This window comes from Amphiura filiformis, chromosome 5, assembly GCF_039555335.1.
Source record: "Amphiura filiformis chromosome 5, Afil_fr2py, whole genome shotgun sequence".
In the NCBI taxonomy this organism is placed as follows: Eukaryota; Metazoa; Echinodermata; class Ophiuroidea; order Amphilepidida; family Amphiuridae; genus Amphiura; species Amphiura filiformis.
Genome location: NC_092632.1, coordinates 43,220,297 through 43,281,204, shown reverse-complemented (window position 1 = coordinate 43,281,204; position 60,908 = coordinate 43,220,297). Strand labels below are relative to the sequence as shown.

Sequence of the window (60,908 nt, the reverse complement as noted above, 5' to 3'; positions counted from 1 at the left end):
CATTAAATGAGATTTTAAAGCAGGTTTAAAAGAAGTCAACGAGGTACAAATTTTAATATATTCAGGCAGACTATTCCAAAGATATAAAAGGAATTGACAAGAAACTTTGGAAATAAACTTTTTGTTTTGGTAATCTACTCAAACATACCATAAAAAGAGGATGCCAGAATTCTCAAAATACTCATTTAATCTTTGCCACGACCTGTTTCTTTTATGTCTGTCAACTTTTTACCCTTGTTCTCTGTGTGATTTTAAAATGTTTTATGGTGCTTTTTACATTAATATATTTTGATAACTTGTAAAGAAAGTTACTTAATAAATAATTACATACAAAGATATAATACATCAGCACAAGTGGTTTGATCTCAGGGTTTGTATTGTCTTGTGAGTCAGTTCAATGTTTCCTTGTCCTCTAACTGTAGTATTGATGAGCTATGATTTCACTTTTGTTTCACTTTTATTGAAGGGAAATATGTGTTTGTATTCCAAATTCTTAACATTTGAACCAGTGAAAACTTATTTTCAGGGAAATATTTGGCAGAGTTCCTGAATGTATAAATCTCAATCATTGCTATGCTCAAAAGTTGACTACCCTTGATATGGACTCTTTGTATCAGTTGAGGATCGAGTGAATGAAAGATGTGAAGAATAAGCAGAAACCATTAATTAAAGCAATAATATGTGATTTGCATAAAGAATAGATTCCTATTTAGATGTTTGTTTTCACTGATCACATTATCCTCTTTTAATTTCGAACCAAACAAATGAGGTATAACGAAGAAAATTGCGATTTCATTCCAGCGCCTACAATGCGTGTACTACGCTCGCCGATCGTAACATGTAATACTGGATGGAGCATCACGCTCGACTTGTGTACACATAAGCTGACATCCACGGGAGATGTTAGCAAGCAGTCGATTGATGAACTCTGAATAAAACCGGGTTGACCCGGTTTTAATATTAAAAGTTAAATTTTTCTGTTATTAAAGCACTTCAGGCGCAGGCCTAGTCTTTTATGTGGTATTTTAGTACACCACTGGGCATTATAATTATGTAAAAAGTAGAAATCCAAGTAAAATTGAGGGCGTCGCTGTGAAGCAAATCACACATGGCTTTAAGGCTACCCTGGTACTAGCACTTCAGTTTTCTGCTGTGTGCAAGGATTTGACTTTCAAGTGACAAACATTTGGTGTGTTTGTATAAACCTTCTTCTGTACCATGTATCGGCATGCTGAAGCAGGGTTTAGTTCAATTTTGCTACGAAAAAGGAAATAAAATTGTACCCCTGCTGATCACAGTGGGTTCTGAGGGAATCACTTTGGGGTCACTTCAATATGAAATCAATAAAGATGTAAGGCTGAGACATTCAAAGGGGCATTCAATGAGAGAAAAGTGGTAAGAGGTGGATTTTTTGGACTTGCCTTATGATTGGGGCCCGGCATTGGGGAAAAAGCATACTTTTAATAAAAACAAGGGTCTTTGTGTGGAGAGGCAGAAACAGCCCACATAACCCTGGACTATTGAAATGTTGGTTCTAAAAGCTAATAAAGTTGTACAAATAAGAGGTCTTTACGTTCATCACAATAGCACAAGGATGAGTTTACACCAGACATGCTAGACAGTTTGAGCACATCAAAATCGTGTAGCAGAAGAACACTTATGTAATACCTGTCACATTTCAGTACATTCAGTAGCTTTCAGTGGTCGTAAAAGACTCCAAAGATAACTAGCAGTCTGTCCTACTAGTACTACTAAGTGGCGCGTACGTGTCCAGGGGGTGGCCCATGCAAAATCAGCCTATTTTGGTTTCATGGTGCACCCTGAATGGCTGAATCGAATAGGACATGTTTGGTAATCCACTCTTTTGTCTAAAACTTCTAAGGGGCTGTGTAATAACTATGAGCCCTGGAGGTGGGTAAAATTGGGGGAGTAAGAAGTTTTTGGTTAGCTAAAGTTGGGGGAAAACAATTTTTGGCAAAGACAGCTGTTTTTGGACTGCCTAGTACTGTAAGACCCCCTGAATTTTACCGAAACAGAATGCTGAAATACCCCTGATTTTGATCATTTCAGCTCTAAAAGACCCCCAAATTGCTCATTTCTGGCTTTTTCAGGTGATTGACAACCAGAAAGCCAAGAAAAACCATTTATTTTGACTGTTCGCAGCCCCGAAAGACCCCTTTTACTGGTACGCCGTCAGCTCCCAAAGACACCACCTCAAAATTTCCGGGAGCATATCAACCAATAATTTATGACGTACTCCCCCTCCCCCTGTTGGTGTACCCAGGTGGTGGCTCCCCCATGCAGTCTGAGCCAGTAGCGTAGCGTCATAGGGGCACCAGGGGGGTAGCTGAATAGGACATGCCTATGGTAATCCCATCTTTTGTCTAAAACTACCAAGGGGCTGTGCAATAATTATGAGCCCTGGGGAGCTTAGGGGCTGTGCAATAATTATGAGCCCCCCGGGGGGTAAAATTTCCAAACGGCTCGCCAAAAATCGCTTGCCCCCCTCACGGCCCGTCAAATATTCTTTGCCCCCCCTTGCGCATGCCAAATTTTTGGAATCCCAATTTACAAACCTTAAATGGTCTATATACCTGTTGCGAGCGCAGTGAGCAGGAAAATTTGCATATTTAAGCGTTTCCGTACTGTTTTCCTAAGCCTTTTTAGAGCGTTTTATTAAAAAGGCGCCCCATGAATGTGTGCCAAAAATCGCTTGCCCCCCTCTCAGCTTGCCAAAATTGCTTGCCCCCCTTTTGGCTCGCTTAAAATTTCTTGCCCCCCAATTTTACCCTCCCCCAGGGCTCATAATTATTGCACAGCCCCTTAAATGGGGGGGGGGGCAGGGCCCTGTAGAAACTAAAAACAGGGGTGGGAGGATTTGTAGGGACTACTATTTATTTTGATGATAAATGAGATTTTTGGCAATTACAACTTTGATATAAAATTGGATCGGTTGAGCCCATATTTATTGGTCGAGCTATGAGTTTTAAAATATTGGACGAGGCGTAGTCGAGTCCAATATTTTAAAACTCATAGCGAGACCAATAAATATTGGGCTTAAACATTGTAAAGCATCCAATTCTAGCATTATTATGTTTTGGATCCAATATTATCACAACTTGGATCCATCAAAACATAATAATGGGTGATATTTTACTACTTTGGCATAAGAAAGTGCCCAAATGCATGACTGTCATGCTCAATGCGCTTTATATTGGGCTCCACTTGGGTCAACATAATTAATGATACTCCCATTTTATCCCAGAGATTTCTCAACTTGTACATCTTGCAAAACGTTTTAAATTAAGAATAGTTTGCACCATCTAGGCTTGATCTCTTTGTTGTTGTGCAACTCGAGGTATTCTATATTCAGTATCGGGTTACGTAATGTTACTATGTCAACGGGATCACGCGCTAGAGTAATGAACCACGATCGAAATGATCACCACATAAAGTATATGGCACTCGAAGGCATACCAAAGTAGCGTGATCCGGTAACCAAGAGAATTACGTAACCACTTCGATGCTGAATTGTAGCAGAGTTGTCAACTTTTCGGAATTACATGGCGTGAAAAACTGAGGGAAGCAATTTTTGGCAGGCCGAGAGGGGCGATAGTTTGCTGTGTGTAATGAGTAAATCCGGGAGTAAATCAGGCATGTGTTTATCAGAATGATACTTTTGCTCTTAACACTATTAAAAAAGCATTGGTATTGGTGCCATGTACTGGGGCAGGCAATTGCTTTTGTTTTATTGTTTTGTTTTTGTTTGCTTAGTTTCTTCTTCTTGTTTTGGCATTCCGAGGGGGGAGCACTTTTTGGCGCGCCGGTTTGAAATCCCCCCCCCCCCGAATAATTATTCAATAATTTATTGCACAACCCTTATACAAACCATCCTTTCTTTTTTGAGAGGAAGCAACAGTTTTTCACGACAACGGGATCATCGCGCAGCACCGGGGAAGCAACAAAACTCAATAAAATTAAAATTGAAAGACCCGCCGACATCCAAAAGTGATGTTTTCATACGGCTGTATTTAGCCAGACATCATACTTTCAACGCATGCGCACTGAGCACAGATTAATTAGCGGAGCGACAAATTCCGATAGCATTGGATAGCAGGACGAGTTGCGGGAATCTTTTCAATAAATTATTGGTCTGGAACTAATCGGTTTACACTAATTACTTCATCACCTGTTACTGTTGATAATAAAGATTTAACCTTGCCATTTGCAATTAATTAGATCGCGTGAATACTGAAGGTAAGTATGCATGAATTGGTGATGATTGTCGATCAGTAGTATTTTAGGGACCGTTCACAAACACTTGTAAGGGGGGGGCTGATGCAAAAAAATTTCATCGCGAAAATTTTTCGGGGCCCCCCTTTACAGACCTCAAAAATTTCAGGGCCCCTTTTGACATGAAAATTATGGGTCAACCCCATAGAAAAGCATATAAACTCAATTTTTCCAGGAAAATTTGTGGTCATTTTTTCAGGCCCCCCCCTTAGGAGGGTCAAAAATGTTCAGGGCCCCCTTTTTGCATCAGGCCCCCCTTACAAGTGTTTGTGAACGGTCCCTTAGTATTAAAAAGCTTATTATAAATAAACATAAATTTTGTAATTACCGGTACCGGTACATGATTCAGCAATTTGTGCTACAATGTATGTCTACAGTGTAGAGCTATACCTGGTCTCATGTACCCATACCTAGTGTATGGGTACATGGTATAACCAGGCATTCAAACAGGCACGGAGAGAGCTGTCAAAGAGTGTATATTTCAGAACCTGATAACTGCACCAGTTATAAAAATTCCCACACACACACCACTTTTAAAATGCACTCAAAGTCCTTATTCCATATCTGAAAATATGATCCCCAATTTGTACTTACTTTATTGATAAAAGTCTAAATATCCACATGACAAATTCAGCTGTACATGTCCATTGTATATGTTCACAACATGACCCAAAATCAGACCTTAGACACATGCACAAGGCCTTGATAGCACTGTCATAATAGCCCAATTCATGCTGAACAAGAGACTGGTTGAGAGTCCACATGTTCATTCACCCATGCACCTGCACATGTTAGCACATGCTTTCAGAACAACTGCTGATGTGTCATCAACCTCATAGTCACAGTCTCTGTTCTGTGTGGTATTGGTAGAATAACACATGTCTTTATGAAAGGTCAAAAGTTAGGGATTGTTTTGTCAGACATTTTGAGAGCTAGATTTGATCAACACCATTTGAAGCATGGTGTAGCTTACAAGCAGGACACATAATTTCAGGATATTGACTACAAATTTGGACCAATAAATTTCCAGAGACATAATACAACCAAGGAAGCTTATTTCAAAGATGTTTAGGGCAACAGTGACATGGTAAGTGAAATAGTTGGGGAAGAATACCTTGGTGTACATTTGAAATGTAATTCTGGTCTTTGTACATGGACTTCATGTCTCCCTATTCCACACATATAGTGTAGAGCAACTCTGCTATTTCTATAGATACATTCATTAATTACTTTGAGGCTTGCATGCTCGAGAAATCTAGCCAAGAATTTGCTCACCGATAGCTTCACATTCTACTAGGCTAGAGACCATTGCATTCAAAATCTAGTCGGATTTGCTGAAGCATGACACCGTGTAAAGCAATGGAAGTTCAGAAGTAGACCGTGCCGATGGCCATGGAGTTGTATTACTTGCTACCAAAAATGTCATCATTGATGGTGAAATCAAAATTAATGGTAATTGTGAGCTAGTTGCAACTAAGATCCAGCTGTATGGTCAACAACCTCTCATTGTTATGTCAGCGTATCGACCACCAAATCGTGATCTTGCCTACGCCCAGTCCCTGTGCCAGTCTATTCGACATGTCGTCTCTAGCAACCCGTCAGCTGTAGTCTGGCTCAGCGGGGATTTCAATCTTCCGGACATAGATTGGGACACATCAGCTATTGTTGGCCACCAGTACAGTCTTGCAATGAACAATTGCTTTCTTTCTACATTCAGCGATTTGGGTCTAACACAAATTGTTGACTTCCGACCAGAGAGGAAAACACCTTGGACCTGTTTCTTACTAACAGACCAGCCCTCGTCAGCAAGTGTTTGCCTATGCCTGGTGCAAGCGACCACGAGATGGTTCTTACATTGTCTGACATCCGTGCCAAAAGACAAAAGCCAGTCCGCCGCAAAATCCTCTTATGGAAGAAAGCTGATATGAGCAACATCAAGTCAGAAATCAACACCTTTGGCAGTCACTTTGTCGCTTCCAATTCAACTGACACAGATGTCAACGACCTCTGGGAGCAGATAACAACCTTCCTCCTCAACATCTTGGACTCGATGGTCCCTTCCAAACTGTCTTCTACAAGATTCAATCAACCATGGATCAATCGCCACATCAAGGCCTTATCCAGGAGGAAGAAGAAAGCGTATACAAGAGCCACCAGATCAAAGGATCCAAAAGACTGGACCCGATATAAGGACCTCAAGAAACTCCTGCAAAGAGACTGCAAATCAGCCTACCACAACTACATCGGTGACATGCTGTGTGGAGAAGGAGATAGCAACCCTAAAAGGTTCTGGTCCTACATCAAGAGCAAACGATGCGAGAATTCGTGTTGCGCCACTGATGAAAGACGGTGTCCTGCAAAGTGACAGCACAACTAAGTCAAACATGCTGAACGATCAGTTTGCTTCTGTCTTCACCAATGAGGATGCATCTGATTTACCAGATCTTGGCATCAGCCCACACCCACCAGTACCATCTTTCTCCATCGACACTGAAGGTGTTAGGAAACTCCTTGCCAACATCAAACCCCACACAGCCAGTGGTCCTGATAACCTGCCTGCCTATCTTCTTAAAGAAGCAGCGGATGAGCTTGCACCAATTCTGTGCCTACTCTTCAACGCCACCGTCCATCAAGGAAAGATCCCTCTTGCATGGAAATGTGCTGACGTGACTCCTATCTTTAAGAAGGGTGACAAACACAAACCTGAAAACTATCGCCCAATATCGCTCACATCAATTGTCTGCAAAACAGCTGAGCATATCATCCACAGCCAGATCATGCAACACCTCGATGCACACAACCTGCTAACTGAATGCCAATTGGGATTCAGGAAGAAGCGTTCCTGCGATTCACAGCTCCTGATAACAATTGACGACCTGGCCAGAGGACTTGAGACAAGCAGCAGATCGATGCAGTTCTCCTTGATTTCTCGAAGGCCTTCGATCGTGTACCTCATGAACGTCTTCTTTTGAAGCTCCATCACTCACGGGTCCGAGGCCAGCTACTCTCTTGGATACGAGACTTCTTATCAGGGCGTACCCAGAGTGTGATTCTTGAGGGGGAAAAGAGCAGCGTCGCCAGCGTAACTTCAGGGGTGCCCCAAGGCACTGTTCTGGGACCCCTGTTGTTCTTGGTCTTCATTAACGACCTTCCCGAGTGTGTTTCGTCAAGTATACGACTCTTTGCTGATGATGCCCTCCTGTATAGACCAATCCAATCCCAAGATGACATCACTGCTCTTAACCAAGACCTCACCAACCTTCAGGAGTGGGAGAAGAAGTGGTTAATGCAATTCAACGCTGACAAATGCGAAGTTCTCAGAATCTCCAACAAGTTTAAGTAACATCTTGGGTGCAACCCGTACTCAATCCATGGGACTGCACTCCGAACTGTTGATGAGGCAAAGTATCTGGGTGTCACTATCCACCGTAACCTCAGCTGGAAGCCGCATGTTCAGAACATCTGCAACAAAAGCAACAGCACCCTCGGCTTTCTCCGCCGCAATCTGAGGAAATGTTCCCCAAAGATCAAGGAACTGGCCTACAAGACATATGTTCGTCCCACACTGGAATATTCATCTACGGTGTGGGATCCACATACGCAGGACCTGATTGCCCAGATTGACATGGTCCAACGGCGTGCTGCTAGGTTTGTGACGGCCGACTACAACCAACAGAGCAGCGTAACCCAGATGCTACAAAGTCTACAATGGCAGACACTCTATGAACGTAGGGCCCACAGCAAAATCATCATGCTGTACAGGATAGTACATGGTCTTGCCGCCATTCCTGCTGCTCCACCATACTTGTTCCCATCTTCATCAGACCAGACTAGAGGCCACAACCAACAGTTCAAACAACAACACTGCAGAATCCTGTCTTATCAACACAGTTTCTTCCCAAGTGCCATCTGTATCTGGAATTCACTACCAATCACTGTGGTGTCAGCTCAGTCACTGGATATTCTCCGGAACCGCCTGGGCCCACTCACCCTCCGATAGTCTGCCACGGGTCATCTTTTTACTTGCACCATGTTTTAAGTTATCTGCACATTTCGTTGAAATTTGTTCCCGTGACCAAGCACCTTTTGCACCCAAGTACGACTATACTCCACTACGGAGGGATGTACTCAATGGAAGAAGAAGAAGACATCCGATCAGGACAGGCGATCGCATCAAAAAAGTTGCTAAACTTACACTTCAGCAAAATTTTAGACTGCCAAAATATGCAAATCTTGCTCATACGGTTGACTTTCATCCAAATTTCTCCAAATCCACAGAGAAAACAATGTAAGACGATAAATCCCGGTGAATTTCCCATTACCTCAGACAGGGTCTAATTCTGCATAAAACCGGGCAACGTTATTTCTATAGATCTGCTGCGCATTCAAATTGCATTGTATTGCATTGTAATTTCATTTGTGTCTATGCTAATTATGTTTACACAACATGAACTCACATGTTTTCAAGCAAATTCGCCGATAATGGGTGATCAAAAGCGATCGGAATGTTACAAAAGTACAGATCGCATTCAGCTTACTTCATATGAGATGATCTTTGGAAAAATACGGCATAATTTGTCTTGGTGTTTGCGGAATGCCATGCAGTAAAATATTAATACGTTGCTGCAATTCATGATTGACAACTAACAATCGGCGTGTCCTTCGTATCCTCCACTGTCAATTTCTTATCCACTCACTAATCCTCACAAAAGCTTTGTGTTGAGAGTAAATGTATTTTTATCATTGACATTGTAGTTATAGTTGTAGTTATAGTTGTAATCACATTTTTATAATCATTTATAATTGTAGTTGGATTATAGTTGCATTTATAGTTGCAGTTAGAATTGTAGCTGGATTGAGAGTTATAATTAGAGAGTTATAGTTGAGTCTAGAGTTATAGTTGAGTTTATAGTTACTTTATAGTAGTTGTAGGTTTAGAGTTAGGGTTGAATATTTCACGTATGCTACATATGATCACAGAAGTAAGAAATCTTTCATGATGATCAGGTATTAAACCTAGTAAATTCCCCGGGTAAATTCAAAACCTAGGTCTATAGATTCAAATCTTCTTAGACTATTACTCCAACATCAGATACTCTTTTTTTCTGGAAGACCTGGCTAAATTACTTGAGGGCACAACAAAGGGGAATTAGTTTTATGGCCATATTAAATGTTTTCACTGTGGGAGACTATTAGCATGATTAGTAGTTGTGAAAACAGACCCTGGAAATAAATTCCAGGATCTGTGCTGTGACTTGGTATAGATCTGATAACCTACCATGCCTATACTGCTAAAATAGTCATGATAGTGGGGTGGGTGTAACAATGCGGTTCTTAAAAACAATTGTGCCATTTAGTACCATTTAGCATAACATAATTAGTGCAAATTGCACTCTATTAGTTTAATTAGTGTTCAGTGGTGTAGTTCAGGGGTTGTGGTGCCCAGGGGCCATTGATACATATGGTGCCCCTTTTTTTGCATCAGGCCCCCCTTACAAGTGTTTGTGAACGGTCCCTAAATAGTTTATTTGCGAGCATAGCAAGCCCTGGGGGCACTCCAACTTTGGAGGTGACGCGTATATAGGGCTGTTAAGACCCCCTTTGTCAGCATCGCTGTCACCCAAAGACCCCATATTTTGTTACGAACACATGCTGAGATCGGACGCTCTCCGCGTAGGGCCCGATAGTAGTTCTCGGGGGCCGCCGCCTCATGAAAAATAAAAGTTCAATTTGAACAGCAACTTTCATTTATCACTGATTTTGTTACTTATTTTGAAAAAATGAAGAAATTTGAAGCCATTTAGAACTAGAAACTCGATTTTCGAGGTTTTTGTGGTGCTGTTTTGGTTCTCACCCAACGATTCCATTTAAAAAAAAGGTCTTGTTCTCACCCAATGACCCCATATTTTTTACATTTTGCTCTCACCGAATGCCAAAAATCATGCTCTCACCCAATGACCCCATATTTTTTACATGTTGCTCTCACCGAATGCCCCTTAGTGCGAAAGCGCCAGCCCTACACCTATATCCATTTCAAATTGAAGTGCCCCCCCCGGGTAGCAAGCATGACATTTTGCACACATTTCTGTACTGCCCGGGGTACTGCCCCCTCTTTTAAAGAGCCAAATCCCCACAGCTCATAATTAGTGCACAGTCCAAAATGAGGGGTGTTTGGGTGATGAAGCCAAAAGTAAAACCACTGACAGGCCTGTACATAGAACCCTATTTATTTTCACCTCCAAAACACAGCGTGTAAACTCTTCTACAGGAGTGGGAGAATTAAGAAGGGCCAAGAGGTGAAAAATTTCCAAATCTTCCTGCTGTCCCTCTACTAAAATATTGTTGATATTCTCTGAGAAATTTTGGGTCAAAATTAGAATGTTTAAAAATGGTGGTCTAACCAGGACAAAAGAAGATACTTTTGGTCAATTTTGTCCCAGTATTTTGAGCCGAGGCAATATCGACCAGCCCCGAAGGGGGACATCAAAATATTTTTGGTGGGTATGCTCCCCGAAATTTTGAGGTGGTGGGTCTTTGGGAGCTGACTGCGTACTGATAAAAGGGGGTCTTTTGGAGCTGCGAACAAGTACAACAGGGACTTTTGGAGCTGCAAACAGTCCAAATCAAGGGTCTATCTTGGCTTTCTGGTTGAAAAGCGCTTGAAAAAAACCTTTCAGAGCTGAAATTATCAAAATCAAGGGTCTTTCGGAGTTCTATTTTGGTCAAATATAGGGGGGTCTTTCGGAGCTGCGAAATCCAAAAGGGGGGGTCTCTCCGGGAGCATACCTGTGGTCATTTGTGTTGAGTGCCCCCCCCTGGACCAGCCTCTTCCACTCCCCATTACTGCTGATCAAATATAGGGGTCTTTCGAGCTGCGAAATCCAAAAGGGGGTCTCTCTGGGAGCATACCTGTGGTCATTTGTGTTGAGTGCCCCCCCCCCCTGGACCAGCCTCTTCCACTCCCCATTACTGCTGATGCTGGTATGCCTCTGCTCTTCTGGGTCTTTGAATTGATTAAGGATCATGCTATAAAAATTAATTAAGTCATGAAGTGACATGAGCTATCTATAAATTGCATAATGGGTTGCTGTTTTGGCCATGATTTGACCACCCAGAGGCTTTCATTTCCTGCTTAACATCATCAACACATTGACCCCTCACTGTGTGTCTCAACTCCAAGCATGAAGTTATAGAACTCCCAGGACCCAGTATCTTTGTTTACCTTGACAAAAAGGACTCATGTAACATTTCACAGTGAACCCAGGAAGGGCTTCATCATATTGAAAAAAATGCAGAATTATGAACAATGCCAAAGGGATTGAGGCTAATTGTTATAATTGGTTGGTTAGACCTGTATCATGGTATACAGGTATCAAAGGACACCATTTCATCAGTTGCGGTCCTGTAGTAAGGATCTTCACATTTACATCAAGATACTAGTAATAGTATATGGCGACGACACAAGTGGACAAATTACAAAATTCAGTGCCCAATTTGTGCCTTCTGAAGCCTGGATTCATATTTGTGGACAACCTTCCAAGATTCAGTGCCTGATTGGTGACTTTTGAAGTGTGAGATTCTATATGTGGGTTTTGAAATTGGGGCGTTGTATGGACCATCCCCTGCCAAAATATTCGGAGACACCCCCCTGATCTACGCCTATGATTGATTGACATGCACGACCAACATGCTGATGGAGAAGGATATTTTGCCCTGTACAATCCAGGATTTGTGTCTCATTTCTTTGGTCTTTCCCAAAATTCTGCAACAATCTATGGCGTTTCGACCTCATATGACCACAAAATGACAATAAGTTGTTTTTTTTCCACCAAATTTCACAATCTATATTACCAGGATGTATTGATGTATTGTGACTTACCACAAGGGATTCGAATAGAGGGTACAGCAATGCATTATGGGAAGGCATTCAGTACAGAGTACGGAATGCATTTATGGAAGGCATTTGACTACCGGTATAGCATAGTATCCACAATGCATTATGGGAAGCTATGGCATAATTTCATCAATACTTTGTATGGGAATTTAACATGACAATAACATGGTTTTAAAAATGCATTATTGGCAAGAGTTCCAACAATGCATTATGGGAAAGCATTCCAATACAATCTACAGCAATGCATTATGGGAAGACATTCCGCTACAGAGTATGGGTATAGCATATAGTTTCAACAATGCATTATGGGAAACTATATCATAGTTTCAACAATGCATTATGGGAAAGCATTCCAGTAGGCCTACAGGGTACGGAATGCAATATGGAAGGCATTTGACTACAGGTATAGCATGGTATCAACAATGCATTATGGGAAGCTATGGCATAATTTCATGGGAATGAAATAATTTCATAATTTTATGGGAAGCTATGGCATTATGGGAAGCTATGGCATTTGACTACAGGTATAGCATAGTATCAACAATGCATTATGGGAAGCTATGGCATAATTTCATCAATACTTTGTATGGGAATATAAGGTACAGCTGATGCATTCTGGGAAGAATACATAGTGTACATGTATTTAACATGACAATAACATGGTTTTAAAAATGCATTATGGGCAAGAGTTCCAACAATGCATTATGGGAAAGCATTCCAGTACAGGGTATGGAATGCATTATGGAACGCATTTGACTACAGGTATAGCATAGTATCAACAATGCATTATGGGAAGCTATGGCATTTCATCAATACTTTGTATGGGAATATAAGGTACAGCTGATGCATGTAGGCCTATTTCACATGACAATAATAACATGGTTTAAAAATGCATTATGGGCAAGAATTCCAACAATGCATTATGGGAAAGCATTACAATACAATCTACAGCAATACATTATAGTTATATACTCGATCTAGCCAACTATAAACTCAACTATAATTCCAACTACAACTATAAACTCAACTATAATTCCAACTACAACTATAAACTCAACTATAATTCCAACTACAACTATAAACTCAACTATAATTACAACTACAACTATAAACTCAACTATAATTACAACTACAACTATAAACTCAACTATAATTCCAACTATAACTACAACTACAACTATAACTACAACTATAAACTACAACTACAACTATAAACTATAAAATGTTAACACTCTTGTGTTGATTACGTAATGTGTGGAGGCAAATTGCAATAAGTACAATGAAATAATGAGTAGGGCGGGCTCCGAGGCGGGTTTCTTCTTCATCTTACGTAACAGTATTGTTCTCCAAAAACCCGGAAGCTTGTCGTTTGGAGCTCTAGCTGAAATACAGCAAGATAATGTAAGATAGTAAATGTAAACCTGTATTTTAGCTAGAGTATCTCGAAGCTACATTACCTTCCTGATTTTTTAATTTTTCCTCCGCTGTGTTTTATGCTTGAAGGCAAAAGAGTGTACATTTGTAAATGATAGCAAGAATCGGTGTGTGACGCAAATTTGTTGAGGTTAAAACAGATGGTCACCATATTTGTCACTGTAAAGCATCAAATTTTGCCAAAGTTGGGCGTCTTTCAACTTGCCTGACTTTGAAAGAGATAATTAATATTCATAATCATATGATAAAATGGTTCTCATGAATGAATCACTTTCATTTTAAATTTATAGTGATCTGCAGCATCTAGAGCGTGTATCATGTGGGTATTTGGCTATGGATCCCTCATATGGAAGGTGGACTTCCCTTTCAAGCAGAAACAGATTGGGTACATTAAAGGTTACAAAAGACGGTTTTGGCAGGGAAGCACAGACCACAGAGGTGTTCCAGGCAATGTAAGTCAACATTATGCTAAGTACTAATAAACTACTAGCAAATGATGTTTAGCCCTGTCAATATATTTTGCAGGGCATCATGTTTATAAAAGGAGTACATGTACATGTTTGTGTCATTATATTTTGCAGGGCATCCTGTTTATAAAAATGGAGTAAACATGGTAAAGGAGTAGTACATGTTTGTGTGTATCATGGTGTATATTTGACATGGTATGATCCGTGGAGGCCAAAGGAGGCATTTTTTAAAATTGAGTTACTGACTTCTACTATACTAAAATAATAAGCGGTCTCTGTCTGTCCGGCTATGCGTTCCGCCGTGCTGCGACGCATCAATCCGATATTTGGGACATGGGTAGGTGCCGGGAAAAGCATGTTGACCGTGTGGTTTTGAAGGTCATCGGAGGTCAAGGTCAAAGGTCAAATTTTCAAACTTTGTCCGATCGGGCCCAAATTTGGTGGGTGGGACCCTCCATACGAGGGGAATATAGGGGCGAAATAAAATCGAGGTCAACCGAGGTCAAAGGTCATTACGGAGGGGTCAAATTTCAAACTTTGTCCGATCGGGCTCAAACTTGGTAGGTGGAATCCTTTGTATGAGGGGAGCATGAAAAACATATGGAGGTCATCCGAGGTCAAAGGTCAAAGGTCGGATTTCAAACTTTGTCCTATCGGGCTCAAACTTGGTGGGTGGCATCCTCGTCTGAGGGGAATATATATGCATAAACAAAATTGAGGTCAGCCAGTGCTCTCACAGCATCAGGGCTCTCACAGCTGCAGGTGCACTAGTATTATATAAATTATTATCTTTTGGCTATCATATATTGCCTACTGAAAACACCAAAGGTTTTTAAGTTAATGAATCTTAACTTACAAGTTATCTACTTTTTTACATTGCAGCCTGGAAGAGTGGTCACTCTGTTGGAGGAGCCAGAGGTTTGTCATGTTTGTAGTATATTTTTTTCTTAATAACATCTATCTATCTATACTAATAAAATAATAAGCGGGCTGTATCTGTCTGTCTATCTATCTATCTATCTGTCTATCTATCTGTCTGTCCGGCTATGCGTTTCGCCGTGCTTGACGCATCGCTCAAATTTCGAGAGATATAGGTAGGTATCGGGAAAAGCATGTTGGCCATGTGGTTTTGAAGGTCATCGGAGGTCAAGGTCAAAGGTCAAAATTTCAAACTTTGTCCGATCGGGCCCAAACTTGGTGGGTGGCATCCTTGATGCGAGGGGAATATATGCCCGAAATAAAATCGAGGTCGACCGAGGTCAAAGGTCATTGCAGAGGGGTCAAATTTTTGTCCGATCGGGCTCAAACTTGGTGGGTGAAACCTTCGTCTGAGGGAGCATGAAAAACATTATATGGAGGTCATCCGAGGTCAAAGGTCAAAGGTCATGGATTTCAAACTTTGTCCTATCGGGCTCAAACTTGGTGGGTGCAATCCTTGATACGAGGGGAATATATGCGCAAAACAAAATTGAGGTCAACCGAGGTCAAAGGTCATGTAGGGGCTAAGGGCTCTCACAGCCGCAGGTGCACTAGTACTATAATAATCATAAGCTCTGTCTGTCCGTCTGTGTGTCTGTCCGGCTATGCGTTCCGCCAAGGCTCGACGCATCGTTCGATATTTCACACATAGATGGGTATCGGGCGTCGGCGCTGTTTACCGGGTAGTTTGAAGGTCATCGGAGGTCAAGGTCAAAGGTCAAAATTTCAAACTTTGTCCGATCGGGCCCAAACTTGGTGGGTGCCGTCCTTGATAGGAGGGGAATATAATACGCGAAATAAAATCGAGGTCAACCGAGGTCAAAGGTCATTACGGAGGGGTCAAATTTCAAACTTTGTCCGATCGGGTCAAACTTGGTGGGTCGAAACCTTTGTATGAGGGGAGCATGAAAAACATTATATGGAGGTCATCCGAGGTCAAAGGTCAAAGGTCATGGATTTCAAACTTTGTCCTATCAGGCTCAAACTTGGTGGGTGGAATCCTCGTACGAGGGAATATATATGCATAAACAAAATTGAGGTCAACCAGTGCTCTCACAGCATTAGGGCTCTCACAGCTGCAGGTGCACTAGTACTAATAAAATCGTAAGCTCTGTCTGTCCGTCTGTCCGGCTATGCGTTTCGCCGCGCTTCGACGCATCGTTCCGATATTTTGGATATAGATAGGTATCAGGCATTCCACGTTTATGGGGTAGTTTTAAAGGTCATCGGAGGTCAAGGTCAAAGGTCAAAATTTCAACTTTGTCCGATCGGGCCCAAACTTGGTAGGTGGAATCCTTGATACAAGGCGAGTATATGCCCGAAATAAAATTGAGGTCAACCGAGGTCAAAGGTCATTACGGAGGGGTCAAATTTCAAACTTTGTCCGATCGGGCTCAAACTTGGTGGGTGGAATCCTTGATACAAGGGAATATATGCCCGAAATAAAATTGAGGTCAACCGAGGTCAAAGGTCATTACGGAGGGGTCAAATTTCAAACTTTGTCCGATCGGGCTCAAACTTGGTGGGTGGAATCCTTCATACGAGGGGAATATATGCCCAAAATGAAATTTAGGTCAACCGAGGTCAAAGGTCATTATGAAGGGGTTAAATTTCAAACTTTGTCCGATCGGGCTCAAAGTTGGTGGGTGGAATCCTTGCTACGAGGGGTATATATGCGCAAAATACCATTGAGGTCAACCGAGGTCAAAGGTCATTACGGAGGGGGTCAAATTTCAAACTTTGTCCGATCGGGCACAGACTTGGTGGGTGGAGTCCTTGCTACGAGGGCTTAAACATGGTATAACGAATTCTCAATATGACAGGAACAGGAAGATTTCACCACTCCCTGTGAGGACTGCAATGTCTTCTCAGCATTCATAGCTTCTAAATTTCAAACGGATGTATCAAATAAAACTGAGGTCATCAAAGGTCATAGGGAATCAAGCCAAGGTCATCTAGGGTCAGAGGTCATATGGGGTCATTGGGGGGTCAAACAGCATCATTATCTGATGCTGGTGGTGCTCTCACGTACAGCTACAGTGCCCTCACAGCCGCAGGTACTCTAGTTTAACTTAAAAGTAGTACAATGTACTTAGAATTTTATTTTTATTTTTATTTCATTTATTTAGAATTATTTAAAAATATCCTTGCCATTTAAAGGTGAATGGTCCATGATGGACCATGTGTTACAGGGTGTCCAAAAAAATGATGCCCCTCATTGCGCCCTTTTTTTTCTCCTATTTCAGAAAAGTTGATTAGTATATATTATGTTGGTACATGTATGTAAAGAAGCCTTAATAAACCGAAACAATTATTTCAATCGGCTCATAACTTTTGAAGATATGCCCTTTTAAAGAAATGTATCTGTTTTTCACTCTGTCCACGGAGGAGGTTTGGCTACTTCAAAGATTGAAAAGTGCATACTATATGTATACCCCCGGGGGGGTCACTCGCTTACCAAAGTGGTATGCATGCTCGTCCCAGCACCTCAAAAATAGACCCTAAATGGCGTAATCAGTGTAGACAAATTTCACCCCTTATTGGCGTAAGGCTCTGAAAATCTTACCCCTAAAATATGGTATAATTCGGCGTAAGAAGCTAAAATGGACCCCTAAATGGCGTAAACTCTAAAACAAATCCATTGAAATTGAAAAAAGATACCCTAAACGTCGAAACTTTACCTGAAAAGCACCCTTTTTCTGAAAACGTCGACGCCGCCACAAGGCCAAAAATGGACCCTTTTTCGACGTTTTTGGGGACGAGCATGCGTACCACTTTGGTATATGAGTGACCCCCCCGGGTGTATACCATGCACGAATTCACATGGAGGCAGGCTTAATCACTAACAAAAGATCGATGGGCACTCAGTCCTGTAAAAAATGCAGGTTCAACTCCTTTACTTTACTTTTAAAGGGAGAGGGGGTGAGTGGTGAGTCTTTCAATTGAGTCACACATCTTTAAAGGGTGTTATGCCCTCCTGGTGATCACTTCTCAATTAGTATAAATCTAAAGAGTAAACATGTGGAGGGATGAGATTTCATTGATGACAACTCCCAAAATTTTGTTAACAATTATTTTTCACTAATGCTATCTTGGTATCTGATATTTTATCAATATATTATTACATTTCAGGAATGTGTATGGGGTATAGCTTATGAAGTTGCAGATGAAAATAGAAAATATGTTAAAGAGTACCTCGATTACAGGGAGAAAGGTGGCTACACAGTGGCGACAGTAGATTTCTGGCCACAATATAATGACATGACTAAGTCTAGCAAACCATTCAAAGTGATGATTTACATCGCCACAGAAGATAATGAGGAATACCTTGGTCCAGCATCGATGGAGGAGATTGCTAAGCAAATAGCAGTGTCTGTTGGTCCGAGTGGTAAGAATGCCGAGTATTTATGCAATCTAGCTGAAGCTGTGCGGTGTATTGTACCAGGAGAGGAAGACGTGCATCTATTTCAATTGGAAAGACTAGTGAAACAAATAATAACAGAGAATCAAGTTTTATGATGTTGACTGATTATTTAGAGACAACACTACTTATATTCCTAGAGGTATCGCTAAATGGTGAGTTGTGTATGGGCAAGTTGTGATCAGCTGTGATCATCATTTATCAGCAAATGCATATGTAGAAAGCTTGTAACACTGTGTTTTTTGTGAGTAACTTAATGGAAACATTAACAGTTGAAATTAAGCTCATTAAGAGTAAATGCATTTTAAGAGTTAGTTGGAGTTAGAGTTACATTTTAGAGTTTGATCTAAATCGAACTCCTAGTACAACTCTAACTCTAAAATTCAACTCTAAATCAAACTCTAAAATGCAACTGTAACTCAAAATTTAACTTGAACAACCTAAACTCACTACAATTTACTTATAACTCGTCCTAAAATTACTCCACTATTTACTGTAGATAAAATAGCTACTATAACTCTCCCCATAACTCGCCAAAGGATGACTCGCCCATACACAACTCAACACTTAGATAATACCTTTTTTGTGTGCTTTTTATGTGTTCAGATTCTTACTGTTGAATGAATACGCCATGCAATAGTGTTATCCACACCGTGTCACAACTCATCCTTGTATGTTGCTCAATATACAAGCTGTGCTTTGAAGAAGGTAGCTAGAAGAATTTAAGATAGAATAGTTGGTGTGTGCACCACAAGGATATGTTCTGGTGCACACAAATGTCAATATAATATTTCAATGCTGCAAACTAATGTTTCCCTTTCATGATGTATTAAAAACTACTATTAGGTTTCTTCTGTATATACATATAAAGCACATTTTATTACTACAATATTATTATAATATTGTTTTTATTGCTATTATTTATTATTATTATTATTATTATTACAGTGAAATCTGAAATACAAATTTGTTAGAACTTCTGCTTGCAATTAAGCTTGTTATCAGGTCATTATTATAAGCAAGTATGTTTTGGAGTTAACTGCAAACTGGTTTGGCTTATCGAGTTTCAACTGTATCATCATCGTTGCCACTGCTTCCTAAATGGCTGCATTGGCCACACCCACCCACTGTGATACTTTTACAGCGCACAAAGGATGGCCACTGTCTGTGTATGTTCATACTGTATGTCAGAGGCAGTTGGGCAGAATATGGCTAGGGATTTGGAAACTGCATTCTTGTTTTTTTTTAATTACCTTACTGACGCGAGTATAGTCCCACCTTCGAGTAAAGTCCCACCCCAAATTTTCGAAAAATGTCAAAAAAAGTTATTTATTTTTTCGGCTTTGGAGTGTCCCTGGACCTAGACCTAAATGCTAGGATCATTCATGGTTGATTTAAAAAAAAAATTGAATTTTGCAGAGTGTTTTGTGTTTTTAATATGAAAATTGATACTTTGTTTTCATGTCATACTCTATTAATGATATCAAAATGCATTCAAATTCAATGCATTTTGATATCATTAATAGAGTATGACATGAAAACAAAGTATCAATTTTCATATTAAAAACACAAAACACTCTGCAAAATTCAATTTTTTTTTTTAAACGGGGTGGGACTATACTCGCGTCAGTACGGTAATTAAAGACCAGGGGTTCATTTCACTAAACTTTTAAACCTTAGTAACTCAAGTAACTGTTCGTAAAGTTACAAATTTACTAGACATAACTTTACGAACGGTCCCTGTAGTAAATCCCTATTACGAAGGGTACCGTTTGTAAGGAAGTTTAGTGAAACTTTAGTGGAACTTAAGACTCGTTGTACCTTACAAACGATTCTGATACTTACGAAGCTTTGTAAAGTTTAGTGAAATGGACCCCAGTATATATATAGTTCAACGTTTGTTCTTCTGTATGTAACTTTTTAAGACATAATAATATTATTTTTTTCAGTGTGTACAGTTTAACCTTAAGATTTGTTTTCATTTGTCCTTGATGTTTGGCCATACATTTCAAGTATACAAATTGTTTTGTGTTTTTTGTATATAAAATCCATTGGAAACCACATCAGTTTATCTGATGGGTGTAGCTGCATGCTGTATGAAACTAGTTAGTAATGGCTGATTAAAACTAGTGGATCTTTATTTTAATTCAACGTTTGGGTATGAAATTTGCTGCAGCAACTAAATGAGAAGAATTAAGAGTAGGAATTGCTTGCAGAACCAAAAATTGCATTGGAGATCCAAAAGAGCAGTGGTGACATGTCACAATGGTTCAACTTAAGTCTATAATATTTTGCAGGACCGTTAACTTGTCTACTAATATAATAGATTCCATAATATATTGGAGCAATATAATTGAAAAAATGTTAATGGGCATAAGACCTCGACTTCTTTAGGAACAAATTAAAGTATTGTTGATCACACCACACCAATCACCCATGGTGTGACCAAAGTGCCCCTTCCCTGCAATCACCATACAGAACTGCTGCTCTATGTGTGGAGTTAATGGCCCCCTGTACAGGTTGCTCCTAATGAATGTGGAATGTGTTATAGATGAATTAAGAAATCTGCAAAACTATCCTTATAGATGACTTTGATGTTAGTTTAATTCATGTATTTGAGTCAGTATGAATTATTTCATAATTGAAACATTAAATTAAAATAATTATACAAATGGTACCTTCTGTAGTGTGAATTTTTCTTTGTCATTTTTCTTTTGAATATCCCTGCATTGCCTGGTATTTACAAGAGGCACTAAAAACAATCTTAAATGAAACTTATATTTCAAGGTAGAGCTAGCTGAATTGTCAAATCACATGAAAAGCAGCAAGAACATTAATCACCATGATATGGATGTTAAGACAAACAAGCACTCTGTACATGTACAGTGTATGTAGTAATGATATGTTGTTGCATAACTCAAGAATGGAGCATCGCAGGTTGGTCAAACTATACTTTACCACAGGAATATGTTGGTGTTAATGAAGTTTTAAACTACATGTAGTTTTAAATTTGACCCTGTATCCATAGTCCATGTCTAAGTAGACTACATATCTGCCTCCAAGACTACATATTCTTTATAGCCCATTTTTTTTTATATTGAAACAGATTCTGGACCTTGCAGGGATATAGACATATAGATATATAAGTTTGATACCCAAAATGGAAGAAATCCATTTTGCTGGGAAACTTCCTGTATATTCCAATTAATCAGAACAATATATGTAACCAAATCTCTATTGGACAGGCGATTTAAGGTGTGCGATCGCACTCACATGCCGGCCTTAAAAACTTAAACCCTGATGTTGTTGATTGGACAATCCTCCTTTAAAGGGGCATTTCGTGATCCACAGCCTCATCCCCCCACTTTTCCCCAAAAAAGTTGAGATTTTTACACCACTGGATACCTCTGGCTACATAATGTTTATGTACCAAATATTTCTTGCAGATTAATTCGTTTAGCAAAAATATCGCCAAATTTGAATTTCGTTCTGGTGCACCAGAACGAAATTACAACACATTGTCTATGGAGCAGTGTAATACACAAAATCATGCATAACTCGCAAACGCAAAATCGGAATCAACTGAAATTTTGGAAATAAGCTTTTTCGTGGATATCTACTGAAAAATGTCATAAAAAGAGGATGCTAGGATCACGAAATCCTCCTTTAATATGATTGGACAAAATGTGTAATATAGACCAAATTTAACATTTATGGCATCATAAACACAAAGTTAACTTAAAGTTTTCTTTGCGATGTGGTTGCTAGCAAGTTTTAAATTAAATCACTGCATTAACGTTTTCACCATAGCCTCAATTTCAAATAGGTGTATATCTTTTGCTTGTGGTGCACAAGTTCTCATAAAGTCACTCAAATATGTTAAGTACTCTAGGTTCGTTCCAACAGGCCCAGATGATTTCACAATCTGTCGGGCAATATCCTCAATAGATGCTGGACCCAAATAATTTGATCCACCTGGTGTCGAGAAATAGACAAGTACTTTGAAAGGTTCCTTTTTGTGATTGTTGAGATGGTCCCAATCAGGATAGAATTCTACGGTATCTGCTATGTATCCACCCGTTTCTCTGGTATCCAGATATTTTCTGACTTGCTCTTTGTGTTCAGAAGCCACTTCATAAGCAACACCCCATACGCATTCCTGAAATCGAAGATAGGCAGAAGTTTATTACTCTCTTATTGTAAAAGAGAACGACCACTGGTCAAAGTGATTTTTCAATAAAAAGATCTCCAATTCCATGTTGAAAAGCTATGAAATTTCACTCTTTTCATAGCAGGCATTGTCCCAAAGTGTGTACTTTTAGAGAATGCAACTGTTAAAGGGACATTTTGTGGTCCACAGCCTCATCCCCCCCCCCACTTTTTATAACAAAAAGTTGACATTTTTTATACCACCGGAACACTCTGGTTACATAATGTTTATGTCCAAAAAAATGGAGCAGTATAATACATAATCATACATAACTCACAGACGTAAAACCTGAATCAACTTAAATTTTGGGAATAAGATTTTTTGTGGATATTAATTACTGAAAAATTTTCCAGTGATTTTCATGCCTATAAAACTTGTATCACATGGGAAATACTCTTGTTGAAATTGAAAGGTGACGCAACTTGTCATATTTCTTTTAAGCTCTATAGTTCTAAATTTATCACTGACATAGTCAAACCTTTTCTTGTAAATGAAATATATACGGTATATACCAACCTTTGTATCTTTCACAAGTGTAACAACTCTCCCAGGCTGTTGGTAAAATCAATATCATAGAAATATTACTTAAATATTTATATAATTAAAGTAATTATCAATAACGAAACTTAACGTACGGTACCTCGTAAACCATACAATTTAGACAATATAAATATGAAGATATTATAGAGATGTTTGTAATAATCAAAAATTTTGATGTCGGAGGTTCCGGTTTCTACAACCCCCTTCCCCCACCACCACCAAAGTATTTATGAATACTCCCTCACCTTTTGATTTTCATCATCACAGTTCCGGTCACAGTTTAAGTTATTTTATAACTCCATGGGTAAAAAGTATTCCATCAAAGGACAAGTGCGGAATTTTGAGAACACATCAAAAAGTCATCAAAAATAAAATCACCGATATAAGGGGGTTTTCAACAAAAGCAGTTTTTGGCGGGATGCTCATCCTACCCAAGCATCCCTCCAAAAACTGCTTTTGTTGCAAACCCCCATATCAGTACTTTTTGGATGTTTTTGCAAAATTGCTCAAGTGGATGTAAGGGGTTGTGCAACAAAGCTCTTCAATCAGGCCTAAAGAAACTTTTTGATTGGCGTAACCCAACTGACCCTAAAATAGACTTTTTTTTTTTTTTTTAAAATTAAAAAAAAGAAAAAAAAAGTTCCAAAGCCTTTATCATACACGATTTACAGCTTAAAATGTGTGTAATTTTTTTTAAATTGCCGCCCGACCTACCCTAATTTTTTTTTATGTTACGCCAATCAAACAATTGAGTTTGGTTTAGGCCTTATAAAAGTGTGAGGTTAACTTACATTTCCCGGCACCCCTCTGAATCGTGTACTTCCCTGCCAAAAACGTCTCTTGTAGCCCTTAATATATCCTACCACCTTCTGTTTAAATGGAAAGTCAGGTCGCCATATCAGAGATCCATAACCAAACACCCACATCATGCTTTCCTAGAGGAAAGAAATAAAACCAACAACACCTAAAAACATTGGGAAACAAATGTATGCTATTATCTTCAATACAAAAGGTCATAATTTTCATATAATGGACGGCTTTTCATCGCAGCTACATGCACTCCGCTGACGTAGTGCACGTTTTATCCATTGGTTACTTGTTTAAGCCTAGGCTCATGCACCTATTCCGAATTACGACGCGATGTGCCATAGGCTTTGTGTTGCGACCATTTTGATCAGTGGTTCGTAACAAAGAAAGCGTGAGCCAGTTGACATACCAACGGTCATATTCTAACGTGCACTATGGGCTACGCCAGCGAATTAGATTTATGATAGAGTAGGCCTAAACTTTAGGACTTTTTAAAATGTCAAAAATAATTTTTTAATAATAAATTGTCATAAATTTTGAATTATGTCGAGGCTTTCAAAAATCAAAATTCTTTGATATCAGGATTATATATACTCCCATTTTTACCTCGTATTCAAAATGCAATTTGGTGTATTTGATGTGCTCTCAGGTCCCACTACTGTGAATACGTCGCACACCGTCATCATCCCTATATCTTCGTGTTAAAAATTGCCGTGATAATACGATGAATCCTCACGTTTTTCAACAGCTACGCATGGTGATTTTGTTCGAGATAGGCCGTGCGACTCAGGCTAAGCATACAATTTGAGATTTGGAGAGCCTGCCACACTGTTTCTATTCTATGTTTTACGATTTTCGCATGATCAGTATATGGCTGGCCGTAACCGCCGCAACGTGGAGCTGCTACGCGTAGCTTACTTTTCGCTTCGCGGAGCTAAATTGACCAATCATGTTAGATCTTTTCATTACGCGGAGCCAGTGGATGCATCCTCGTTCCAGAGAGAGAAAACTCTTGCCAAAATTAATGTTTACTATGGGGATTTTAAATGAATCAATTGTAAATAAACCACGACCAGTTGTACAGGATCAATACCATTGTTTGATTAGTGTATAGTCAATGTTACCTTGCATGCATGTGTCATGTGTGTGGCGTGTTTGTTTGGTTGTTTGTCTACTGTGTCAGGCCAGGATCACTGACACCCACGGTACTGATACTGTCATACTATCACGGTGATCATATTGTTGAATGTTGTTGATTTTAAAATAATCATGATGCAGTCATGTCTACAGTAGAATTCACCACGACCTTTGAAGGACTTAAACCCCATTAAAAGCTATTAAACCAATATAACATTCAATGAAAACAGCTCAACTATGTTACATCAGATCTTCTCTGGTTAAATACACACTGCACTTGTGTCTGTTTTACCTGTGCAATGAGCAATGAGCTGGTATTAGAGTTTCAGTTGGGTGAACGATTATAAAGCGAACGCAAGGTAACAATACTGTGGGCTTTTGTTTACAGAATGAGACAATAGTCTGCTTATTGTTAACCAGCGTTCTTGAAAATGAGAAGCTTAATGACTTAACACGGTTTAGAAATAATTTCTTCATATTTTTTGGTGTTATCTGTCGTTTACATATCCTTCTAAAACACTAAAGTACCAATATTTCCAAACACCTAAATTAGCTAAAAATTTAGGACATGTTATACAAAACTATATTTTCTAGAATTTCAGAGAATACTTTAAATATTGGCCGGTTATTTTTTTTACACAGTGACGTCAACTAGGCAATGACCTATACTTCTAACATACACTATTTGTAGAGGTCACGCGTCAATGGTGAGCGCACTGAGTATTGTGTATATGAAAACGGACAGTAACTACAGTATGTATGGCCTACTACTAGTATATAAAGTAAATCCGAACTGGTTTGCAGTTTCCTGAAGGTCGAATTCCGCAGGGATACCGCGCAAGTTATACAAATTAGCTCCCGGCGATACACTGCAGATCGCAGAACTGTGTGTAACACAACATACTCGATATTTGGTCAAATGTGATCGGCACGTTTATTTATCTAGTCATGGGCGATATCCATAATGGTGCTATGAATAATATTGTTCGTCACAATATTATACAACATCCCCCTTTCTTTGAAAAAGGATGTATTTATATTCTAAATACATTCGAAAGTGAAATTTCTTTCAAGTGTGAGATGAACTGTTTTGATCTTTCTTTAATAGATCAATTTATGCATGAAAGTTCTTTCCTTTTCTTATTGATAAAGTCACTGTCTTTGGTTACTTGTGATCACTTTTAAGTTGCAAACTTAAACTGAAAACTTTCCTTTTCTAAATGTTAAAGGAAGTGAACTGATATTTCACATCTTAAAGAATCATTGTTCTTTCATGTGATAACTATGAAATTAAATCATTGTCTTTCTTTCATGTAATAACTATGAAATTAAATCATTGTTTTTCTTTCAGTGTCCTTAGATCATAGTCTCTAGTGTGCTTTGACTGTCATTTTTGTTTTGTTTTTTCAACTTTTGAACTATTGAAAGATCAACTTTTCTGAACAAACTTCTAAAACTACTTAAACTTCAAAACTTTCTTTCAAAATGTCCAGAAAGATTTCTTTTGTCTTTCTTTTGGTTTGTGCCAAAATTTGGTAATGTTTTTTAGACATAATCTTTCAAATAACTCGGACACTTGATTTTTCTTCCAGATTTGGTAGATAGTTCTTGTCTCTGTACTGGTCTTGTTTCTTGATCTGGACTTGGTTTTTGGTGTTGGTTGGCTTCCTTTGGTGCTGGCTCTTGTTGGTTGCCTTTCTTTGGTGCTGGCTCTTGTTGGTTGCCTCTCTTTGGTGATGGCTCTTGTTGGTTGCCTCTGGTAGTCTTTGGTTGTGGCTCTTGTTGGCTGGTTTTCTTTGGTGATGGCTGTTGTTGGTTGTTTCTGGTAGTCTTTCCTTTCTTTGGTGAAGACTCTGGTTTCTTAGAGTTCTTGGTCTTGTCTTGATTGTTCTGGTTTTGCTTTTTCAAAGTCTCTTTCTGCTGTGTTTCTTGATTTCTTGCTGGAGTCTGATGGGGCAATGAGACAACTGGTGGTGGTGTCTCTTGAGTTTTCTTTAAGTGCACTCTGTTACGACGGTACACTGCTGTTGGAGTTTCGACGACATAAGATCTTTCGTCAAGGCGTCTTGAAACAATCGCCTTTTGCCAGTTCTTTTGCCCTTGTACGAGGGGCTTCATACGAACTACATCACCCTCTTGCAAAGGTTCCAAGTCTTTAGCTGACTTGTTATAGTTCTGGGCTTGTTTCTGGATGCGTTGCTTCATGTTTTTGCTCTCATCAATGACTCTGGGTTGCAAAAGTTTATCAGACATAGGAAGTAATGTTCTTGTCCTACGGTTCATGAGTCTTTGTGCTGGTGTGGTGTCAAAACCTTGTGTTGGCGTATTTCTGTGGTCTAAAACGCCATCTGGTAGTCGGTGTTGGCTTTCTTACATTTTGTAAGGATGCGTTTAGCAGTCTTGACTGCGCTTTCTGCCTTGCCGTTTGATTGGCTGTGACCAGGACTGCTACAAACGTGTTCAAAGTCCCATTCGGTAGCGAATCGACTGAAGGTTTCCGCGATAAATTGCGGCCCGTTATCTGATACGACCTGCGTCGGTGAACCGTACCTCGCGAAATGGCTCTTCAGCTTTGCTACTACTGTCTTGCTTGATGTGTCGTCAAGTTTGTCGACTTCCCAAAAGTTACTGTAATAGTCGACTGTGACTAGGAATTCTTGACTGTCCCAAGTAAATAGGTCTACACCGACCTTTTCCCAGGGTCTCGCGGGGAGGTCATGACTTTGTAGTGTTTCTTTTTGTTGACTAGTCTCAAATGTTCTACAGACATCACATGTGGCTATGTATTGTCTTATGTCTGATGCCATGTGAGGCCAGAATAGGCACTCTCTTGCTCGTCTCAGACATCCATCAGTGCCCAAATGGGAGGAGTGAACTTTGAGCATCATTTCTTTCCGAAGTTTCTGTGGTACTACTACGCGCGATCCTTTGAATATGAGACCGTCCTGTACCGCTAGTTCATCACGGAAACTATGGTACGGAGTGAGTTGCTCAGGTAATTCATCTCGCTTTTCCGTCCACCCATTTATGATGGTTTTCTTTAACATCTGTAATGTCAGGCTCATCTTGTGATGTCTCTGTCTTTAATTGTTCAAGTCTTTCGTCTCTGATTGGCAGGAAAGTTACCATATTGACTTCTGCATATGGTTCTGCCTTTTCAGGTGTATGTGGTAAATAGGCACGTGACAAGGCATCTGCAATGACCATTGTCTTGCCAGGACTGTATTTGATATCATAGTTATACTTCTGGATCCGCAGAAGCATTCCTTGTAGACGTTTGGGTGCTTTACACAGTGGTTTCTTGACAATCATTTCCAGCGGTTTGTGATCGCTGATAACTTGTGTAAACCGTCCGAAAGTGTATTGATGGAATCTGTCGAATGCATCCACTACCGCGAGCATCTCTCTTTCAATGGATGCGTACCGTGTTTCGGTATCTGTGAGTGCGCGGCTGTGATATGCGATTGGGCGTCCATTTTGGATTAGGGCAGCACCCAGTCCTTTACCACTTGCATCACACTGGATGACTAAGTCATCTTCTGGGTTGTAGTATGCTAACAATGGTGCTTCAGAAATCATTGCTTTGACTTTGTCTAATGCATTCTGTTGCACATAAGTCCAATGCCATTCTACTTCTTGCTTGACTAGCTGTCTGATTGGCTCTAGGACATCTGATAGACTGGGGAGAAATCTACTTAGGTAGTTGACGAACCCAACAAGTCGCTGTACACCATTCACATCTGTTGGTGCAGGCATGTCTAAGATCGCCGAGATCTTCTCTGGGTCTGCTTTCAGACCTTGATTTGTTATCAGATGACCTAAGAATGGGATTTCCGTAGCCCTGAAGATTGACTTGTCTTTGTTAAGTTTAATGTTCTGATCTGTGCAACGCTTTAGCAGTTGCTCGAGGTTGGCATCATGATCCTTTAATGCCGCCTCTTCATCCTGACCTTTGCCATACACTACGAGGTCATCCGCTACACAGATAACTCCAGTCAGTCCCTCTAATGCAACATGTATACGATGTTGGAAAATCTCAGAGGATGCTGAAGTACCAAATGGTAAGCGGCGCCATCTATAGCGTCCAAATGGGCTATTAAAAGTAGTCAGGATGCTAGACTCATAGTCTAGTTCAATTTGCCAAAAGGCTGAGCTAAGGTCAAGTTTGAGAACACTTTTGCCTGTGCTAACTCTGGGAGCACATCATCAATTACTGGCAATTGATATTGAGGGCGCTTTAGTGCCTTGTTCAAAGGTCTAGGGTCAATGCAGATTCTAAGGGACCCATTTTTCTTTTCTGCTACGACCATCTGGCTCACCCACTTTGTCGGTTCTACCACTGGGGCAATTATGCCTTTATTTTCTAACTGTTTTAGTTCTTCTTTTACTTTAGGCTTAATCGCATGTGGCAATCTTCTTGGCGGAAGTATGACGGGCTCCATATTTGGATCAGTAGTCAGGTGTACTTCTCCTGGGAGTTTTCCCAGGTCTCCGTCAAACACTTGCTCATACTGCTCTTCTGGCAGTTTTGTTTCTTTAGGCCTATGTACTTGTAGTACTGTGTTTGGAGAGGTGATATTGTCTGTGTTGACAGTAATTAAACCCATGCGTTGACTAGCTACACTCCCTAAGAGTGGTGTAAGGTTGTCCTTAGATACAGTGAATGGCACCGAGTATTTCTTCCCATTTGCCGGGTTCCGTAAATCTAACCTGCAAGTGCCAACTGCAGTGTATATGGCGTTATTCCACATACGCAAGGTATTGCTTTTATAGTCTATGAGTTCTTTGTTTTCTATCATTTTCTCAGGTATGGTGTTTATCTTTGCACCACAATCTACTTGGAATACCACTTTGGTATCACTATGTTTGATCACCATCTCTGCATATATGTCATCTTTTTCTTTAGTAGGCCTAGCACTGTTGATATCAGTATTGTTTACATCCTGTACATTTATCATGTTTATGTAGTCTGTACTGTCTGATGTATCACTATCACTGTAATACTGTTCTACTCTTTTTATTCCTGTTGCCCTAGTCCTACACACCTCAGCAAAATGGCCTGTTTTGGAACATCTTGTGCACTGTTTGCCAAATGCTGGGCAGGCAAATTTGTCTCTTACATGTCTTTTACCACAGTATCTGCAATCTATTTGTTGCTTAGGCCTAGTATCTGTACTCTTAGGCCTATCTGATTTTCTACTTTGTTGACCGTATTTTTTCTTAGGCCTATTGGTAGACTTGTGTCTACCTGCAACTCCATGGACGGTTGCTGACGTTTCTGACGCTTTTATTTCTCTAGCATGCTTTTGGGTTTTCTCTGCAGTGCGACAAATATCAATGCAGCGCTTAAGATCAAGTGTATGCTCTTCTAACAATTTCTTACGTGTATCCTGGCTTGCAATACCTTTGAGGATTTGGTCACGTATGAGAGACTCATTTAAACACTCACAAAAATTGCATGTTTTTGCTAATGTGCGCACTGAAGCCAAAAAATCTTCAAATTTTTCACCTTGTTTTTGTTGCCTGCTGTTGAAAATATATCTCTCGTATGTTTCATTTTTCTCGCCAATTGCATGTGCGTTGAATTTATTTATAATTTCCTCTAGGTTTACACTTTGTTGTTCACTTGTAAAGTCAAAGCTATTATATATTTCTAGGGCTTTGACGCCTATGGCGTGTAGGAATACTGCCGTCTGGTATTCGGGTGGTTGTTCATTGATTTTGGCTACGATAACATAGTTTTTCCACATCTGCCTCCACGTTTTCCATTGATCCATGGCTTTGAGTTCGGGAGGTGGTTTGATACCTGGGGGTACCCGTATTTGCGGTGCCTGGTTCCCTCATATAGGGTATAATCTTCTTCCACGGTAAACCAAACAGCTTCCGTGGTAAACCTTATAGCGCCATCACTTGATGAAAGTACGTTATTACTGGGCGTGAGTTAAAAGCTATCTGGGCTAGAACTATTGCGACTGTAGGGGTGTGCTTGCCAGTAAAAAAAATACTCGTGGCGGTTAGGTCTAATAGGCCTACGGTCTAGTTTAGGGCAACGGGGTGGAAAGGAGGGTAGGCCTAGGCTACTACGGGGATGTGCGACTGATTCGGGGTGCAGTTTGGTTTATTGATGGCCCTCAATTCCATGAAAATTTGGTTTAAAAAATTTTGTTTTTATTTATTTTTTTTTAAATTAATTTGTTTCCCAAATTTTTATCGGAAAGTACGTGTGCCAATTTCTTTATTGTTAACATGGCGTGCGATAATAAATAGGCCTATTAATATAATTTTTAAATGCTATTTTATTATTTTGTTTTTAATTGAAAATCTAAAATAGGCCTAGTATAAAATCGTATATGATGCCTTAAATCAAAGTTTAAAACGTTCTTCCAATATTAATAACTATTATTAAATAATTCCTAACATCTCGGACAACACGCCCTCCCCACACACACACCCTCGTGGCGAAAGTCTACCTTGCACATCGTGTACACGTGCGTGCACCATCCAGCATTGTCGCGCTAAAATACACTACCGTACCCTATTACGAGCAATGGAATAGCCCGTCAATCATGCACAGTGGTTGCTCCTGGAAGGAAGATTATACCCGATGTGATGCGGTTGCTCATGGAAGACAAGAAGGATTATACCCCTTTTCGGTTCCCTTGGCCGGCATGCGACTCTGCTCCGGCTCCGGCATGGCCGTCAGTATTATCGTTCGGTGTGGGCATATCAGATAACTATACCGCGTTTTTACCGTTTTGAAACCTTCTATGCGATTGCTACTTACTACTGTATCTTTGATTTTGACTGTAGCTGGCTTTAAAACGGCAGGAAAGCTTGAAATACCGCTGCCACCATGTAACACAACATACTCGATATTTGGTCAAATGTGATCGGCACGTTTATTTATCTAGTCATGGGCGATATCCATAATGGTGCTATGAATAATATTGTTCGTCACAATATTATACAACACTGTGTGCATAGTTTACCACCACTCTGCCTAGCTATATAGTTATGTACAATACTGTATGAGTTTCTTTAATATGAGTGCATGTCCATCTTAATAATAAGTCAGTTCGTACTTTTCATAAACTACTTTTTGAATCATAACTTTCGTGACCGAGGATATCTTGCAACTACGTGACGCTCGTCTGGCAAATTCTTAATGAATAAATTCGCTTCACGTAATGAGTAAGTCGTACTTAATTGGTCAGTAATGAAAAACTCTAACATGATCATGATTGGTCAATTTGGCTCCACGGAGCAAAAAGTCAGCTACTCGTAGCAGCTCCACGTTGTGGCGGTTGCGGCCTACCATATCAGTATCCCATATGATATTTCTATTGCAAGAAAATTTTATTTGTTGTCAGGTTTTATCTTAAATACACTAACTGGAAATTAAATACACTAATTAGTGAGGACCAGTATTTTGCTGTGGATATGTTTAACTGCAATTTGCGGGTAAAAATTTGAAATCCTGGGTAAAATTGTGATCATATTCAACTCTTTGAGAAAATAATAATATAAAGGAATGCATGTAGAATCCAGCTGCAATACAATGTACATTATTGACACACTATCACTCTCTTTATCTACGGCAATAATAGAATATCGATTTCAATCGAATTGAACACATTGCTCAGTTTTGAGTTTGTAATTGACTACTAAGCGACCTAAGCGATCGATTGCTAGCCAATCAGATAAAACTCCTTTTCTTGCGTTCGGTGAAATACCACTCGCCCGTCGCTCACCAACGGAGTATTAAATTTATATTTATCGTATAGGACGTCGACACTGTGCGTCGCTACTGTTCGAGCCCTTAACTATTCTCTCGCCAGCTTTTTCCAATTAAGTGGGTCTATTTCATGTTTCAGTGTTTCTAATATTCCCTAAATATATGGATTTTTGTTAACCCACTATTCCAATATTTAATAGCCTATTGAGTTATATATATAGCTCAATTGGTAGAGTAGGGGAGAGCGGGGAGTGTTCGCCCTAGGGGCAGGTTCACCGTTCGCCCACCCCTTGTTTCTCAGCGCTACGGCTATCGGGGGATTTGGTAATGGCAAAATTAGGTGACATAGGTCATTATAAACTTCTCGTATTAGCTACGCGACATATAGGGACGTGTTCATCGAACTGCAGCCAAAACAAAAAAAATTACACCAAAACGTAATTTTTTCTTGCATTAATAATGTTGTATTATCATTGATACATAAATACAGATGGTTTTAATGGAAATCTGTATTTGGAACATATGGGATTTGTTAAAGATTTAATGCAGTTACAAACTCCTTATTCGATTTATATTTTGCATACCCTGAAGAAAAAACAAAAATGTGCACAAGGGGCACGTTCGCCCTTTTGAGGATGGGGCATGTTCGCCCTCTATCTTCCTCGGGCGGACTTACCCCAAACTGCAGGGCGGACCTGCCCCATCAGCGTATTATGCAAAATATTGATAATAATACCATTATACAAGGTAAAACTACTGAAAATCATGTTTTTTAAAGTTAATGTGGTATCAGTATTACTCATACCACCGTTTATGTCCTAATCCATAATCCCCCTGAAGTTGTAAACATGATACGTTTAAGCTCACTTTGGACCCCTACAATTTACCCTGACTCGACCCCTGCAACAAATTTAGTGATTCCCCAGAAGAGAATGAATGCCCTGTATACGCTTGCTAAATGTTTGCATTGAATATGTTATTGTTACGCAATGTTTAAACCTTTTTTTGTGATTAGGGTGAACTTACCCCACCATATGGGCGAACCTGCCCCAATATGGGGCAAGTTCGCCACTTTGCAAAACGTTTTTGTTTGCTCTATCCTGTTGCTATTGCACGGCCTATAGTTCTGAGCTGTTCTGGGATTGTGGTCGTATATAGCTAAGACATAGGGCTTTCACATGGGCTAATCAGGTCATCCCTAACCTTAATATTGACATCGCTAGGCTGGTCAGAAAAAAATAGGGCGAACACTCCCCGCTCTCCCCTACGTACCACACAAACCAGTTTATGAGCGCACAGGTTCGAATCCCACATGGGCGCTATATTTGTTTTTAATCACGATATTTTAATTTTCCTTTAATTTCTTACTTCCATAGAATCGATTCCAGATTTTGGTTGATCTAAATGATATTTTACAAGTTTGTAGATTGACTTTTTAGGCATTTAAAGTGATCGCCGGTTTTTCTTAACAGGGCCAAGTAGAGTAGGCATACTTGTGATCTGAAATTCTTAATTTTTGTGCTATAAAGCGCGATGATACCCGAACTTTAATTTGAGTCTTCAAAATCCATATACTTTTCACCATTTAATAGCCAAAAACTGAAATTATATGATTTTTTTTCCAACTTCCCATGAAAAATCATGCTATGTTATGGCTTTATTTCCATTATTCGCAACGTGCTGAAGTGCCACTCTTTTGTTGTTAAGCCTAACCCTTCCCCTAACATCCCAAACCTCCCCTTTCCCTGAATGTTGGGGCCTGCAAGGCGCGCATGAGCAAATATTGTTCGGGGAATGGGGAGGACGGGCCGAGGGGGGGGGGGGGGCTCATTTACATGATCTTGGAAAGATGAGTGACCTGATCCACAGCCTCATGAGCCCATCCCCTCCACTTTTTTCTATCAAAGTGGAGATTTTGCCATCAGAAGAAAGCTCATATTTTTCTCATAATCCCAGTGAAATTTTAGGCCCAAAATATATTCCGTTTAGATGTTATGAATGAAAAAGTGATAGCATCATTCCCAAATGTGGTATACCACACATTCTATGTGTACCCCCGTGGTGGTGAATTATAGAGGGGGGGCAACGATTTTTTGGTAGGCCAAAAGTGGGGGGCAGTACTTTTTGGAAGGTCGAAAGGGGGGGTCAAGCGATTTTGGCAGGTCGAAAGGGGGGGGCAAGCGATTTTTGGCACAGATATTTTGGGCACCGTTTCTCATACGCCCTGAAAAGGTGTAGGGAAAACATTAGGAGCACGTTAAAATGTGCAAAATTTCCTGCTCGCTACGCTCGCATTATATGATAAGACAAGTTAAGGTTATAAACTAGGGTTCCCCATAATCTTAGTGTGTAAAGGGGGGGCAAAGATTTTTGGCACGTCGAAAGGGGGGGCAAAGGTTTTTGGCACATCGATAGGGGGGCAAAGATTTTTGGCACGTCGAAAGGGGGGGGCAAGCGATTTTGGTAGACCACAGTCTTTGAGAATTCACCACCCCGGTGGTACACATATTTATTGCACAGCCCCTAACTTCTAATATCAAAACCACTATTTACCTCAAAACTTGGGAATTGGAATATTTTGGTACAGGCCTTAATGTGAGGTATAACACAATACAAAAAAATCTGATCACCTACCTTTAGTTTGGCGAACAATATATAGACCTACCTCATTTATTTATCCTGAAGTTGCCAATTTCCTTCTTGTGTAGGCCTATATCATGCATGATCATATTATGTGTGTTGGTATAGCCACAGAGTACACACCCGTGAGAGGACACTCTATTCACGTGGTTTCTTTTCCAACGCAAAAAGATTACGAATTTTGATGGTTTGCAAGTAAAGAGTGTCCACACTATCGACTGATTACGTAACTGTTAAATATGAATAATTGAAAGTGTTTCAATGCAATCGCCTCGACCCATTAGTAAATATTATCTGTATTATCAAAGTACTTGGAATAACAATCCGGTGAGTTCAATGAACTACGCCCTAATACCGATGGAGTTTCAATGGCGTTCTTCTCTCCATACGAGAGCGGTGCAGATCCGTCGGAACACGCTTTTCAATACGGAATAAATGCTAACCTCATCGTGACATCATCCAAGCAGCAAAGTTCATTTCCCATTGAAAAAGCGTTATCCGACGGATCTGCAGTCGACCATGATACACAGATGAACAAATACAATAGAAATAGGTCAGCACATAATGACCTGTTTTAAAGGGCAGGTCTATTGCAAAAACAACATGATATCATTGGCAAGCTAATAATTATTATGAGTACAATGAAAATGACTCGTTGTTTAAAATTGATATTCCGCAAAAACCAACTTAAGCGGTGAGTTCCTTCGAACGAGTCAGATTTGGCCTAGAAAAACGGTGACGTCACCACATGAAATGAGATGTGCCCGCTTTGAGAAAATGGACAGAACGTATACTGTTGTTGTTCACAGAAAAAAACTGACATTAGCAACAATGAGTTGTACTATTATTTACCATAACAATGCTGCATAACAATATGCACACTATTGTTCTCATTTCGGAACAAAGCCCGCACATAATTGTTACTATGCGTTTGCTTTGTAATATATCATCCAACTGAAACGATAACATTGCAATATACAGAGAAATCAGATACATGTCTCATATCCCTGGTTTATATGCTAGTCTCAGATGAAATTCTAAGCTCAAATTATGTATTTATTTTTAGGCTTAATATTTCTCATGATATTGATATACCGGTACATATGAATTGTAATAGCACAATTTACTACTATAATATTAGTAATATGTTATGTTTAAAAACCATTAAATTTGTAATACTTAATTTGGAGTTTTTTTCTGTGAACAACAACAGTATACGTTCTGTCCATTGAGAGCGTTAATAGTCCCTTTCCTCAAAGCGGGCACATCTCATTTCATGACGTCACCTTTTTTCTAGGCCAAATCTGCCTCGTTCGAAGGAACTCACCGCTTAAGTAGGTTTTTGCGGAATATCAATTTTAAACGTCTTATTTTCTCAAAAAGGAGTCATTTTCATTGTCCTCATAATATTAGCTTGCCAATGATATGATGTTGGTTTTGCAATAGACCTACCCTTTAATGCTTTTAAAAGGTATTTCTAGTATAATGGCTCTCCATACACAAATGAACAAACACAATAGAGGGGTCATTTTGCCATGCTTCAGGAGAAGTGTCACCCGCCTGGTATAGCCATATCTTTTGCAAAGTCATTGAGCTATCATTTCTACGGAAGTATGTACTTTGACCTTTAAATAACAGTACTTCATGTGTCTTGCTTGTTTAGGGACGTATCATTAGATGTCAGGGGGGAGGCTGAGCATTTGTTTGAAGAAAACCTTGTTTACTATAATGATATATTCCATGATGATATTGAAGCAGTATAAATTGAGAAAAATAATGTTAATGGGCATAAGACCTCGACTTGGTATTAAAGTATTGTGATCCATAGACCCTGGAAGTGGTTGATCACACCAGTCACCAATCACCCAGTGGCGTGTGCGCAAATGTGGGGGCGGGGGGAAGGGGGCATTATTACTTAAAATTCGGGGGAAATGCACTAATTGGGGGAGATTCGGGGCTTACCTATTATGGCGAAAATATGCGAACAGTCGGGGAAAACCTGCGAACGCAACTGCAATCACCATGCAGAACTGCTGCTCCCAATGAATGTGGAATGTATTATAGATGAATTAAGAAATCTGCAAAACTATCCTTTCAAGATGACTTTGATGTTATTTTAATTTTCGAGTCAGTATGAATTATTTCATCAATTACATGGCTATGAACTCCAGCACTATGAAGGGTGTGTACCAGCCCCAGATTTTTTATCCGTCATAAAAAACGACCTAAGCTAATCGTAGATTAGAATCTAAGAATCAGCCTCCCCCTGGTGTTGACGCGTCAAAACCTAAAATGGTTGCTGACAGTATTAATAGCCACTTTGTGTCGATAGGCAAGGATTTGACTCCTTTACAGTTTGACACTCTTCTATCCTTCAGACCCTGACCTCTATTGCCTACAATCAATGAATGGGATGTGTTTAACAAGTTACGTAAGATTGGTGCAAAGAAAGCCCGATCCCGATGGTATACACCGGCATCCATTATACGTGAATTCGCTTATGAGTTGAGCTCTCCCTTGGCCACCATCTTGAACTCCTCTTTTAAGTGCGGTATTGTGCCCCACCAGTGGAAGAAAGCTATAGTAGTCCCGATACCCAAAACTGCGCATCCAATCTGGGGTAAACTCCGGCCAGTCTCGCTCACGGATTATTTTGCGAAAACCGCCGAATCATTCATAACTGACTGGCTCATGCATGTAAGACATTGAGCCAATTCTTGACAGTAACAAGTTTGGTATTAACAGGAACGGTCGCTCTGCAACACATTATCTAGCAAAGTTACTTGATAACCTTCACACACATGCAGATAAGCCCAAGAATTTAAGCCGAATAATTGTGATCACTGACTTCAGTAAGGCTTATGATAGGGTGGACGTTGTCATTTCAAAAATGCTCCAAATGGGTGCAAGATCTGAACTGATTCCTTGGATTTGTGATATTCTGTCTTGTAGATCTCAATGTGTGAGGTACAAAAATGTCACATCTGACTTTAAGCAGTTAAACGGAGGTGTCCCACAGGGTACACTTGTGGGTCCTGCATCATTTCTTTGTCTGGTAAATAATGCAGTTAATGCACAGGACTCTCATGTTATGGCGCTGAAATATGTTGATGCCCGGATGTTGATGGCCTCACCATTGTAGAAAATTCACAAATAGGCAAAGAAAGTGTCATACAGGAGGACTTACACAGGTTTGTTACTTGGTCAGACAAAATGTCTCTTAATGCAAAAAAAATCTATGTCAATATTACTGTTTGTTTTTCACAATAACAAGAGAGTCTATTTCCTCTTACTATAGCCAACCAACAACTGGCTGAAGTTAATGTTGTCAAAATCTTAGGTATCCAGATCAGCTCTGATATCAAATGGGACACATATACATAAGAGATGATTAAAACGAGCATCTAGCAGGTTATGCTCACTACGCTTAAACGGTTCAACCTTCCCGTTAGAGACATGATATCCGTTTATGTAGGATACGTTAGGCCACTGTTGGAGTATGTAGTGCCAATATGGCACGGTGGTATCACAAGGGAGGAATCTCTTGCAATTGAACGCATCCAAAAACTAGCGTGTAGAATTATTTTAGGTCTGACCAGACAGTCTTCTTATGAGGAGGCGCTCCAAACTTGCGCACTTGAGAGACTCACACAAAGAAGAGAAAAAATTTGCCTTGAATTTGCTCAAAAACTCGTGGAATCCGATTCTTTTCGTGAATGGCTCCCTGAAGAAAGGGTGAAAATGCATGGCCGTGAGATGGACACAAACTTACTCTTCCTAGGTGGCGCACAAATAGATACCGTGACAGCCCAATTCCTAAAATGGTCAACCTGTTAAATAATGTTTAATAATATGCTATTTTATATGTCATTTGAACAATTGATGTAATTTTAACTTACGCTCAACCGTATTAGATTGTATTGCCAGCTCATTGGTCATATGTTTTTGTCCGGGGACTAGTCCATGTCTGAGCAGACTACATGTCTGACTCCAAAACTACATATTCTTCGAAGCTTATGTTTTATATTCGAACATACGACGTATTCTGGAATGTGGACCTTGTAGTCATTTAATTTTGACACCCAAAATGGAAGAAATCCATTTTGTTGGGAAACTGCCTGTGTTTTATTACATTATTGTTATCCCAATTAATCACAACAATAATTGTGCAGCATTTTTCTTGCTGCGCATATACCAAATCCCCCTTTTGATGATATAAAGTGGAGAAGATGTTAAAGGGGTTGAGTGAGTTTTGAAAACAACAGGCGTGCTACAAATCGCACTCCTGGAAATGTTACAGACATGACAGCGGGCAGTCAGGTGTGCCTGCACTCGATAGGCGTGCGATGGCCTTAAAACAATCTCTGACGTTGTTGATTGGACAATTATCCTCTAATATGATTGGACAAAAAGTGTATTTTATATTTAACATTATGGCATCATAATACAAAGCTGTTCCGATTATGAGGAACAGGGGCTATTTTAACGTGCCTCCTGTCACGTTTGTGCAGAAAGAATTAAAATCCGTGCAGTGCGATTTAAAAATTCGTGCTTAAAATAAGTCTATGCCATTAAACAAACACAATAGGGACGGCTTAATATAGCGTCTTCCTTATGGCCCCTTGAAAACTTCTAATTTCCATATAGGGTCTGATGCATTTAGAAATATTTTGGGAACCATAGTATCGTCAGCCCCCTTAGTCTACTGTAGTAGACCAGTTTAATTTATCATTCCCTAAATTAATCTCTCTGACCTGACCATGGAAAACTCTGATTCAACAGCTCAGATATCCATGAGAAAACTGCTTTTTTCTCTGGGCAGGGCAGTCACTGGAGATGTGATGTGTTTCGTCATAGATTTTAAATGGTTTCATGCATGGAAACGTATGAATTGTATGCAGCGCAGTCTACAGCCCCCTTTGCTCACGAGAACAAAAATGGGAGCAAGAGAGGGAAAGGCGCTGGTGTACAAGAAAGCATCTTAGTGCTATTAAACAGAGGATAAAAACAATAAAATTACACCAACATAATGGATACAAATCATAAAGACTACGTTACACTGAAGCTTTAAAGGTGACTGGAATATTCACAAGTCACATAGCAATCGAAAGCATATAATAGAGGTTATTCGTGTTCTATAAGCTACGTATCCTATCAGCGACTGCTATATCTTCCGTCGTTTTATCTTTTCAGTTTCTGTTTCTGTATCCGTGTCTGTTTTCGTAAGTCATTGTTATTCTGAAGTGGTAGCCGCCCAGGTGTGACCAATCTTTTATTCTAGCCTTTTGTTAGTTACTAATAATTTGAAGCAAGTGAATTTCAGTTTTCGTTTTGGTAAGTTATGTTAATTTATGACATGAAACCTTCAGATGAGAGGGTTGGTGCTAATCTAGACAAAAGATGAGTCTAAAATTTACAGTCCTAAATTCGCGATAACCTCAATTGACTTGCGTTTGGTGTATATGGACTCTATAGGCGTGAGTGGCTCGTAAAAATAGTCGAGAATTGAAATATATACTAACCATGTTGCCAAGTTATAAGCAAAAGTCTTTCATATTGGCCATCAAACGAGCGTCTGAAATAGCCAAATACCTCCCAATGTGGCGCGTACAAGTGGCGATTTGGTAATCATGTTTTATATTCGCTGTCGTAGTGAACGTTAGTAACCATTGGTTACTGCTCCAAGCCTGAGCTCATACACCTGTTCCGAATTTTGATATGCCATACGCTTTGTGTTGTGATCATTTCGATCAGTGGTTCGTAACAAAGAAAGCGGGATCCAGTTGGCCTAGCAACGGTCATATTGTAACGTGCACTACGACAGCGAATTGAAATGCAATATAAACTAGTGGCAAATGGTGGTCATAGACCACAAACCTAGCTGGGGCATGTTGGTGTTGTGGAGGTATCTGACCCCTACAAAATGTTCCAAAAATGCTCCCCTGGTCATGGGGTTTGTTTTCACCGAGTTTGAGTCCCATACTCCTAACAGATGTCCAAAAAATTCGATTCTAAGATTTGACCCCAGATGACCTTTGACCTGATCTATGCATGATGTTCCATAATGTTCCCCTGGTCTTGAGGTTTGTTGTCACCATGTTTGAGCCCCGTACCTCTTACAGATATCCAGAAAATGAAATTCTACGATTTGACCCCAGATGACCTTTGACATGACCCTTGCACAGTGTTCCAAAATGTTCCCCAGGTCAGTAAGTTTGTTGTTGTGGAGTTTGAGCCCCATACCTCTAATAGATGTCCAGAAAATGCATTTAGAAAATTTGACCTCTACATGACCTTTGACCTGACCCCTGCAAAATGTTCCCCTGGTCATGAGATTTGTTGTCACTGAGTTTGAGCCCCATACCCCTTGCAGATATCCAGAAAATGAAGTTATTAAGATTTGACCCCAGATAACCTTTGACCTGACCCCTGCAAAGTGTTCCAACATGTTCCCCTGATCATTAAGTTTGTTGTCACCAAGTTTGAGCCCCGTACCCCTTACAGATGTCCAGGAAATGCGTTTCTAAAGTTGACCTCTGCATGACCTTTGACCTGACCCCCGCAAAATGTTCCCCTGGTCATGAGATTTATTGTATCGAGTTTGAGCCCCATACTCCTTACAGATGTCCAGATAATGCAATTTTAAGATTTTACCCCCTTAATGACCTTTGACCCCAATTCTGTGTGCAAGGTATGGGCACTGGGTAAAGCCGATGCACATGTGTAAGTGACGTCATTGTGCTATGTAATATGTGGCAGAAGAAGCATTTTGAAGATATTTGGTTATATACCGAAAATGCCCCTTTAATGACGTTTGATCCCAATTCTGTTTGCACCATATGGGCACTGGATATAGGCGATACATATGTGCAAGTTACGTAATTGTAGGGTGTAACATGTAGGAGGAGAAGCATTTTGAAGTTTGTTGCCAGAAGAAGAAGAAGAAGAAGAAGAACTAGTGGCAAATGGTGGTCATAGACCACAAACCTAGCTGGGGCATGTTGGTGTTGTGGAGGTATCTGACCCCTGCGAAATGTTTCCCTGGTCATGAGGTTTGTTGTCACCGAGTTTGAGTCCCGTATTCCTTACAGATGTCTAGAAAATGCAATTTTGAGATTTGACCCCAGATGACCTTTGACCTGACCCCTGCAAAATTTTCCAAATATGTTCCCCTGGTCATCAGGTTTGAGCCCCGTACCCCTTACAGATGTCCATAAAATACATTTATAAGATTTGACCTCTGCATGACCTTTGACCTGACCCCTGCAAAATGTTCCCCTGATCATGAGTTTTGTTGTCACAGAGTTTGGGCCCACACCCCTTAGAGATATCCAGAAAATAAAATTAGAAGATTTGACCCCAGATAACCTTTGACCTGACCCCTGCAAAAGTGTTCCAAAATGTCCCCCTGATCATTAAGTTTGTTGTCACCAAGTCTGAGCCCCATACCCCTTACAGATGTCCAGGAAATTCATTTCTAAAATTTGACCTCTGCATGACCTTTGACCTGACTCGTGCAAATGATTCCCCTGGTCATGAGATTTGTTGTCACCGAGTTTGAGCCCCATACCCCTTACAGATGTCCAGCTAATGCAATTGTAAGATTTTTCCCCTTTAATGACCTTTGACCCCAATTCTGTATGCAAGTTCTAGGTGTGGGGTATAGCCGATGCATATATGCAAATGACATCATTGTACTATATAATATGTGGCAGAAGAAGCATTTTGAAGGTATTTGGTTAAATACAGGAAATGCCCCTTAATGACCATTTACCCCAATTCTGTTTAGACCCTATGGGCACTGGATATAGCCAATACATATGTGCAAGTTACGTAATTGTAGGGTGTAACATGTAGGAGGAGAAGCATTTTGAAATTTATTGCCAGAAAGAAGAAGAAAGAACTAGTGGCAAATGGTGGTCATAGACCACAAACCTAGCTGGGGCATGTTGGTGATTTGGAGGTATCTGACCCCTGCAAAATGTTCCAAAAATGTTTCCCTGGTCATGAGGTTTGTTGTCACCGAGTTTGAGTCCCATACGACTTATACAGATGCCCAAAAAAATTAAATTCTATGATTTGACCCAGATGACCTTTGATCTGACCCCTGTACAGCATTCCAAAGTGTTCCCCTGGTCAGTAAGTTTGTTATCACAGAGTTTGAGCCCAGTACCCCTTACAGATGTCCAGAAAATGCATTTCTAAAATTTGACCTCTGCATGACCTTTGACCTGACCCCTTCAAACTGTTCCCATGTTCATGAGATTTGTTGTCACTGAGTTTGAGCCCCATACCCCATACAGATATCCAGAAAATGAAATTATATTATTTGACCCCAGTTAACCTTTGACATGACCCCTGCAAAGTGTTCCAAAATATTCCCCTGGTCATTAAGTTTGTTGTCACGGAGTTTGAGCACTGTACCCCTTACAGATGTCCAGAAAATGCATTTCTAAAATTTGACCTCTGCATGACCTTTGACCTGACCCATGTAAAATGTTCCCCTGGTCATGAGATTTGTTGTCACTGAGTGTGAGCCCCACACCCCTTTACAGATATCGAGATAAGGCAAAATAGATTTTACCCCCTTAATGACCTTTGACCCCAATTCTGTGTGCAAGGTATGGGCACTGGGTAAAGCCGATGCACATGTGTAAGTGATGTCATTGTGGTATGTAATATGTGGCAGAAGAAGCATTTTGAAGGTATTTGATTATATACCGGTAATGCCCCCTTAATGACCTTTGACCCAAATTCTGTTTGCACCCTATGGGCATTGGATATAGCCGATACATATGTGCAAGTTACGTAATTGTAGGGTGTAACATGTAGGAGGAGAAGCATTTTGAAATTAATTGCCAGAAAGAAAGAAAGAAAGAAAGAACTAGATCTGGCTACAGATCTGGACCTAGCCGGGGCCGGAAATGCCAGTCTTAAAGTTTGACCTTTAACCGCTAAACTTTGACCTTTAATCTTAAACTTAACATTTGACCCCTAGACCTTTGGGGTCATAATGTTTTTCATGTTTAGAATGTCGTAATAATCATTCCTGTATCACCACCTTAATCCCTCCTTCTTTCTCCCCCCCTCTCCTTCCCCCAACTCAACCCTCCGTTTCTCATGATCTCCCCTCCCTCTCTTAAATTTCAAATAATTACTCTGTTTTGTACCAATCGGCACCTTAATCTCTCCTCTCCCCTCCTCTCTCTTAAATTTCAAATCATTACTCTTTATTGTATTAAGGTTTATTAAAATAATGCGACTTTTGCTGGGTAACTTTAAAGACCCCAACCCCACCCCTCTACCTTACTCCTTTCTCTCATCCTCCCGCCAGCTGTCCCTCCCCTTACCTCCCAAGTTCCTCTATTATTTCCCCTACCCCACCCCTCCGTTTTTCATAATCTCCCCCTCTCAATACTCCAAATACTATTATTACTCTGTTTAGTACCAATCGCCATCTTAATCTCTTCTTCCCCAAATAATCTTTATTGTATTATTAAAATAAAAATGCGACTTTTGCTGAGTAACTTTAAAGACCCCATCTACCTTACTCCTTCTTTCTCTCACCATCCCGCCATTTATCTCCCCCTCCCAAGTTCCTTTATTACTTCCCCACCACCCCTCCGTTTCTCCCTCCCTCTCTTCAATTCCAAATAATTACTTTTTTTTGTAACAATCGCCACCTTAATCTCTGCTTCCCCTCTCTCTCTTAAATTCCAAATAATTACTCTTTATTGTATTGATAAGGTTTGTTAACATAAAAATGCGACTTTTCCTGGGTAATTTAAAGATCCTCTCTCACTCCCTTAGTCCTTCTTTCTCTCACCCTCCCTCCATTTGTCTCCCCCTCCCATGTTCCTCTATTACTTCCCCTACCCCACCCCTTCGTTTCTCATGATCCCTCCCTCCCTCTCTTAAATTCCAAATAAATACTGTGTTTTGTACTAATCGCCACCTTAATCTCTCCTTCCCCCTCTCTCCCTCTCTATAATTCCAAATAATTAGTCTTTATTGTATTTATAAGGTTTATTAGATTATGCGAATTTTCCCTGGGTAATTTAAAGATACCCTCTTTCTCCCTTACTCCTTCTTTCTCTCACCCTCCCGCCATTTGTCTCCCTCTCCCAAGTTCCTCTATTACTTCCCCCACCCCACCCCTCCGTTTCTCATGATCTCTCCTCCCTCTCTTAAATTCCAAATAATTACTGTTTTGTACTAATCGCCTTCTTAATCTCTCCTTCCCCTCTCCCTCTTATATTCCAAATAATTGCTCTTTATTGTATTCAGGTTTATTAAAATAAAATTGCGACTTTTGCTGGGTAACTTTAAAACCCCCCTCTCTACCTTACTCCTTTTTCTTACCCTCCCCCCATTTGTGTCTCCCCCTTACCTTCCAAGTTTATCTATTACTTCCCTCCACCACTCCCCTTTCCATCATTTCTCCCCTTCCCCCTCTCTTAAAGCCTTAATGTACGATCTTTTTCAATTTTTAGATTTTTCTTTTTTTCTTCTAAAATGATAATATGCAATCATTATGAAAGTTCCCAATACATTTGGACGCGAAAAACATTGGGAATTTGCAAAGAAACAACATCATAAACTTCACCTCTGATGATCAGCACACGCAGGCGGTGAATCTAAAAGTGCAGTGCGTGTATGTTTACATGACTGCTCACATGATATGGCACGTCACCCAGACGGTATCGCTTTCCAATTATTGTATGTCTCGATTCTGGTTTATGTCATGGTCTAGGAAAAGTTGATAAAATTGGAAATTGAACGCTAAACATTAATATGTATACATGTAGCACATGTATCATCATGCATGATCATCATGGTCGTCATCATTCCCTATCATGATGATGATGATGATGATGATGATGATGATGATGATGATGATGATGATGATGATGATGATGATGGTGATGATATGATGATGATGATGATGATGATGATGATGATGAGATCGGTTCTACCTTATGATGATGATGATGATGATGATGATGATGATGATTCATCATCATCATCATCATCATAGGCCTATCATCATCATATCATCATCATCATCATCATCATCATAACCATAATAGGCTCTACCTTATTCCTTCTTTCTCTCACCCTCCCGCCATTTTTCTCTCCCCCTTACCTCTCCAGTTCCTCTCTTACTGCCCCCACCCCACCCACTCCGTTTCACATAATCTCTCCCTCCCTCTTTAAAATTCCAAATAATTACTGTGTACCAATCGCCACCTTAATCTCTCACGCGTCACGATTCTCGAGTGCCCTGCTACTCAAGTATTTTATCTCATGATTGACAGGCACTAATTGACAGGCAAAATGATGGATTACCCAATTATTACAGTATGTCCCACTTATTTTTAGTTTCGTAAAATCGGAGGAACATATCTACAAGGTGTGCTTTTTCTAAAAATTTGTAGGTAAAACGGATAAATTACTTCAAATATTGTGGCTATTTCAAAATTTAACCCTTGACTCCAAGCAATGGGTAATGACCATGCTGTCAGTGCAGATGGCATCAACGTACTATGTTGCATGTAGCAGATACAATTTTTAAAAGCTTTTTTAGACTCGGACCGGAAATGACCCCTTAATGACCTTTGACCCCAATTCTGTGAACACCCTATAGGCACTAGATATAGCCGATGCATATGTGGAAGTGACGTCATCGTACTATGTAACTTGTGGCAGAAGAAGCATTTTGAAGATATTTGGTTTTATACCGGAAATTCCCCCTTAATGACCTTTGACCCCAATTCTGTGTTAACCCTATAGACACAGGATATAGCCGATCCTTATGTGCAAGTGACGTTATTGTAGGATGTTTTATGTAGGAAGAAAAGCATTTTTAGCTCAAATCACATTTTTGGCTCATTTGACCCCTCTGTGACCTTTAACCCATTAAAAGTAATGTGACATGTATAGTCGTAGTCAATGATGATTGTGACCAGGTTAGGTCAAAATCGGTCAAAGCATGTCCGAGCTGGAGCAAAAATGTGTATATTTGTTGCCAGAAAAACCGACCGATAGCATTTCAAGACCTAGCCGCAGTCCCGGCTAGGTAAGAAAGATCCGATAGCAAAACAGTACCTAGCTCGGGGGGTTGGAAACCCCCCAGCTAGGTAAAGAACGGATAGCAAAACAGTACCTAGCTTGGGGGGTTGTAAACCCCCCAGCTAGGTAAAGAAAGAAGAATCGGAGAGCATTACAGTACCTAGCTGGGGGTGTAAACCCCCCAGCTAGGTAAAGAATTGCATTGGAGCAAAGATAAGTTATTCTATTCATTCGTAACAATGGCAAGCTAATCTGATAATTGGTTGGGCAAGACTCTGGTTTATTTTAAATGTTTATTTTTGCAGAGCTTATTTTCAGTCATGACGGAGGGGGATACTTGAGATTGAACGAGTGGGAGGGGGCGAGGAAGGGAGAGGGAGAGACGGAAAGACTAGAAAGAGAAGAACTCGATAGGAGATAGAAGGGACTGGGAGGGAGTGGGGAGACTGATCATTCGGAGGGGAGAGGAGAATCAAAATAAGGAGATAGACTTTGATACGAGAGGGCCGTAACCAGGATGTATTAGGGTGCGACAGGCTCATAAGCGTGATTTAATGGCTTATTTTCAACGTTTTTACAGAAAAAAGTGGACCTTTTCATTGGGATTGGCATTTTGTCATATTAATGTGAATCAATTTATTAACAATGTCAAAGAGGAGAGGGCGCTAGACCATCAAAAACACCGGTGTTCCATAATCTGATCTCTCCAGCCTTTATTGACACAGCCATCCACCTCTATTTGAAATAAGCTGATTGGTACTTCAAAGTTAACAATGAAGTCAGGTTACAGTAAACTTCCTTTATCCCTTGCGTTTTCGTATCTGAACAATAGACTTACGAAAACTGAAAACCATGCCAAAAATGCTTGCCCCCCCCCCCCCTTGGCCTGCCAAAAAATCGTCGCCCCCTCCCCTATAATTCACCACCCCTTATACAAGATAATGAAACCAGCTAAAAAAAAGGCAAACACTCTTGCCGTGCCAGCTTCACATATATAATTGCTTCATATATATTGGGGCCAGTATAGAAGGGTCCAATTATTGGGCTCCCTTGCTGCTTATATTAGCCAATTCGGGAAAAAAACACGAAAACCGGGATTGTGATCATTATCATGATGACAATGACCCGTACCGGCTTGCCGCTCGGTACGTGTTGCATGCTGTGTCGACGGAAACAATAGATTTACCATTCCCGACCCGAGCTGATTTGAGAAAACGAGTTATCTGGTCAACAAATCCTTAAAATGGCTACCAAAACAGGTAAGATTTTTTGTTAGATTCCGTGTTTGTGAAAAATGTTACCAGGAGACGTTGTCATATGATAATTACTGCAACTTTTTAGGCCTATATTAATGTCTGCAGTAGAGACCTGGAAACAGTTAGTCCTTTCTCGTTAATACCCAAAAGGCTAGAAGCTGCTAGAGCCCGGGCTAGAGCAAATATTGTAGTTGTACCATCCAAAAAGGATTGTCGATCAAGTCAAAAACAAATAAGCTCTAAGAAAAATATTACAAATGGAGCTGTATATTCTATACTTCTCCTGAAAGCAATACATGTAGTAGCTTGTAGTACAGAATAGCTCAGTGAGGAACTATACAATTTATTTTATTCCGTCGCGACCCCTCGTCGAGTACACGGTAAAGCTAGATCGTGGAAATGTCAAGGTCAAGGTGAAAGTAATGAATGAACAACAAATGTCTGGACAACGCATATATTAAATTAAATTAATATTTAATTAAGGGGTTAACTACGTAACTGTAGCTAAGGGCTTAAGGGGCTGTTCAATAATTATGAGCCCTGGGGAGGGTAAAATTGGGGGGCAAGAAATTTTGGCGAGACGAAAGGGGGGGGCAAGCAATTTTGGCAAGCCGAGAGGGGGGGCAAGCGATTTTGGCACGCATTCACGGGGCACCTTTTTAATAAAATGCTTTAAAAAGGCTTAGGAAAACGGTACGGAAACACTTAAATATGCAAATTTTCCTGCTCGCTGCGCTCGCAACATACATCTAGACCATTTAAAGTTTGGAATTTGGGATCCCAAAAATTTGGCATGTTCAAGGGGGGGCAAGCAATTTTTGGCAGGCCGATGGGGCGGCAAGCGATTTTTGGCTAGCCGAGAGGGAAATTTTACCCCCCCCCCCGGGGGGGCTGATAATTATTGCACAGCCCCTAACTACTAATATCATATCTATGTCTGTGGGCCAACTTTTTAGCGATTTTAATGAATTACATATCAATTTATACTGAAATTGATTAAAACTTACGCTATGTCATATCAATAATTTGTAAGCGTTACTTTATAGCAAAGTCAACCTTAGACTTCACCGTAATCTACTTGCCATTGTGCATAGGCCTACATGTACCGTCCCACAGTTACTCAGTATTACCTTTGCATTTAAAACTCCGATTGTGTGCACAATTGATAGATTTTCCTGATCTGTTCAGTCACCGTACACTCTCTGTTAGCTTGATACCCAAGTGGATTTTACGTGAGCAATTCTCCAAAATAAAACAGACTGCTGGAAAATCACTGGTAGGCATGAAGGGAGCCCTCTTTCAAAAAATATTAAAACAATTATTATTGTGCAGGAAGCTAAGGCAGGACAGGAACCACTTAGAATGCCTATTGAGACTATTTATTACATATTAATATCGAGATTATTAAGGGTTTACCGTCGTAACTAAACCATTCGATCAAATTTTTTTTAATTGACATATATTGTACATTAATATGTGTAGATAATAAATCAGTAAAAAAAACTAGGGGTGCCGGACCTCACTTTTGAGCTACAGCCGTTTTAAAAGAGGTGTACATTTCCAAAAATCTCTGTACACTTCAATGGCAAAATCAGCAATTTTCTCAAAATAGACAACCTTTTGCGTTTTAGAAAAAAATTGTATCGATCAAATTTTTTAATTTTTATATATGTTATGAAAAATAAAAAGCTCTGTAAATCGCGCCAAAAAAAATTGGGGGTACCAGACCTTGTTTTCGCGTAAATTGACCAAAATAGGTCAAAATGCATTTTTCTGCGACACCATGCGTAGTTAATTGCGTACATGGATATTTTTGGTGTGTACCAACGCGCTGGTATACACGCGCGATCTGATGCCGGATAAGCGTTCGTTTACGCATATGGCCACAAAAAAGGAATTGTCTGTTTACGCAGGAAAGTTTTCACTGTAAAAAAAGTTACCTAAGAAATTACCATAATAGGAACAATTATTCTAATGATGTCGATTATTAAGATTTCATGCCTTAATATTCTTACTAATTTGGTGTATTTTGGTCATAAACGGGTGTAAGAAAGACTCCCATTCTGCAATCTGCAAAGATATTGGACCAAAGAGTTATCAAGTTAGTAAGTTACACAAAGTGAGGAATTTTCAGCTTTCACCATGTTCACCTGACTCGATCGACCAAAAAGAGGATTTATTAAACATGTTAAAGCGAAGCGTTTGACACCATGGCCGGAAGTGTTTGACTATAATAGGCCTACAATTATTATAGGCATAGGCCTACTTAGCATGCTTAGTGCCGTTTACCGAGATGAAAATTTTTTTGGTCACAAAAACTATATAATACGGAATTATCTCGAGGTGGATTCATATCACAAAGCAGTTCAATTAAAGCAAAGTTAAACACTGGGTTGCCTATAGTTGTAGAAAAACGTTTGGCCTATTAGGCTATGATATTATTTTTGTAAATGTATGACACATTTTTTTGAAATTGAATAGTTTTGATGGTGTTGTCTATATCGCATGCATTATGAATTCAGTGCACGTAGTAGGCCTAGGTCTTTACCCAATAACACAAAATGCTTTAAAGATTTAAATGTTGGATTATAAACTTGCCGTGTGGTGCGTTTCATTATGAAACGTTCTACAACCGTATAACCTTTAATAATAGGCCTATAATATACCGGTAGTGGTTACCTAACATTTAGGCCAAAATATTATTAAAACGAATAAACCAATTTATCCAACACTCGCTTAGGCCTAATGTTTAAAAAAACACCTTGATTCTGTGTTTGTTGGGTAGGCCTATAACTTCATACCATTGGACCCTACTGTCGTAAGCCTACTTTAGGGGAGGGGTCCAGGTCCGTTATCAGTGGAAGCAGGCTGGCAAAATTTGGTTTGTAGGCCTACATGTTATATTTAAGCGGCCACTTTTCTTGCGCTCAGGCTCAGCAAACATTGTTTTCTTTATTTTGTGGCCCTGGTTATCGCCAGGTGCGCAAAATAGCATTGACACGCACAACACGCATCGTTCTCTGCGATGTCTGCAACGCAACGCCGAGCACGACGCGGAGTACGCACGCGTTGAAAGAGACGCAATAGTCGAGTCGAATCGGGTGACGACGGAAAACCCTTAACATAGGCCTATTTCTAAACTTCTCAAAATTCGACTATGGCATAGTCGAAGTCAACCTTCATTGAATTTAAACCGTATGACAAAACAGGCGAAAATAGTAACTACTTGCACAAGATTTGCAATTTAAAGAGAATTGGCTGTTGCTCATTCTAATGAGGCTAGTATATGAACAATATAAGTGTACTCTTTCATTTAATAAGGCCAAATAAAATAAAAAAGATGTTTCACGTCCGGGTTTTTGAAAAAAAGGAGGAAGAGGGGGCTTTTTATTTTTTATTTTTTATCGCAAAATCGGTGTAAATACCCATAATTAGGCCTAGAGATATTTTAGCGTATACAATAATGCCTGGAAAGAGGAGGAGGCCTCTTTTTATTTGTTGTTCTGAGAGATAGGCCCCTCTAACTATCACAAAACCTTATAAAAGTGTTTCTTGTATATTAACAAGGCTATAGAAAGCACTTCTACTTCCTAGACATAGTTTTTGTTATAACTGAATTTCAAAAAATAAAAATAAAATTGAAGAAACCTCAAAAAAGGAAGGAGGGGACGTGAAACATGTTTTATTTTTTATTTGGCCTAACATAAAATTTGAAATATTGTAAGGAACACTTGAGGTTTTGGCTTTTAAAACCTACATTTTGGTCAAAATTTGTGCTGGGATAGGTCGTTTTCAACAGATTTACCACATTCGACTTGTTATAAACATTGAATTGCGTGGTATCTGTTGACCTAATGAGAAAAAGTGTTTTTAGAGGGAAGTATTAGCTTTCGTTCGATATCAAAAGAATTCGGATTGGATGAAGGGAACATTTGAGGTTTGGATAAAAAACAATCACAAGGCCTGTTTTCCAGCTAGAAGCTCACACAGCTCTTACGATGCTATGCACGCAACCGTGTAGTGTAATCAAAGACTGTTGTACAGCCAATTCATTGCTTGCTTGGAAGCTCTTGGACGAAAATGTGTGCTCAGGTTTATCGAGGTGGAAACTGCATAGATGGTTTATAAGAGAATCGTTTTGTATATAAACCTTTCCATATACAATGGAAAATACATGGTCCACCAACATTTAAGATTAGGACATTTTCAATGTATAGTTAAAATGCAACCAATTCGCCGTAGAAGTGACGAGTGACGTAATAATCGGATTATCTTCCATATCAAACGACGACCACCGTGATCTGAATAGATCGCCCTACACTACAAGCAGATTGCACTAATCACCTGTGTATGTCAGCAAACATAGATTGAATACATACCGCTCTTTTCAAAAATACTGATCTTACAGGTGCGAGTCAGAGGATGATTTAAAGAAGCCCCATCATGCACTGCAAAAGTGTTATCGCTAGAGTTTCAACTGCCAATTTACTTTTCAAGTTCCATTGAATTCTGTGCAAAAGATGTTGTTTTAAAATTGTGTGTGTGTCATTATTACTCGGTCGATTTCAGAACAAAAGTGATGTGTGTTTAAAGGATAATTCACACCTTCTGTAGATAACATAAAATGTGAAATCGACCAGCATATTCATAGCGTTTTGAATGTAAATATAACTGTACAAATCAAATTAACCATGCACTTCTATGCAGCATAGCAGTGGTGTCATGTTACTCACACTGCTGACCTGCTGCACAGTTAACCCAGTGCATGGGGTGTTGGGTAGTACTTAAATCATCCTCTGGGTGCGACATATGGTTCAATGCATAGGTACCGCGTGAACGTTGTAGTGCAGGGCGATATATTCAAAATAATTGTATTCATCTATTGCTATGGTAGTTAATCCGATTAATTACGTCATTTCTACGGCGAATAAGGTAAGCCATACTGGAGTATAATCCGGGGGCACTCCCACTTTGGAGGTGACGCGTTTCAAGTGGTCCTTTCAATTACTTTGTTTTGCAGACAAACCATTGGAGGGCAAAGTTGCCGTTGTTACCGGTTCTTCAAGTGGCATCGGGAAGGGCATTGCTCTTCGATTAGCTGAAGCTGGAGCTTCTGTCGTATTGGCAGCTAGGAGAGAAGACAGATTGGAGGAAGTAAAACAATTGATAGAAAAAGATAATGGGCAAGCAATTGTTGTTAAAACAGATGTTACGGTCAGGCAACAGGTGAGTAATATCTTATTCTAATCGACTGCTTATTTTGTTTATTCTTATCATATACACCTTTGTTTCCAATGGACATTTTATTGTAGAATGTCATTGTACAAGGAATACATTAAAAATAATTCCACATAGCCCCCGAATGAAAAGTATTTAATTATCTTTGTAATCACTCAAAAAGCATTTTGTGTGAATTTTACATCCGAACTATTAAAAATGCTATTAAATTTTTATGAGCCTTTTTATTTTACATGTAAAGTCTATGGGGGTGACGATTAGAAATGGACGGCAAAAAACCCCTTTATTTTGGGCCATTTTAGACACTAAAATGCCAATAAAAAGAATAGCACTTAGTTCGGATGTAAAATTCACACACAATGCTACCTGAGTGAGTACAAACATAATTAAATACATTTCATTCGGGGGCTATAGCAAAAACAAAAAATGTCCATACCTTAATAGCCTATTTATAAGGTCAAGGAGTTCAATGATTTGTTGTTTGACATTAACTCATTCACCAAAATATTATTTATATACTTTTATATTTATGATGCTCTATTCCGGCCGAAAAGGGCAAGATCGTCACAACAAGCATCATTGCGTAGAATCATCGATCTCATGGCGCAAAACAAGGAATTGCAAGTTCAAGTGTCCAAAAACATGGACCAAAAACCACATCGTGTCGAGTTTTCAAATCCGAGTCTCGAATCACCGTAACCAATTTTGTTATGATAGGATCCTACTCGAAAAATGCATAAATTTAACAGAATCAACACGTTATTATCAATGTGAAATACTAGGATGCAATTTTTCCTCTGGTTGTCAAGGTGAAAGATCTTATAACGAAAGCAGAGAGTACCTTTGGTCATGTGGACATCATGGTTAATAATGCAGGTGCCTTTACATATACATTGATGAAGAACGTCAAAGAAGATGAATGGGAAAGACAAATAGATGTAAATTGCAAAGTAAGTGACCAAATCCGCTGTATATTTAAAATGGATTTCAAAGGCGTTGAATCGTAATGTAATTGAATAGTTTGAATGAGGAATACTACGGGAAGTCACACATGAGTGAAGTGGATAACCTCTATCATGTCTATTGCGATTTTGATTTGTGCAATGATTAGCTCATCTGGTCAACTCTAGATTTTAAAAATGGAAGGTCGATATCAACGATTTCGCCGTGGACTTAAAAAGAATTGACAAAACATTTGGGAGAACTGCGTGTAGACTGCCCCTACGGTACTCAGTGGCTGACCACTGATCCTGATCCACCGCTGATCTTTGAAGAGCTTTGTCGATTTTGTCCTTGATCATGTTGATATGCTCAAGAAATGGTGGTTTTGAAAAGTAGATTTCCCATGTACCGTAGAAATTACGACTTTTCTCTTCTGATGCCGATATATTCAATAGGTGGCTCTGAAAAGAGCTGTTCACTTGGCCCTAGAGGTGGCATTAGAGAAAGCCGTTAACATGTGTGAATGTATAGAGGATATGTGCGTGATAGTTATTTATACTTCCTTTATTTCTTAATGTTTGACAACTTTTTAAGGGAGTGTGCAATGGTATCGGTGCTGTGCTTCCAGGGATGGTTGCTAGGGGCAAAGGTCACATAGTCAACATGTCCTCAGACAATGGGAGAGCGGTAAGTAAACGCTTGATAGATGTTGGTTACCGCTGTGTTGGTGTTCCGAGTCCTCCATAACATGCAGGACAAAGTAACAAGTAAAATAAATCAAAATTCACTAGGTATGTTGCGTCCCATTCGTCGTGGTGTAGTCAGCGAGAGAGCATTGGGGTTTTTTTTTCAAGTTGGGGCTCATGCCCCTGGCGTGTGATAACCGGAAACAAAGTCCTCCTTTCTTATTGAAAAAAAATGGTCGGTCTATTCTTTAAAAGTTGACTGGACACGATCACTATTTTGTTAGTTTTCAACTTATTTTTGCTTGTTCGAAATTTGTATCTTCATGTGAATGAGTTTTAAATCGTTCTACATGACTTTCACTTCTTTAGCCAATGGCAGGAGGTGCTATATACACTGGAACCAAGCATTTTGTAGAAGGCATGTCTAAGTGCCTTCGTCTTGAGTTGGAAGGAACAGAAGTCCGTGTTACCAATATACAACCTGGATATGTAGATACCGATTTATTCGACAAAGTCGTTGATCAAGAAGTAAGCCATTTTCACAGTTCCTGACAATTTAAGTACACACAGAGATAACTGCTCAGTACCAGAAGTGGGTAAGTGCAATTATAGCTGCCATGTGTAGATGAGTACAATATAACGTGTATATAAAATTGCCAACTGTTCACAGGCCAGCTATTGCACTTAACCACTGAGCAGTTAAAATGTTCATATTACCATTTGTGGACACGTCACGACGATGGAAAAGAGTAACACAAAGTTCCAATCCTTTTAAGGTTTAAATCATTGTTAAGGGATAGTCTTTTATCAATAGTAAGTCAAAAAGTAACTGTAATCATATGAGATTTATTATGCTTATCATTTGATTACAGGCGATGGATCTCTTTGAGAAGAAATACCCTAACATCAGTGATGTGAAAATGTTGACGCCCGATGATATTGGACGAGCAGTGTTGTACGCAGTGACACAACCATCTTACGTTGCTGTGCAAGATATTCAAGTACAACCCATAGGCTTCTACTTACAATAATAATATGTCAACATAACCGAAAATACGATATCATAAAACATAAAAATAACACAAAGCAATATCACTAAGAGTAAACGAAATGCAACATGGAATAATGTTTTAGCTTGATCATAATAACAATAATTACATTTTGAGCTATGTGCTGTATAACCTTGCAAAATGATATTCAAATCTTTCAGTGTCTTTCAATCATAAAGTGCCGGTCAGTATGTAATGAAAGTTGACCTTTGACCCCATATATTGAACTGTTATGAAACCTAAAACTGAACTTTTGTCTTTTAAACCACTTGTGTAAATGTTAACATAAACTTGATTACGTAATAGCATTAACATAAAATCAATAGACTAGGGACACTGCCAAATCACTCAAAAAGGCGGGCCTTTTAAATCACAGCAAAAGAATGTTTTTTATTATCATTTTCAATTTACTCGAGGCTCATTTTATTCTTACATTTACAAAATCCCGCATACGGTTCCAAATATGTAAGGGTAAATGGTCAACAGGGTCATTTGCTTACAATTAGGATTCATTTTAATTGTATATTAGTGATGTAATCATGTAGCATAGGCGAAATTGGGTTAAATGGGAGCCCTGATACTGCACTGCGAAATAACACATCTTATAAGACGAGGATAAGGATAACTTGTGTTGGTATGGTTTGCTGTATCAAAGGCCTTCTGGAGATCCAACATATGTTAAAGGCCAAACATGTATATGATGTTTGTGATTTAATATTCTTAGTCAATGGGAGTGGTCTAGTTCGTAGATACATTTCTGATTGGACAATCGCATGATTTCGGGTGTCCTCTATCAGGCCGTAGACGACCCCACGTCATCATGCGTCTTGATAATGCGTAACACGCGTGTAGAGGTGCGAGTATGTATCTCGCTGGATGCGTAGACTAGTGCGGAATACGCGAACGCACTAGCAGTACGCGCAACAGAATACGTGAAGTTGTAAACAAGTTTCGTTCATTTTATAATGAGGGAAGTTTTTATGACGGTAACTTAGTTTTTGCTTAAATGTTTACAGTTATTAAAATAATATTTAACTGACTAAGAAGTGGATACCGGCTGCGCCGGCATCCACTACTCAAAATATTGGACCTGCCTGTCGTCTATCACACGGTAGAGGATAGGCAAAATAAAAATTCCTATCGTTTATTCTTTAAGGGATCCCAAATGAGCGTTTATTGCGTTTCGACAGTATTTTTTGTGGGACATGAGAGCACCTCAGACCTATCGAATTGCATTCTGAATACGAAGCATGTCTTTCTGATATCAAATAATTTTCATTTTTTTAAATCACAATATAATACAAATTTTGATATATAACAGTCCTCGAAGTAAATTATATAAATCTAATGATATATTCTTAAAGTGTGTGTAGCAGGAGGAAAAAGCCGACGGTCAATTGAAAATTTTGACCTTTCATATTGAAGATATGGATTTTTTTCCCAAAAAGACCTAATTTTTTTTGGTGTTTTGGGAAAAAAATCCATATCTTCAATACGAAAGGTCAAAATTTTCAATTGATCGTCGGCTTTTCATCTCACCTACATACACTTTAAGTATAAATCATCAGATTTATAAAGTTTACTTCAAGTACTGTTAAATATCAAAAATATCAATTTTTAATGATTTGCAATAAAATGTGTATTAAATTGCGAATTTCAAAAAATCAAAATTATTTGATATCAGAATGACATTCTTCATATTCAGAATGCAATTAGATATGTCTGATGTGCTCTAATGTCCCAAAATAAATACTGTCCAAACGTTCATACCCCAGCCCTTAAATACCAACACCAACTTTCAAACGCTAGTATCAATCTTGGTCAATTTAGAGTGTTGGTAGCAAATTTGGTATCAGATTGGAGCTAACAAGATTCTTCACACGACCTTATCAATAACAAGATCAGGTGTAGGACGGGTTACATAACTGCGTATTTTCTTTATTTGAGGTGTTTACATTGTTATTTGTGCCTTAAGCGTTTTAAAATATGTTATCATTCTCATATAAGCGGGGTTTTTTCTGAATAAAACACGATTTACGAATAAAATGTGTCTCAATGAAATGAAATTAAATTTGTTCTCAGCTGTTGTGTTTGCAATATCACCATGACAACTGTACATAAATATACAGATATGTAAACATATAAATAGGTTAACCTCATACCAATGAAGTTTAAAATAGACTGAACTAAGCGACCAAACGTTTTGGAGAACAAAACAAACGGAAAGTATACACAAATACGTAAAGACGTTTTCACGGTTATCGCAAATCTGTGTCACTAATCAAATAATCAGAAGCAAACATAATGACATTAAATATCTTGACATAGCTTATGAGAGCCGAAAATGTAAAGTTAAAATATTATGTTATATGCCAAATTTGAGATATGCATTTGAAGCAGAATTTATTTCTACGCATTATGACACCGCATTTGTTGCAATGGTCCTAATATTATGTTATATATTATGTCATATGCTTATGCATGACATTTGTTATTGTAATAAAAAAGTATCTTAGTTTTAGCATCATTTTAATTTTAAGGGTGCAAGACTACTTTTTTACTCTACGTCGTCCTTTTCCTGTGACCATTTTTAAAGCTCATTAATTCACTCAATATGATGGCAAATCTTGCCTGTCGTCTTGGAAGTACTGTTGATTGTACCCTGTTTTACCTTCATGTAGAAACTACAAAAAATTGTTTGATTGGCGTAACATAAAAAAAATAATGAAACTATTGAAATTACATTTTATATTTAGTGTTGGCTTACATATTTTAAAGCCTAGTATGCCAACCATCGCTCCATTCGTGCAAATGCTGGAGCGATAAAACAAAAGCTTGACGTCACAGGTGTGTGTTAAGTTTATGATTTGTAAATGTAACTGATGTAATTGAGTTATAACATTAAAAACGTAGCACAATTTACGTTAAGACTTGTAAATATGGACATGTACTTTATAAATGAAATTTCGTTCCTTACATGTAAATGTTTGTTTGAGTGTTTTCAAATAATTCAAAGCAATGATTAAAATCAGCCACTAATAATACCAGACCGTAGCACCTCTTGACTATAGTTTGCATAATGCAATGTATTTATTATTTTATTTTCTATTACCTGGCACGACCCATATCGGCAATATGATTTGTTGCATCGCGAATGAGTGTGCGTAAGGTGAGCCGGGTAGTATAGATATCATCATGCAATCACTATTATAGTCTCTATTATGATATCATAACCTGTTCAGCGATTCTTCCCGTTTATAGTGATCGCTCCCATTTACTCAGCCAGCGAGACCCGCGCGGAACGCGCGCATCCCGCTAGTTTCGGTCGTTTCAAGTTATGCGTTTTGGGTTTTGGTCACGTGGTTTTCTAATGTCTTGCCTAAGCTCTTGACGAACGTTATTACCGATACGTTTATCTGTCCCCTTTGTTAAAAACTTTAAACTTGTAGAAAGCAGTTCCCGTTTTCATTTCAGTTTGTTATATAATCGTGTGACCGCAGAATCTGTTGGTTTGAAGTTACCTTGATCAAAATATACAAAAGAAGTGTTAAAATTCCGCAGGGTAATATTGACGAGCAGAAGCGTTGTGTAGATGTTCAAATAATCCTTGGATTATTTCTCTATGAAAATATAGACCATCGAAATATTTCCTCCCGAGATTAAAAAAGAATAGACACTCGAGTGATGTATACACATCTATATTCATATGCATATCGCATACGGGATGATCGATTGAAGCAACATTACTTCCGATATAGGCTAGTTGACTTTTATTCAACTTATTTATTGACGATAAAAAATAAGAAAGGCGAGAGAGATTTGTGTTGGGGGTAGGCCCGGAAGAGAGAAAGAGAAACAGAGGGGAGAGAGGGAAGAGCTCGACACTGGAGTGGAGTAGGGCGTAGGGGCACATGTCTCCTCCACATTTTGGGATGGAGGACACAATAGGCCTATCAAAGGTCCCCCACACGTTTCGGCAAATAGTTCCTGAGTCTAGTAGACTGACTGTGAATAGGAAATATTCGGTATGATACCTTTATTTTTGGTTTAAAATAGTAAGAAATATTATTTTCTCGCGCTCCACGCGCACTTCTCCCTCTATACATTCA

General features: G+C 39.4%; 4 protein-coding genes across 8 annotated transcripts; 2 read left to right on the top strand and 2 right to left on the bottom strand.

Annotated features, from left to right (window-relative positions):
- The first annotated feature begins 4,071 nt into the window (after nt 1–4,071).
- On the top strand, nt 4,072–18,747 carry LOC140153175 (putative glutathione-specific gamma-glutamylcyclotransferase 2). 2 transcript variants are annotated; one of them, XM_072175844.1, is made up of 4 exons: nt 4,072–4,257; nt 13,912–14,073; nt 14,971–15,006; nt 18,199–18,747. In XM_072175844.1, exons 2-4 carry the CDS (start codon nt 13,939–13,941, stop codon nt 18,583–18,585), a joined length of 558 nt encoding a protein of 185 aa, XP_072031945.1. In that variant the 5' UTR covers nt 4,072–4,257; nt 13,912–13,938; the 3' UTR covers nt 18,586–18,747. The 2 variants fall into 2 exon arrangements, with proteins under 2 accessions (XP_072031945.1, XP_072031946.1); XM_072175845.1 differs by having other exon boundaries at nt 4,103–4,151.
- A 3,403-nt stretch (nt 18,748–22,150) lies between these two features.
- On the bottom strand, nt 22,151–50,110 carry LOC140153176 (putative glutathione-specific gamma-glutamylcyclotransferase 2). Of its 3 annotated transcripts, none has more exons than XM_072175848.1 (4): nt 50,015–50,110; nt 24,029–24,172; nt 23,214–23,249; nt 22,151–22,646 (listed from the first exon to the last, which is right to left on the bottom strand). In XM_072175848.1, the coding sequence occupies exons 2-4, from the start codon at nt 24,164–24,166 to the stop codon at nt 22,272–22,274; spliced, it is 549 nt and encodes a 182-aa protein (XP_072031949.1). In that variant the 5' UTR covers nt 24,167–24,172; nt 50,015–50,110; the 3' UTR covers nt 22,151–22,271. The 3 variants fall into 3 exon arrangements, with proteins under 3 accessions (XP_072031949.1, XP_072031948.1, XP_072031947.1); XM_072175847.1 differs by lacking the exon at nt 50,015–50,110 and adding an exon at nt 49,892–49,977; XM_072175846.1 differs by lacking the exon at nt 50,015–50,110 and adding an exon at nt 35,582–35,734.
- LOC140153173 (uncharacterized) lies at nt 26,712–28,227 on the bottom strand. 2 transcript variants are annotated; one of them, XM_072175840.1, is made up of 2 exons: nt 26,906–28,227; nt 26,712–26,875 (listed from the first exon to the last, which is right to left on the bottom strand). In XM_072175840.1, exons 1-2 carry the CDS (start codon nt 27,462–27,464, stop codon nt 26,727–26,729), a joined length of 708 nt encoding a protein of 235 aa, XP_072031941.1. In that variant the 5' UTR covers nt 27,465–28,227; the 3' UTR covers nt 26,712–26,726. The 2 variants fall into 2 exon arrangements, with proteins under 2 accessions (XP_072031941.1, XP_072031942.1); XM_072175841.1 differs by having other exon boundaries at nt 26,712–26,905; nt 26,936–28,227.
- LOC140153174 (uncharacterized oxidoreductase Lmo0432-like) lies at nt 48,748–59,864 on the top strand. Its single transcript, XM_072175843.1, has 6 exons — nt 48,748–48,887; nt 53,905–54,110; nt 54,932–55,072; nt 55,659–55,751; nt 56,120–56,278; nt 56,623–59,864. The coding sequence occupies exons 1-6, from the start codon at nt 48,872–48,874 to the stop codon at nt 56,779–56,781; spliced, it is 774 nt and encodes a 257-aa protein (XP_072031944.1). The 5' UTR covers nt 48,748–48,871; the 3' UTR covers nt 56,782–59,864.
- Nucleotides 59,865–60,908: the final 1,044 nt, after the last annotated feature.

Excerpts from the sequence above, each read along its gene's own strand:
- LOC140153174 (XM_072175843.1), top strand. Across the intron at positions 54,111-54,931 it reads ATGTTACGGTCAGGCAACAG|GTGAAAGATCTTATAACGAA; the intron begins GTGAGTAATATC and ends CTGGTTGTCAAG. Across the intron at positions 55,073-55,658 it reads AAATAGATGTAAATTGCAAA|GGAGTGTGCAATGGTATCGG; the intron begins GTAAGTGACCAA and ends CAACTTTTTAAG.
- LOC140153175 (XM_072175844.1), top strand. The coding sequence starts at position 13,939 with ATGTGGGTATTTGGCTATGGATCCCTCATATGGAAGGTGGACTTCCCT. Across the intron at positions 14,074-14,970 it reads ACAGAGGTGTTCCAGGCAAT|CCTGGAAGAGTGGTCACTCT; the intron begins GTAAGTCAACAT and ends TTTACATTGCAG. Across the intron at positions 15,007-18,198 it reads CTCTGTTGGAGGAGCCAGAG|GAATGTGTATGGGGTATAGC; the intron begins GTTTGTCATGTT and ends ATTACATTTCAG.
- LOC140153176 (XM_072175848.1), bottom strand. The coding sequence starts at position 24,166 with ATGATGTGGGTGTTTGGTTATGGATCTCTGATATGGCGACCTGACTTT. Across the intron at positions 23,250-24,028 it reads TCAGAGGGGTGCCGGGAAAT|CCTGGGAGAGTTGTTACACT; the intron begins GTAAGTTAACCT and ends TTTTACCAACAG. Across the intron at positions 22,647-23,213 it reads CACTTGTGAAAGATACAAAG|GAATGCGTATGGGGTGTTGC; the intron begins GTTGGTATATAC and ends CTTCGATTTCAG.
- LOC140153173 (XM_072175840.1), bottom strand. The coding sequence starts at position 27,464 with ATGAACCGTAGGACAAGAACATTACTTCCTATGTCTGATAAACTTTTG. Across the intron at positions 26,876-26,905 it reads AGAGCCATCACCAAAGAGAG|GCAACCAACAAGAGCCAGCA; the intron begins GCAACCAACAAG and ends CACCAAAGAAAG.